This window comes from Quercus lobata, chromosome 10 (assembly GCF_001633185.2).
Source record: "Quercus lobata isolate SW786 chromosome 10, ValleyOak3.0 Primary Assembly, whole genome shotgun sequence".
NCBI lineage: Eukaryota > Viridiplantae > Streptophyta > Magnoliopsida > Fagales > Fagaceae > Quercus > Quercus lobata.
The window spans coordinates 14,988,504-15,060,090 of NC_044913.1; the positions used below are offsets into that span (position 1 = coordinate 14,988,504).

Here is a 71,587-nt window from a genome sequence, read left to right on the forward strand (position 1 = left end):
TAATTTTCAAAACCATTCTTTAGATTGAAGTAGGAAAATCCATTTTCATTTTCAAATCATGTGGGATTCTATCTCTAAAATCAATAGTTTTACAATAATTTAAATAAGTTGTATCTTTGTTTGTTTTTCAGTAAGATCTCTTGTAATATTATTTAAGATTTTCTCGGCATCTTGATCAAATATCACAAAAGTTGTTTTGTCAATTGCATCAAAAACTTCAGTTTGAATCTTTTATCTAAAGTAGTTTGCAATTATATGTATATAGTAGTTCTAGTAAGATGAATATATTATAAATATTCAGAGAATATGTAGTTAATGTGAGTGCCTTTAACCTTGGAATAGAAAGATTTGTTTTTGTTTCACATTTTGCACACCAAAATGATCCTACTTGTGGTTTGACATTCCTTTCACAAAGCATGCATGAAATGTAATATCAACCCATTGTTGTATCAATGTTACTTATTGTTGCAATACCCTAGCAGATGCAACTTGCAATGAATTAATATGTATTATTTTTTTTAATGTAAATAATATGATGTATTATTTTTTAAAGTAAATGATGAGTATAATTTAAAATGATTAACAAACTTGTTTTGTAGGATCTCATTCAATGCATTTTATCTTTACTATTGTTTTCATATTCTTTAAAGATAAATCCTTCTATGAAAATTGTTTTGCATATACTTTTGGTATTTCTTGTATAGGATCATGTTTTTGACCACTCCTATCATTGAATTTTTTTAAAGAAAATATTAAGTAAATGGCATTTTGTGAGATAGTATATGCTCTTTATTAGACTTTTTTGTTATTATAAATTTTAGAAATATGCATTTGTCAATTATTTTAGCAACTTTAGGGATCTCAAGATTTATATATATTTTTGTTGCATTGGTCGATGACAAAGAGAATTTGCCTGCATAAATTGCATGGAACATTATTAATAGACAAAAGCGTATTGAATTGAAATTGGGAAAAAATGAAGACATGATTTCTTGAAAATGAGATTTTCTAGAAGTATTATCTATACGTAGGGGAGGAGGAAGAGAATTTGTAAGTGAATAAGAGTTTTGACTTTAATTTACATGTGAGAAGGGTCAGACTTGGGTCATAATATGTAAGGTAATAACTGGGCTTGGGTTTTTCATAAGGTTTGATTTATTTTTAAAAGGTAGTCCATTTTGTAGAGAATAAATTTTAATGTAATTGTTAAGAGCAGCTCATATTTTATATAATAGTCAAAAGAAGTTACTATGATCTATTGGGTAATAGTAAAAAAAAATAATAAAAAGAGGTAAAAAAAATGCTAAATTTATATAATAGTAAAAAGAAGTTACTATCATCCATTGGGTAACAGTAAAAAAAAAAAAAAAAAAGAGGTAAAAAATGCTAAATTTATATAACAGTAAAAAGAAGTTATTATGATTTATTAGGTAACAGTTAAAAAAAAAAAATTAATGAAAAGAGGTAAAAAAGGCTAAATGCAACATTAGAGCATCACACGACGGGACCTCATGTACTTCTGTATGAGGTTTCTTCTTTTATATATATACTAGTATTATGCCTGTGTGTTGCACGGCTTAATAAAAAATATTTTGATAATATAATTAAATTGAATAACAAAAAAAATGAAAAAAAAAAATTAAGTTTCATGGAAGATGTATATTATGTCTTCAAGTTTGATATTAAAAAAAAAAAAAATATTATAAAATATTTTAAAAACTATGGCAAATTGTAAAAAAGTATAACAATTATTAATGAAATCTCTCTTTCTGTGTGTGTATGTGTGTGTGTAAGATAACACCAAAAAAATATCCATTTTTTTTAAAAATCTAAAAAATAAATGAATTTTGTATATTCGTTCTTATATATAATATATCTAATTACAATGATCAATAAAAACTTTTATAATTTTTTTTAATAATTCGTATTCATTTATGAAAAGGGATCATCCTAAAAGAATTAATTCAAAATTTAAGATTAAAAAATAAATTGTACTTGTACACCTAAAAGAAATTTAATTTTTATGTCTTATTTTAATATTTGAATAATTTGTTTAGTATTGATTTTATTCAAATGATTATAAGTTATAGCAAGGTTGTATGTAGGGTAGAGAGAAAAAGGGAGGAATATAGCAAATAATTGTAAGGTTTGTAGTAGGAAGAATAATATATTAAAAAACTGTGTTTATATATAGAGAGAATTTTAGGTTGTGAAAAAGATGATATGAACAAAAAGAAGGAGTTTAGGTGAAACTAAAATACTTATTTATTTTTTTTTAAACTTTATTATTAGGAAAAAGATGACATAAGATGCAAATTTATCCAAAAAAAGAAAAAGAAAAAAGAAATGTAGCAAAAAAAAAAAAATGTAGTTCGATATACAATATTTAAATTCTATCTTTTTCCTTTCACGTATTTTTTATCTCTCTTTTTTATTTAAATTCTATCCTTTTTTATATATAGGTAATTCTATCCTATTAATTTTAGGCTTTGTTGATAACATTTTAGATAGACACAAATGTAGTTGTAGTTGTAAATCAAATACTACTTTTGTTAGGTTCTAAAGACTTAGGTATTTATGTATGTAGAACTCTAATATGTATTGTTGGCAAACTATGATCAAAACAATGTGTTTAGAAGTGTTTTAGTCTTGCTCAAAGTTGTACATTTTATGTAAAGTTAGAATCGAGCTTATGTAGAAAGTATTATGCATTTCGGCTTGGCTCGATTGATCGAAGCTTAGGCTCGATCGATCGAATCTCAGGCAGAATGTTTTTTTCTGCAGATTTCCAACTCAGCCTTAGTTGTTTAAAACGTTTTAGGTTTTTCTAATTTGTCCTAAGTATAAAAGGTAAACCTTAGCCTCGTTTTAGTGTTGCTCATATTACTGTTTGTGTAAATCTCTTGTGAGATCTAGAGGAGCTTTTCTTTACACCAACTTAGGATTTTCAAGGAGAAAATATTATCTACACCTTGATGATTAACTCAGTTGCTGCCATTGAAGTTTAAAGAAAACACAAGCGGGTGTGCTTGTATCTGGTGGTGAATCCAAGAAAGAAGGAGTCCATGGATTCAGAACTTGCACATGGTCGTGTCAGTAAGTTCTACTGGTTGGTAGTAATAAGAAGTCGAGCGTGGGGGCTTGTAAGTCTTATTGTATGAACTTCGATTCTTTCAAGTTAGTAGATTCAAGTTTACATTGAGGATAGCTAGGTCAAATCCTCCTCAGGTTTTTACCGGTTTGGTTTCTTGGGTGATCATATCTTGTATTATTTATCTTTCCGCTGCTTTGCATGATATGATTTTTGTAATCGTGATAACCTAGATTTGTTAAATTGGACTAAGTAACAACTTGGCTAATTACCTAGGTTAAATCAATTGTGTTTTAAGGGGTCTAAAAACTATCAAGTGGTATCAGAGCGAGTTGCTCTCTTGTTGTTGATCTTTTGATTATTGAGCTGATCCTTGACCCCTGTTGTCATGGAACACGGACATTCTCTAGTTATTCCTCCACACTTTGATGGGAATAATTATGCTTATTGGAAAATAAGGATGAAAACATTCCTGAAATCAATTGATGAGAGAGTCTAGAACTCCGTTAAATACGGATGGGAGAAACCCACTACTCTTGTTAGTGAATGGGAAACTTCTCAAAAAGAAGCAGCTGCGTTCAATAGCAAGGCTATGAATGCTATCTTTAACGCTGTTTCTATGGAGGAATTTAAGAGAATCTTTAATGTTGAGGTTGCTCATACTGCTTGGAATATCCTCCAGACTGTGCATGAAGGCACAAAGGCTGTCAAAATCAATAAATTGCAGCAATTGACTTCTAAATTTGAAAGCATTAGGATGTCTGATGATGAATCTTTTGATGAATTCTATGCTAAATTGAATGATATTGTTAATTTTGCTTTTAACTTGGGTGAAATCTATGATCAACCTAAAATTGTTAGGAAAATTCTTAAATCTTTAACTGAAAACTTTAGACCCAAGGTGACTGCCATTACTGAAAGCAAGGATGTGGACTCCATCCCTGTTGATGAATTTGTAGGATCTCTTCAATCTTATGAGTTGGATCTACCCAAAACTACCAAATCCAAATCAATGGCTTTTAAGTCAGTTGATGATGTTGAAGGTGGTGGATTTGATGATGAGCTCTCTGCTACAGAGATTGCTTACCTTGCCAAGAACTTTAGAAACTTTTTCAGGAATAGTAACAGAAAGGCAAGAGGCACGAACACTGTTGAACCTAGAAACTTTAGGAAGCATGATCCCACTAAGGTTAACAATAATGATAAACCTAGAGAAAAAGTAGGTTAATCTTCTAATAATTCTTTGGGTTCTCAGTGTTTTGGATGTCAAGGGTATGGTCACATGAAATCTGAATGTCCTACCCATTTGAAATCTAAGGTTAAGGCTATGGCTATAACCCTTAGTGATGGTGAAGTTTCTGATAATGAGTTTGATTATGATGAGGATGGAAACTTCATTGTTTTCACAGCTACTGCTATAGTTAATGAGAGCATATCTGTTGAAGAGAACCCTTCTGATGGGGAACTCTCTGAAGATGCAGATCTTCAAGAGGCCTGTAATAAACTTTGCAAAGTTGCTGCAAAGGATGCTATGAATGTTGAACTTGGCCTGAAAAAAATTGAATCTCTTGAGCTTGATAAGAAGAATTTGCTTGTAAAACTGTTTGATGCTAATGAACTTTTGAACAATGTGAAAACTGAGAATATGCTTTTGCTTGATAAGGTTAAATCTTTGGAACTTGATTTATCTGTTGCTAGATCTGCTAGTTTTAAACTTGATCAAATGTTAAGTGTTCAAAAGTCTCCTTCTGACAAATCTGGATTATGTTATGTTGAAAGCATCTCTGTGTCTGCTCCCCATTCCACAAACTTTGTCCCTTCATCTTCTTCTGAACCTTTAGTGAGTGAGATTGTGAGTGAAACTGTCAAACTCCCTGTGAGTGAGGTTGTCAAACTTATAGAAGTTTCATCATTTAGGAAGATTAGGGTTGATCTGAAAGAGTCTAAGTCTAAGAAGCCTACCCTATCTAAGGACAAGACACAAGATAAACCTGCATGGGTTTGTCACTTTTGTGGAAAGTCTGGACACATATGTCCAAACTGTTACAAGCTGCAAGCTGCAAAGAAAGCAAACAAACCAAAAGTACCTGTGCCTTAAGCACAAGATCCTATGGTACTTATTGGTGAATTGGTAAAAGTTTTAAACCTTTATTTCAATCCTGGAGTTGGTAATCATTCCCATGTGAATAATAACTCCAATGCTCATGGTGCATTTAAAAAGTTTTGGATGCAAAAGACTCGAACTAACTGAGTTTTTCTGACATGGTCCTTGTGCTTCATTGCTCTACCCTTTGTGACCATTGTTCTTTGGTTTTATTTTTTTGTTTTTTGTTTTCTAGGATTTGCATTGCATAACATTCATGCATTTCATTCTAGGTGTTTTTTTTAATAAAAAAAAAGGGAAAAAGGGAAGAAAAAGGAAGCAAATTGTGTTTTGTACTATTCTTCTTGGTTTTTGAGAACAAGGTTGGTCAATTTATTTTCACATAACATGTCTTTTGTACCTTATTTAGCTTTGATGAGCTTACTTATTGCACTTTACTAGTTGAAACTTTGTAGTGCATGTTGTGTGGGAAAGATGTTTATGGTTTTTGATTACTCTGTCTTAATCTTGAAGTCACATGTTTTTGACTGTCGGACTTGAACTTTTAGAGAAAGGCATAAATAACCATCTCACCACTGTTTACTAGCCAATTATGAACACCTTAGTGCATATCATTAGATTTTGTACTCGAGAAAGTGTAGCACATGCACAAAAAGAACATAAGGTGAAGTCTTGGTTTAAATTGCTTAATACTTAAAATTGGTGTGTACTATTAGGCTTGATGCCAAAATCACATGACTTAAAATTGGTGTGTATATTATGAGGCAAAAATTTAAGAAACTTACATGATTGCAAGCTTATGATCTAGGAGATGTGGGAGTTATTTGATGTAACTTTTTAGGTGATAGTCTCTTTTAAATTCTTTGTGATGAATTTTGTAGATTTTGTGATTGATTGCTATTCACATATCACCTCACATGTATCTCAATCTTTTGCTAGTTACACACACTACACAAGTTACTCTTTGCTAAACATTGTACATGTTCTTGTGTGTGTTTATGGTCTGACCAACCAAGTTTTGCAAATACCTTGAATTTTGTGCAAAATTAACTTGATGTTTGAAAATTTATGGAGAATGCAAGAAATTTTGATTTTGGGCTTAAATTCTTGTTTTTGAAAATCACATCATCACATACTCATGCATTTTGTTCTTCAATTTCAATGCTTTAAGTTGTTTCTGAATTTTTTTCAAAAATTGTGTTTTTCCACAAATTTAGTGAGCCTCTGCCAGTTTTGATTGATCCATTCTATTTTTCGATCAATCGAAATTTTTTAAAAATGTTTTAGAGAGCCTCTGTCTGTTTCGATCGATCGAAACTGATTTTCGGTCAATCGAAATTTTTTAAAATTGTTTTAACGAGTCTTTGTCTGTCTCGATCGATTGAAGCTGTTTTTCGATCAATCGAAACTCGTGAATCAGGTTTTTTAAAAAAACTCAAATTTGACTTGTTCATCTACAATTTCAAACTTTCCTCTCTCTCTCTCCGACTTGGCAAGGCTCCACTGAGGATTTTTTGTCATTTTCGGCCAAAATTTTTGCAAGGTTTTTCTCTCCCAAGGCCGGTAAGACCTTTATACCCTTCCTTTTGCATTTATTTTCGTGTTTTCATGCATAAACTCATGCATTTATTGGGATTTTCGAAACTTTTCAAAATTGGGATTTTTGTTTAATCAATCCTCTTTTTTTGAAATTGATCATTGGGTTTTGTTCCTATATTGTTATATTCATGATATATGTTGGTTAATTTGATCAATTTGGGGCTTTGTGCAAAATTGAAAATTCTAGGGCTTGTAATTAACCCGAATTGGGGATTTTGTTCAAATTTGGCTAAATTGATAAAATTGGCTTGTTCAATTAATGTAATTGGTCATTATTTTATGAAATTTATCTTGTATGATGATCAATTAGTCAATGTCTTTCAAATTGATCAAGTGGTTTTTCAAAATTTTGGGGTTTTTGTCTAGAAACTCTATACTCAAGCCAATTTTGTGAATTTGAACTTATTTGAACTTAATTGCACTGCATTAGGACATGCATCATGCCATTTAAATTGTTCATGCATCATATAGTTTTTGTTCTATATTTTTTTCTTGTTCTAACTTGCAGTCTGCCCTTGGTATTTTTTTTTGTGTTTTTGTTCCTTTGCTTTGTGTTTTGGTCCTTATCCTAGCACCATGCCTAGGAAAACTAGAGTCCATAGGACCCTTTCCACTTCCTCTGAGTCTTCCTCTAGGAGTGAGGTGTTTAGAAATGATAAAAGCAAAGAGGCCTTTGAGACTTTGAACTGTAAGCGTAAGATTTGGGCTGAGCGTGTTGTGATTTTAGATGAGATTGATCCGGCCATTAGGGCTAACTTTGAGTCTAGAGGTTGGTTGCCTCTCTTAGAGATAGATCATCTACCCCCGACTGCCCTGATTAGATAGTTCTTCTCGAATCTCTCTTGCCACGTCTATGATTCCAACACCTTTGTTAGGAGTTGGATAGGAGGTGTTGAGTTCACCATTACCCCTCGGGTAGTGGCTGAGGCTCTTGGGGTTCCGGTTGTTCGGGAGCCTGACTATCCCTATGATGAGTCTCCTCCCTTAGATGTTGTCATGTCATACATCACTGGGTCGTCTATCCAGTGGGGTTCTGATCCTTAGATCACGTCCGCTGAGCTTACCGAGATTGCCTATCTTTTCTTTAGGATAGCGTGTCATTCGTTGTGGCCTATTTCTCATCTCCACACCATCCCTCTAGAGCGATGTGTGTTTTTGTATGCATTCGTTTTTTGGTGCGTCTTTCAGTTTCCCACATCTGTTCCTTCGTTCTTTGAACGAGGTTCATAGGAGTTTTGCCATAGGGCCTGCACTTATTCATCCTATTTTCATTCATAGGATTCTGCTGTTTTTGGGTTTGGATGGTTTCCCTTCTGGTGAGCTTGTTCATGTTGTTGCTCCCATAGGTGCCACATTTCTTAGACAGAGGGCTGCTCACTTGAGAGTTGCTCCTTCGCATCCTAGAGGTACGTCATCTAGTGCTGTTCCCCCTCCTCCCTCTTCTACAGGTGTTGATACTGCTGAGGTGTCTGGTGCTGCTGCTGCTGATACTGATGTTCCTCCATCGACTACTTTGGATGATTCAGACATTCGTCGTATGTTGGATCATGTCTTGACCGTTCAGGCGGCTTATGGACAGATTTTGGTCAACGCGCTTGATGAGATTCGTGCCTTGCGTGCGGAGTTGGCACAGTTTAGACGTTCTTCCACACCACCTCCCTTTTGATGATGGATTTTGTTTGCCCTTTGGCATTCCGTCACAAAAAGGGGGAGTACATTGTAGAGTTTTTGTTTTCAGGGGGAGAGTATTTTGTTGGTTGGAGCTTGTGGAGTTTAGATTGTATCTAGGTGCTTCACATTGTATTTTAACTTTTTAGCTCTTGCCATGTTTTTGATGGGATATTCATGTTTTAGGGGGAGTGTTTTTTTTTTTATTATCTTATATGTTTCTTGTTTTCAACTATTTATTGATTTATATTTATGAGTTATTCATTGATATATGTCTTTATTATGTGTTGTTTAAAATCAAGAATTTACTTTATTTACTTGTATTTTTTCCACACATGCGGTTATGCATTTTGTTTAGTGTTTCAGGAAATATACAAGTTGATTCAATTGAGCTGCTATCTACACTTGCAACTGATGGATAGTAGTTAGGATTGAATTTGTTTTATGATTATTATTTGTGTAAAGGGCTTTTATTTTGTAAACTTTGAGCTTCTAATTGTGTTTTGTCACGGATTGTCAAAGGGGGAGTTTGTTAGGTTCTAAAGACTTAGGTATTTATGTATTTAGAACTCTAATATGTATTGTTGGCAAACCATGATCAAAACAATGTGTTTAGAAGTGTTTTAGTCTTGCTCAAAGTTGTACATTTATATAAAGTTGGAATCGAGCTAATGCAGAAAGTATTATGCATTTCGACCTGGCTCGATCGATCGAAGCTTAGGCTCGATCGATCGAATCTCGGGCAGAATGTTTTTTTCTGCGGATTTCCAACTCAGCTCTAGTTGTTTAAAACATTTTAGGGTTTTCTAATTTGTCCTAAGTATAAAAGGCAAACCCTAGCCACGTTTTAGTGTTGCTCATATTGCTGTTTGTGTAAATCTCTTGTGAGATCTAGAGGAGCTTTTCTTTACACAAACTTAGGGTTTTCAAGTAGAAGATATTATCTACACCTTGATGATCAACTCGGTTGCTGCCATTGAAGTTTAAAGAAAACACAAGCGGGTGTGCTTATATCTAGTGGTGAATCCAAGAAAGAAAGAGTCCGTGGATTCAGAGTTTGCACGTGGTCGTGTCAGTAAGTTCTACTAGTTGGTAGCAATAAGAAGTTGAGCGTGGGCGCTTGTAAGTCTTATTGTATAAACTTCGATTCTTTCAAGATAGTGGATTCAAGTTTACCTTGAGGATAGCTAGGTCAAATCCTCCCCAGGTTTTTATAGATTTGGTTTCCTGGGTGATCATATCTTGTGTTATTTATCTTTCCGCTGCTTTGCATGATATGATCTTTGTGATTGTGATAACCTAGATTTGTTAAATTGGACTAAGTAACAATTTGGCTAATTACCTAGGTTAAATCAATTGTGTTTTAAGGGGTCTAAAAACTATCTTTTGTTACTTGATTATTAGGAAAAAGGATGACATAAAATGCATATTTATCCGAAAAAAAAGGAACTTTAAACAATTAACAAAAGTAAACATATGTTGATACACAATAGTATTCAATTCTATCTTTTTATTATTATTATTATTTATTTTTATTCAATCTTATTTGCTTTATTTTATGTATTTTTTATTTTTTGAAATTCTGTCCTTTTTTTTAGGTAATTCTATCTTATTGATTTTAGCCTTTGTTGATAATATTTTAGATAGACCAACTAACTAAATTTAATCTCTTTTTGAAATTTTAGAAAACACTTATTGTAGGTTGCACGTTTTGTTAGAACATTTATTGTTATTTTATCCAAAGAAATTAATAAGAACAAATATAATGTTGTTTTTATATAAAAATTACTGCAATAAGAAAGTTGCTGTTTATTTATTTATTTTATAATACACTACATGTAAAAAAATAAGGATTAGATGAAGAATTTGAATTGTAATCAAATAAATATTTCTATCAACTTAGAAATTATAGGAGAAGAAAAATTGTATATATTTTTTCTTAAAATCTAAAAACTTAAAAAATTTCTGCAATTTAGTGAAACCACTTGGTGCAATCACGACTTATAAGCTTAACTTTTATTATATAGTATATGATATATATATATATATATATTGATTGATTGATTGATTGATTGATTTGATTCAAGGCAACCGAATGAAAAAAAAAAATGTAGAAGATGACGATTTAAAATAATATTATTAGTAGTAAAAAATGACATATCAATGATTAATGTAACATTGAGTATGATTTCGGATATGATATAGTGACAAAAAAGAATAATGTGGTCGACTCTAAGTACTTGTTAAGTACTCTTGGACTAGAGCTAATGTAGTACTCTGCAATAATAAATGCAAGCTAGCTAATATTAGGATTAGCCTTTTCATATTAGTTTATAAGCTTATGACATTTTTTAATATTAAATGACTTTAATCTGTTAGCGTGGCGTACTAATCAAACAAAAGAGTTTTTCACCCCTAACCAGCCAAATAAAGAAGTATTGGTTCTTGGATCCGAGAAGTAAAAGCCACTGCTATTATCAACTGATGATCTCAACCTTTAGAAAATGAAAGAAGTACAAGACATGGTGTAGTGTGAATGTGAAATGAGAATGTCAAGCCACTGCTTTGTAATTCTTTTTTCCTGTGGGGGCAATGTATCAGTCTTGGACCTCTCGCGGGGGCAAAAGCCAAAGACAATGTTTCATTGTGGTCCACATGCGCAGAAAAAGAGAAGTTATCAGTAATATTCAAATCATTTATTTTTTTGAATTGATATATTTATGGTTGAGGGCCGTTGAGGAAAGTTAATACCATTATAAATGTAATCACTGACTTATTAGACTAGTTTTTATTAGGAAAAGATACAAGTTTCATTTCTATGTTACATACCCTGATTTACCAATATAAGCAAACTCTTCAAAAGAACAGGGGAATTTGTATCCTCTCGTTTGGTCCTACACAAAGCTACTGCATAATGCATCATCATACAGATTCCAAATGGCAAGGATGTTATTCTAGGTACTATATAGCCTACTACTGTATAATATTGCCGTGTGATATCGTTCATACATGAATTGGGAGCCTAGAATGAATTTGATTACCAATGAACTTGATTATCAAACAGTAGTTTTTTGAGGTAGTGTAGATCCTAGGTTGACTTCAAGGGTATCCTTGCTAACCCCTTTGTACTTATACCATTTCGCACATGCTAGAAAGTAGCCAAAGTTCAATACCCCCAGAGCAGCTATTGTGTAATAAAAGTAATCCAATCTTCCCTTGTTAAGATCTTCTGGTAACCAATTTCCGGTTGCAGCCTCCCTTGTGGTCCGATGAATTATTGATATCAGGAAACTACTCAAATAACTTGAACCTGCCATGCCACAGTAGTAAAGAGACCCTCCAATGCTTCTCATGTTCTCGGGGAATTGCTTGTAGTAGAATTCAACTTGGCCAACTGAAGCAAACGCTTCAGTTAATCCGGCTAGTACGAGTTGAGGAACCAACCATAGAGCTGACATTGAGGAAATTGCACCTTTTCTTGGTACAATTCCTATTGTTGGCTTGGTTAGAGCTATGGTCCTTCGACGCTCTTCCACCAAGGCAGATACTATCATGGTAATTACGGAGAGAAATATGCCAATGCCTATCCTCTGGAGGATTGTGATGCCGCCTTCTTTTCCTGTGATCTTTCGGAGGAACGGAACAACTATTCTGTCATAGATGGGTATAAAAAAGGTCAAGCTCAGCATCAAGAAGACAACGTAGGATGCAGCTGGGATCTGGAAATTGGTGTTTCCAAGGTGCCTGTCGGATTGAAGGGCTTGAAAGACTGCAAAAGTATTCTGTTGGACTATAGCGATATAGTATATGATGGCTGCAGCCCATATGGGAATCACTCTCACCAAGCATTTCACTTCTTCCACTTGCTGCATTGTGCAAAGTTTCCATGGATTGGCAGAAGATCCATCTGGGTTAATTTGGTCTTGGTGGGTCACAGTTGCTGCTTTGTCAAGGAATCTGCCAAAGTTATCAATTTGACTGGTTAATTTTTACACCCAATTGGTCCAAATGACCATCAAATGCAAAATTCTTGAAGTTGGTTACCTGAATTGGTCTGTGTAAGAAAGCTTGGCGTTGATAGAACTAATTGGCAGATGGTTGAAGAGGGACAACGATGGTTGTTCTGGTGGATTTAACCCCCTTCTCTTAACAGCAACCACTAAAACCTGTACCACACTGGTCATGGGACTACCAGTGGCTTTCACTTTCACATACATTTTTGAACCCATGAAGAAGAGTGCACATGCAATGAGCATCAGAATTGCTGGAATTCCTAAACCTATAGCCCAGCTCACATTGGATTGCACATACACAATGAGTGTAACAGATACCATCTGGGCAAAGGTAAAGGTAAAGAAGTACCAATTGAAAAAGCTATTGATTCCCCTCTTTCCAGATTCTGTTTTGGGGTTGAACTGGTCTGCTCCAAAGGCCAAGTTGCATGGCCTGATGCCAGCAGCTCCTACTATAAGTAGTCCAAACCCAGTAAGCAAAAATGCCATCTGTCCTGCTGTTGGCCCTTTGCATGTGTTCTCTGCTGATCCACAGTGGGGTGGGTGGAGCTTCTTGATTGCTGCTGTTAGTTGTATTACTAGCAATCCCTTTACAGAAACAAACAAATCAGACACATTATGACAAAAGTTATACTAGATAAACTGGTATGTAACTTGCAGTTGATGCAAGAAAAGGTACTTTGTTATTTAACATACAAAAACTGTTCATAATAATGAATTCTAATTTTACGTTTTTTAAATTGTCAATTCAGCCTAGTAGAGCCTTTAGTTCTCCTAGGACCTCCGTTCTTGGTATTTAACTATTTATAACAACTAAGCTTTGGCAGAAGACAAATTTGGCAATACACTAGTGTCATCTCTTACTGCATACAACTCGATGAAAATTTTCAGAATGAATGATGATAGTAAAATTAGTACCATAAAAGAGGCAATTGTTGCAAATCCCAAAGTCTTGTAGCGACCAAAGTAAGTGTCACAAAGGTAAGCTCCAAGCAAGGTGGAAAAATTGGTTGTGCCATTGAAGATGTTAATAATATTTGTAGCTGTAATGCTCTTCATGTTGAAGACAGTAGTAAGATAGATCAAGAGGTTGGATAAGGTGCCAATGGCTCCCAGCTTCTCAAAGGTTTCATTTCCTGAAATTTTATCCAAATGGGTCACTCAGGATTAAAAGATTAACAAACCAAAAGTGAAAAAGGAAAGAAAGAACCAAGAAGGGTATGAAGCAAAAGACAAGCTTCACTCTCACTCACCTATGATAAATGGCATGGATTTCCATCCTCTGTATTTAATCTCAGGCTCATCAGTTGTAACAGCTTTCGGGTTCTTCTCCATGGTTTCTTTATCATTCTTCTCCATTCTCTCTCTCTCTTTTCCTCTCTGTTATCTGAGGTGACTTAATACTCCTATATATTAACAAGCCTAGTGCACAAGTAGGAACTAGGAACTGAAGCCTGCGTTTGGATTGCGCTCAAAACCAGCGCGTTTGCGTTTTTCAGCTTAGCTTTTTTTTTTTTTTTTTTTTTTTTTTTTTTTTTTTTTTTACGCGTTTTTTTAGATTTGTGGTTACTGTTTATACACTGTTCAATAAACAGTATCTGCAAATTTTGACTTTTCAAACTTTTCAGCCAATCAGTGCACATCGTGTACTGTTTACGGACCCACAAATTTCACTTTTCAACAACTTTTTCATTATAAATGGGTCCCACGGTACTATTCACACATTTAAAAATTATTTTGCTACAGTATTTTTCAATTTTTAGTTTTCAACGGTATCCAAATGGACAGTGCTGAACTGTTTTCTCCTTGCGCATTTTCTCTCGGTTTTTATTTTTAAGCAGCAGTTGTTGGCTTTTATCTTCTAAACAGTATATCCGTATACTGTTTACAAGAACTCAAACCTTAGTAATTTTTTTATTAAAAATGGGTCTTATGGTACTATTTACATATTTAAAAATTATTTTGTTACAGTATTTTCAGTTTTCAACAAAATAAATTATATCCAAACAGACCCTAAAGTCTAATGAAACAAACTTTTCCACAATTTTGCTCTTTGGTGATTTGTGAATGGTAAAAATAAAATTGTAGATTTATGATTTTATCATTTATGTACAAATACAAATTATTTTATAACATTTTTACAAAATGTCAATGTAGACAATATTTTATTGATTTTTATTTAGATCAATTATTAATATCACTTATTTATTTATTAATAATCACTCACTGTATCATTAATTTGTAAAATAGTTTGTATCTAGCATTATTCGAAAAAGTTTATGCTACTAGACATTTTTATTTTTATTTTTTTTATTGCCACTAGACTTACTCTTATTTGAGAGGAAGAATTTAATGTTTTAGTCCTTTCAAGTTCCAACCATTCCACCTTCTCAAAAAAAAAAAAAAAAAAAAAGTTCCAACCATTCCACCTTCTCAAAGAAAAAAAAAAAAAAAAAAGGTTCCAACCATTCCCAATCCTCCCACCTATATTTTTCCTGCTCTGCTCCTGATTGGCTCACCTAGACTAATGTTTTCTCTCTCAAAGACCACTTTTTGTTTGGAGTCTTCCTTTTTTTTTTTTTAGTGAAAAAAAAACCTTTTGTTTGTCTTCTTAGGTGCATGTGAATGCGAATTTGAACGTTTTCTGACGACAGCTAAGTCGTCATTGCTGACCTAAAGTCCACTGGTTTCTAATTTCCATGAACGGTTGAGAAAGTCTTGAAGAATTAGGATTATATATATGCATGCCTCCGACATACATTAACTATTCCTTTTGGTAAGTTTTTTATTTTATTTTATTATTTTATTTTTAAATATAAAAAATTAAAAAAATTATCAAATTAATTAGTTATTTTTTCATTTTTCCATTTAACTTTCCACTTAAGTAAATCTTTGAGAGGGAAATGAGTACTATAATATTTGTTTAATATTCCACCTAAGCAAATGTTATAATGTATCCGTCCATTTAACCTTCCACTTAAGCAAATAAATATTATCTAATATTTATAATATTCAACTGTAAATATTTTTATTTCTCTAATATTTCAATTTTAATAAAATTTTTAGCAACTACTATCAAGAGGCATAGAAAGTTTGCCAAATGTGTAAATACCAAATATGTAACTAATGTGTTGGCTGATAAATATTTAAAACACAAAGTTTCCAGTATATGTTATCTCAAATTTCCAACTAATAATTTTGTTCCATCCAAATCAAAATAGTTTAAAATTTTGTCATGTGGCACATTCCTTGAAAAGAAAAGAAAATACTTTTCATTTGACTCTAATATAGTACTACCTAATGAGTATCATATATGAATTAAAAGATGATTTTTTACAAAATCTTTTTATATGAATTTATAATGTATTTGCACATCGCAAAGCACATCCACTCATTTTTCTTTGTTAACGTGTATAGTGTTGTAGGCTTCTATATAAAGGTTCTCATGTACATTCTTTAACTATGAAATACAATACACTCATTTAGTATTTCTAACATGGTATCAGAGCCACCTTCTTGTGGCCATGGTTTTCTGTTCTTACAGTGTATTTAAGAGAAATCTTTGTCCTCCTCGGTGTTTCTTCGCTACATTCATCTTCTTTAGCTTCCCACTGCTGCCGTCAAAATTCTCCGATATAGTCATGCCACCGTTAAAAGTCGTATCAACATTGTAAGACCATTGCCTTCCTCAAACTACCGTCACAAAGCCAAATTTCATTCAAGGGATCTTCTTAACTTTATCAAATCTCAAGGTTTCATCAAGTTTCTATCTTGAGTTTAAAAGGGGGTGTTAGAAATATATTAGTTCATTGGTATAGGCCCAAGCTTAATTCTACTTTGTGTGCAAGCCAAGTCTCCTACTTGTACTAGAAGTCCATTAGTCTAGGATTTAGTTTACTATATATACACATGTTATGGTTTATTGTAACACAGGATTTGTACTGCACTCTAATATATTATTGATGTAGTCCTTTAGGGTTTCCTCCGTAGATGTAGGCTGTTAGGCTGAACTACGTAATTCTCGTGTGTTATTTTGTTCTACACTTTATGCTTTCGCTTCTGCATCCATATTAGCATATTTAACATGGTGTATCAATGCTAATATTTAACATGGTATCAGAGCCATTGCTCTAACTTTTTTGTGTTTTGCAGTCTTGTCTTTATTGGTAATTTCTGCTACCTCAACTTCTCTGGTCAGTAAGCCTCTTCAGTGCCTCTCCTGACTGCCCTGCTGTCGTTAGAGGTCTCAGGGTTGAATCTCCGCCTCTAGAAGCTCAATCTTCACTGCCAAGACCATTGCCTTCGTCGGATCTGTTGTTTTTGACCACTAACTAAGACACAAATCATATCAGCGTGTAGCTTGTAAAACGATTTACTCAACATCGCTAGAAATGTCACCATCTGACGATCCACACTCCCTCACGCGCCGGCCAAAGTTTCGGTGAGTTCAGCCATGTGCTTTACATGTTGCCGTATTCCTCCACGCACCTGGACTGCACCTGTTAACATCATTGCTGACGTCATTTTGCCACGTCAACCCTAGTTGTGTCATCCTCTGATGTCATCAGCTCGCATCATCGCTAACGTCATCTCCAACTTGACTTTGACTTAAGGCAATTGACTCTTTCAAGTGTTGACATTGACTTTGACTTCGGCAAAGTTGACCGTTGACTTTTTACCAGAGTTGACTTTTTTGCAATCAGGTACTTATTATTCAGTTTTTCACGTAGATTTCATTTTTGCAATCCATTTTTGCATTTTTTTGCTTCTAAATGAAGAATAAGGACATGCCTTCTTCTTGTTGCAATAATCGTTGTCGACAATCCAGCAAACGTTTTTGCAAATGTTTTGACCACAATATTGAGACTTGGTATCATCGCAACAAATCAGTTGTTTTAATTTCTGCTGCTACTGTTGCTAACATTAAGAGTGTCCAACCAATGGCTCTTGTCTTTACACAGTCTAAGTCTTTAGGATGCACTTTCACCATGTCCATAAATGACCTTAAGAACATCATCACTAATGTCATTCGTATGGTTGGTAATGCATCTTATGCCTCTACTCTCTCAGCTTTATTTGGTATGTCTCATTCCTCTTAACTTATGGATTCTGCTTGTTGCAATCATATGACACCTCACTTGTCCTTATTTTCTAAACTTAAGCCTGCACCACACCCTCTTAATATTTGCACAGCAAATGGCTCCACAATGTTTGGTCATAATATAGGTTTCGTTTCGACCTCCAACCTCTCGGTTCCTGGGGTCTTTAATGTTCCTAACCTTTCTTATAATTTTTTTTATGTGGGACAATTAGCTGAGTTGGGTTATCGCATTATCTTTGATTATTCTAGGTGTATTGTGTAGGATCCGAGGACGAGCTGGGGATCGATCCTAGAGTTGGGCATATGTTTTCCGTGGACAACCTTCATCTTCCACTTGTTGCTCTTATTTCTGTTGCTGCAGCTGCTGCAGTTTCTTCTATTCCTTTGCTTGCGCTTTGGCATGCTTGACTTGGTCACACATCTTCCTCTCGGGTATAACAATTGACTTCTAGAGGTTTGTTAGGTTCAGTGTCTACAGAAAATTTTGATTGTGTTTCATGTCAATTAGGAAAACAACTAGCTTTTCCTTTCAATACTAGTGAATCAATATTCACTAATATCTTTGACCTTATTCATTTTGATGTTTGAGGGCCTTCCTTTGTCTCTAGTATTGGTGGATCTCGATATTTTGTTATCTTTGTTGATGCTTACTCTCGCTATAGCTGGATTTTTCATATGAAAGATCGTTTTGAATTATTGCAAGTATATTCTACTTTTGCAAAAATGGGTGAAACTCAATTTTCTAAACGTATCAAAATTTTTCGATCTGATAATGCTCTTGAGTACACTCAATATGCTTTCCAAGTTGTTTTGCATTCCTATGGCACTGTTCATCAACTAACTTGTCCAGGTACCTCTCAGCAAAATGGTAGAGCCAAACGAAAATTTCGTCATATTCTTGACACTGTTCGTGCTCTCTTTCTCTCTGCCAAAGTTCCTGTTCCTTTTTGGGGTGAAGTTGCTTTTCATGCTGTTCATGCTATTAATCACACTCCAAGTCCTGTTATCCAAAATCAAACTCCATATGAGCGCCTTTTTGGGTCTCCAGACTATCACTACCTTTGCCCCTTCGATTCTGCTTGTTTCGTTCTTCTTCAACCACATGAGCATAAAAAACTTGAGTCTCGATCAAGGCTTTGTTGTTGTCTTGGGTATGGCGAAACTCAAAAGGGGTATCAGTGTTATGATCCTGTCTCTCATTGTCTTCGTATTTCCCGTAATGTTGTCTTTTGGGAACATCGTTTCTTTGTCGAGCTCTCTCACTTCCGTGCCTCTCTATCTTCCTCCTTTGTCTTAGATCTTTTTCCAGATGAGGCACATATTCTTTTTGTAACTACTCTTGATCCTCCTGTAGCTGCTCCTGATTCTCCTGTAGACTTCTCTATCCAACCAGCAGATATCCTTGATCCCTTTCTTAGTTCACCTTTTAATGAACAGGTAAGAATGAACATGTCGAAGCCGAGCTACCTAAACCTGAGCTTGGGTCCCCTGCTACTGCTCTGCCTGACGATCTTGCACAAGACATTCCACCTCATCACTCAACTCGGATAAGATCCATTCTTGCACATTTACTTGATTATTATTGTTACATTGCTCTTACTACATTGCACGAGCCTAACACCTATCATGAGGCTTCTACTAACCCTTTATGGCAGATTGCAATGAAAGAGAAACTTGATGCATTATCTAAAAACCATACTTGGGATTTGGGGACTCTCCCTTGTGGGAAATTTGTGGTTGGCTGTAAGTGGATCTACAAGATGAAGACTTGCTCTAATGAGTCCATTGAGAGCTACAAAGTTCGTCTGATTGCAAAAGGTTTTACATAGGAGTATGAGATTAATTATGAAGAGACCTTTACTCCGGTTGCTCGTATCTCATCTATTTGTGCCCTTTTAGTTGTTGTTGCTACCAATAAATGAGATATTTTTCAAATGAATGTAAAAAATGCATTCCTTAATGGGGATTTAAGTGAAGAAGTTTATATGCAACCTCCTCTTAGTCTCTCTATTGAATCAAACAAGGTTTATCACCTTCGACGTGCACTTTATGACCTTAAATAAGCTACACGAGCTTGGTTTGCCAAATTTTCCTCTACCATCTCTCGCTTGGGTTACATGGCCAGTCATTATGATTCTATCTTATTTCTTTGTCGCATTGACAATGGAACTATTTTACTTCTCCTGTATGTGAATGATATGATCATAACTAGTAATGACCTCAGTGACATTCAAGAACTTTAGGATTTTCTTAGTCAGCAGTTTGAGATGAAAGATCTTGGACATCTCAGCTACTTCTTGGATCTTGAAATCACTCATTCTACAAATAGACTTTATATTATTCAAGCCAAGTATGCCTTTGAACTCTTGTCTCGAGCAGGACTTACTGATAGCAAGACTGTTGACACTCTAGTTGAGCTTAATGCGCATCTGACTCCCTCAAGAGAGAAACCATTATCTAATCCCTCTCTTTACAGATGCTTGATTGGCAGCCTAGTTTATCTCACTATCACTCGTCTAGCATTTTGTATGCTGTTCATCAGGTGAGCTAGTATCTATTTACTCTATGATCGACTCACTATACTGCTAATCTGCGCATTTTTTGATACCTAAAGGGTACTCTCTTCTATGGTCTTTTCTACTCTGCTTAGTCTCTTCTTATTCTCTGTGCATTTTCTGATACTGATCGTGCAGGAGATCCCACTGATCACACCACTGGTTATTGCTTTCTTCTTGGTTCTTCTTTGATTTCTTGTCGAAGTAAGAAACAAACTCATGTGACCCGCTCCAGTACTGAAGCAGAATATAGTGCCCTTACTGATACCACATCTGAGCTCTTTTGACTATGATGGCTTCTCAAAGACTTAAGTGTGTCCACATCTTTAGCTACTTCTCTTTATTGTGACAACTAGAGTGCTATTCATATTACTCATAATGATGTCTTCCATGAACGAATTAAATACATTGAGATTGATTGTCATTTTATCCGTTATCATCTTATCCATGGTACTCTCAAGCTTTTATCAGTCGATCTCCTCCAAAGATCAACTTGCAGATATCTTCATCAAGTCACATCCTAAGGGATGCCTTCGTGATTTGGTTGACAACTTCAAGTTGGTCTCACACCCACCTTGAGTTTGAGGGGGGTTGTTAACATGTATAGTTTTGTGGGCTTTAGGCCCACCTAGATTACTTGTATAGCACATATGCTTATACTACACTCTTGCTTGTAATACACTCTTACTTGTACTGCACACATATGCCTCCTATATAAAGGCTCTCATGTACATTCTTTAATTATGAAATACAATACATTCATTTAGTATTTCTAAGAGCACTTATAGCAGTAGAGCTAAAAAGCTATATAGCTATTTTAGCTCCACCAAAATACAAAAAAACCCATACAGCAGTGGAGCTAAACCTATTTTTTTTAACTTCATTGCTATAGTGCACATATGTAGATAGATGTGTACTGTAGCTTAGAGCTAAAAATAAAAAATAATTTTTTATTCCCTGCCCGGTTAAAATAATATATGTTCATCACTCCCTCATCATCTAACGCTTCTCTCTCCAAACCCAATCCTCATCGCCTGTTCCTTTCTTCCTCATCACCACCACTCACTTCCCTCCACCTCCGTCTCTCTCTCTCACCCACTTTGCTCTCTCTCCACTACCACAACAACAACCCCACCGCTTTCTCCACCGCAAATGACGCCGTATCATTCCCTGGCAGAGACGACAACAACAACAACAACAATGGAAATAGCGGCGGTAGCGGAGGAGGAGGAGGCGATGAGGCGTCGTCGGCGGAGGACAAGAACAAAGAGGAGGCTTTGATGGTGCTGGCGGAGGCTGGGAGGTCATTGAAGAATTTGCTGAAGGACTTGGTGGCGGCGATCGAGGCTGGGAGAGTCCTCGGCGCGATGGTGTCGAGGTTTTTGGAGTTGGAGAAGTCGCCGGTGTTGAGGTGGTTGATGCAGTTCGGCGCAGTGGTTGCTATGTGATACAATTAAGTTTCGGCGCTGTTTCCACTAGCTAGCTGTGCAAATTTCCTATTGGGTTTTTTTGGGTTTATTTTGTTTTACGGTTTAGTAATCAAAATCACTTCAATTTGGCCAAGTTAGCTTGAGTTTGATTTTTTTTTTTTGGTGGTGATTTGTGTGGTGGTTTTTGGCTAATTTGGATTTTTGGCTGTAGTTGTGGGTGGTTGTTCTTGGCTTGCTAGTTGTTGTTGGGTGGTTGTTCTTGGTTGGCAGTGGTTATGGATTGTGCGGTTGATTGGTTTGTGATGTTTTTTTTTGGTAGTAGGATATATTATTTTATTGTAATAGATATATTATTTCATTGTAATGTATATATTATTTTATTATGTTGAAACCTAAAATAAATCCACTACTGCAGTATGTGAGTAGGTAAAATAGATAAAATAACTTGCCAAATAGCTAAATTTTTAGCTTCATTGCAGTGGATGCTCTAACATTCTCAAATGAACACCCAATCAACCAAAAAAAGAAAAAAAAAAAAAAGATTCCGCCTCTCATTTTCACTGATGCATGATGGAGCACTATCTATTAAATTATACATATGGATATACAGTAAATCCAAAGTTGTTGTTTATTTTTATTTTTATTTTTTAATGCTTTATCTAGATGCTTAGCATGTGTTTCTCAAAAAAATAAAGATGCTTAGCATGTGATGTTGTTACGAATCAATCCTGAACAAAAAGTTTTTCATATGTTAATTGAGAACATATTGACAACTCCAAAACATCTCATGGATTATTATCTTCCCCGACATCCCTTTTTGGTTATATCAAGCATTTTAGTATTCCATTTTAGTTTCATTTCTATGTTACATACCCTGATTTACCAACATAGGCAAACTCTTCAAAAGAACAGGGGAATTTGTATCCTGTCGTTTGGTCCTATACAAAGCTACTGCATAATGCATCATCATACAAATTCCAAACAGCAAGGACGTTATTCTAGGTACTATATAGCCTACTACTGTATAATCTTGCCGTGTGATATGGTTCATACATGAATTGGGAGCCTAGGGTGAATTTGATTACCAATGAACTTGATTATCAAACAGTAGTTTTTTGAGGTAGTGTAGATCCTAGGTTGACTACAAGGGTATCCTTGCTAACCCCTTTGTACTTGTACCATTTCGCACATACTAGAAAGTAGCCAAAGTTTAATACCCCCAGAGCAGCTACTGTGTAATAAAAGTAATCCAATCTTCCCTTGTTAAGATCTTCTGGTAACCAATTTCCGGTTGCAGCCTTCCTTGTGGTCCGATGAATTATTGATATCAGGAAACTACTTAAATAACTTGAACCTGCCATGCCACAGAAGAAAAGAGATCCTCCAATGCTTCTCATGTTCTCGGGGAATTGCTTGTAGTAGAATTCAACTTGGCCAACTGAAGCAAACGCTTCAGTTAATCCGGCAAGTACGAATTGAGGAACCAACCATACAGCTGACATTGAGGAAATTGCACCTTTTCTTGGCACAATTCCTATTGTTGGCTTGGTTAGAGCTATGGTCCTTCGACGCTCTTCCACCAAGGCAGATACTATCATGGTAATTACGGAGAGAAATATGCCAATGCCCATCCTTTGGAGGATTGTGATGCCGCCATCTTTTCCTGTGATCTTTCGGAGGAATGGAACAACTATTCTGTCATAGATGGGTATAAAAATGGTCAAGCTCAGCATCAAGAAGACAACGTAGGATGCAGCTGGGATCTGGAAATTGGTGTTTCCAAGGTGCCTGTCGGATTGAAGGGCTTGAAAGACTGCAAAAGTATGCTGTTGGACTATAACGATATGGCATATGATGGCTGCAGCCCATATGGGAATCACTCTCACCACGCATTTCACTTCTTCCACTTGCTGCATTGTGCAAAGTTTCCATGGATTGGCAGATGATCCATCTGGATTAATTTGGTCTTGGGGGTTCAAAGTTGCTGCTTTGTCAAGGAATCTGCCAAAGTTATCAATTTGACTAGTTAATTTTTACACTCAGTTGGTCCAAATGGCCATCAAATGCAAAATTCTTGAAGTTGGTTACCTGAATTGGTCTGTGTAAGAAAGCTTGGCGTTGATAGAACTAGTTGGCAGATGGTTGAAGAGGGACAACGATGGTTGTTCTGGTGGATTTAACCCCCTTCTCTTAACAGCAACCACTAAAACCTGTACCACACTGGTCATGGGAGTACCAGTGGCTTTCACTTTCACATACATTTTTGAACCCATGAAGAAGAGTGCACATGCAATGAGCATCAGAATTGCTGGAATTCCTAAACCTATAGCCCAGCTCACATTGGACTGCACATACACAATGAATGTAAGAGATACCATCTGGGCAAAGGTAAAGGTAAAGAAGTACCAATTGAAAAAGCTATTGATTCCCCTCTTTCCAGATTCTGTTTTGGGGTTGAACTGGTCTGCTCCAAAGGCCAAGTTGCATGGCCTGATGCCAGCAGCTCCTACTATAAGTAGTCCAAACCCAGTAAGCAAAAATGCCATTTGCCCTGCTGTTGGTCCTTTGCATGTGTTCTCTGCTGATCCACAGTGGGGTGGGTGGAGCTTCTTGATTGCTGCTGTTAGTTGTATTACTAACAATCCCTTTACAGAAACAAACAAATCAGACACTTAATGACAAAAGTTATACGAGATAAAAACTGGTATGTAACTTGCAGTTGATGCAAGAAAGGTACTTTGGTATGTAACATACAAAAACTGTTCATAATAATGAATTCTAATTTTACATTTTTTAAATTGTCAATTCAGCCTAGTAGAGCCTTTAGTTCTTCTCAGACCTCAGTTCTTGGTATTTAGCTATTTATAACAACTAAGCTTTGGCAGAAGACAAATTTGGTTATACACTAGTGTCATCTCTTACTGCATACAACTTGATGAAAATTTTCAGAATGAATGATGATAGTAAAATTAGTACCATAAAAGAGGCAATTGTTGCAAATCCCAAAGTCTTGTAGCGACCAAAGTAAGTGTCACAAAGGTAAGCTCCAAGCAAGGTGGAAAAATTGGTTGTGCCGTTGAAGATGTTAATAATATTTGTAGCTGTAATGCTCTTCATGTTGAAGACAGTAGTAAGATAGATCAAGAGGTTGGATAAGGTGCCAATGGCTCCCAGCTTCTCAAAAGTTTCATTTCCTGAAATTTTATCCAAATGGGTCACTCAGGATTAAAAGATTAACAAACCAAAAGTGAAAAAGGAAAGAAAGAACCAAGAAGGGTATGACGCAAAAGACAAGCTTCACTCTCACTCACCTATGATAAATGGCATGATTTTCCATCCTCTGTAGTTAATCTCAGGCTCATCAGTTGTAACAGCTTTCGGGTTCTTCTCCATGGTTTCTTTATCATTCTTCTCCATTCTCTCTCTCTCTTTCCTCTCTGCTATCTGAGGTGACTTAATACTCCTATATATTAACAAGTCAAGTAAACAAGTAGGAACTAGGAACTGAAGTGCTGAACAGTTTTACTTTTAAGTCTAATGAGACAAGCTTTTCCACAATTTTACTATTTGACCATTTGTGAATAAAATAGTAGATCTTTGATTTCACTATTTAGATACATATACAAATTATTTTATAATATCTTTACAAAATATCAATGTAAGTAAAATTTTATTAGTTTTTATTTAGATTTATTATTATTATCACTTCTTCATTTATCAATAATCACTCACTATATCAATAATTTGTAAAAATTTTTTAAAAATAATTTGTGTCTAGCATTATTCAAAAAAGTTTATGCTACTAGATTTTTATTTATTTATTTTTTATGCCACTAGACTTTTTGATAAACATTATGCCACTAGACTTACTCTTATTTGGGAGGAAGAATTTAATGTTTTAATACTTTCAAGTTCCAACCATTCCCAATCTCCCACCTATATTTTTCCTGCTCTGCTCCTGATTGGCTCACCTAGACTAATGTATTCTCTCTCATAGACCACTTTTTGTTTGAGTCTTCTTAGGTAAACATTATGCCACTAGACTTACTCTTATTTGGGAGGAAGAATTTAATGTTTTAATCCTTTCAAGTTCTAACCATTCCCAATCTCCCACCTATATTTTTGCTTGGAATTATGCCAGGACACAATTTTTGGCATAATTTTATATCACAGCTTACCATATGGTGAGTTGTGATTAATAAGAATATGTCTTTGGATCATATGGGGATATATTCTTATCAATCATAATTCGCCATATGATGATTTGTGGTACAAATCATCATATGCATGCCTCCGACATACATTTGCTAATCCTTCTTTTTTTTTTCTTATAAAAAATTAAAAGAATTATCAAATTAATTAGTTATTTTTTCATTTTTCCATTTAACTTTCCACTTAAGTAAATCTTTGATAGGGAAATGAGTACTATAATATTTGTTTAATATTCCACCTAAGGAAATGTTATGATGTATCCATCCATTTAACCTTCCACTTAAGCAAATAAATATTATCTAATATTTATAATATTCAACTGTAAATATTTTTATTTCTCTAATATTTCAATCTTAATAAAAATTTTAGCAACTACTATCAAGAGCCATAGAAAGTTTGCCAAATGTGTAAATACCAAATATGTAACTAATGTGTTGGCTAATAAATATTTAAAATACAAAGTGTCCAGTATATGTTATCTCAAATTTCCAATTAATAATTTTGTTCCATCCAAATCGAAATAGTTTAAAATTTTGTTATGTGGTGCATTCTTAGAAAGGAAAAGAAAATACTTTTCATTTGGCTCTAATATAATATTGCCTAATAAGTATCATATATGAATTATAAAGATAATTTATTTACAAAATCTTTTTATATGAATTTATAATGTATTTGCACATCACAAAGCACATCCACTAATTTTTCTCAAATGAAAACCCAATCAACCAAAAAAAAAAAAAAAAAAAAAAAAGGAAGAAGAAGAAGAAGAAAAAATAAGATTCCATCTCACTTTCACTGATGCCTGATGGAGCACTATCTATTAAATTATACATATGGATATACAGTAAATCCAAAGTTGTTGTTTATTTTTATTTTTTAATGCTTTATCTAGATGCTTAGCTATGATGTTGATATGAATCAATCCTGAACAAAAAGTTTTTCATATGTTAATTGAGAACATATTGACAACTCCGAAACATCTCATGGATTATTATCTTCCCCGACTTCCCTTTTAGGTTATATCAAGCATTTTAGTATTCCACTTAATTTTTAATATATATATATATATATATATATATATATTATATTTATAAATTTTTTTATGTGGCCGGCTAGCTTATGAGATATTTGACATGACACATGTGGATTGCATGATCATGGAGTAGGTGATCTGTGCATGTGTCGTTCTCTTCACACTCGTCACATGGTTTTGGGATGGGATTATTAAATCAGACACGAAAATTTTCAAAACGTTTTTTATAAGAAAAATGGCAACAATAGTGGATCAAATTTTGTAAAAGTCATATTAAATTTTTGTGGTGTTTCGTGTATATGTTGTGATTTTGGGATGGGATTATTAAATCATACATGAAAATTTTCAAAACGTTTCATATATATATATATATATATATTTGCAAGATTTGTAGTGATTGATGTATAAGAAAAATAGCAACAATAGTGGATCAAATTTTGTAAAAGTCATGTTATATCTTTGTGGTGTTTCATGTATATGTTGTGATTGGTGTATAAGAAAAATGGCAACAGTAGTGAATCGTCTTTTGTGAAAGTCATTTTATATCTTTGTAGTATTTTGCGTATATATATTGTAGGGACAAAGGCCCAAGATCATACAATGGGCCTTGGGTCCCATATAAAAGTTCGACCATGTCTGAGGAGAAGGTGTGGGTGCCAAAAGGGCTCCCGGCCCAATTCTTATGGGCCCAAAAATATTTAAAAGGCGGTCCAAGGAGAAATGTCTCCTCGGACGTACCAAATATGGCTCAAACATGCACTCTGCCTGCTATAAGGATCCACTCCTACGAGCATTAGTAACAAGGATGAGTCCCACAAGCCCGTAAGAGGGAAGAAAGTGTAGGATGCCAAATGAGAGGCTACAGCTGCCACATTAAATGCATGACAGCTACTTTTCTGACCGCATTAATGTGGAGAGGACTTGCGAACAGTGTTGCCTTGGCTACCATAACTCACAGAAAGATGGGGGAGATGTCCGATAGGACGGGCACTCAAGTGAAGGTCCAGATGATCAACAAATGTAAGACCCTGATGACTTCAAGGGGGTTATATAAGAGAGGTGAGTCCCCATGAAAAGGGGGACGAAAAACAGGAACTGAGAACAGAAGAACATGGTGAGAACCATAGCCTTTAAGCAGGGACAGAGATACATCCTCCACGTCTCCTCGGACCATATATCTAATGGACATGAAGGAGATTTTTTTTATTTTCAATTGTTCTATGGCCCAATGTTAACTAGTATACACTTCGTTAAGGCCTAGCTCTGTAACCCACTCTCTATAAATTCATTGTTTCGGGTTCCTTGGGCCAGAACCCCATACTTGTTGGGCCTGGACCCTGAATTGCGACCCTAAAATTGGCGCCGTTTGTGGGGAGAACTTGTGCCTCAGCAAGTGAGACCGTTAGAGATGGAAGGATCAGGTCTGCGCCAAACGGGACATGCAGACTCCCAACGACAGGACAACTTCTTGAACCTCGAACGGGAGAGAGATCAAGACAAGCGACGAGAGGGTAGTGTAAATACCTCCCACGCGAGCAGAAATGGCTCGAAAGGGAAAGGTCACGCATCCCAAAAGCGGGATGATCATAGGGCTCTACAGCAAGAAATCGACGACTTGAAGAAGAAGTTACGCCAAGCGCAACGAAGGCGTCCTTCCCTCAGTCCGGACACTAGCAATGAGGAGGACAATGAGTACAGGCGGAGATCGAGAACCCCGCCAAGTGAAACCTTCTCCTATGAGGAAGAGCAACCTCACAAACGCAGTCACAAAAGTCCATCTTACAAGGGCTTAGCAAATGACGCCATGAGTAAGGCCTTGGACCGCATCTCCCAGTCACCTTTCACACGTAGGATAGAGGGGGATGAGCTTTCTCGGCGGTTCCACCAACTTGCTTTTGCCATATATAATGGTCGGACGGACCCAGTAGAGCACGTAATCCAATTTAACCAGAGGATGGCCGTTCATTCTAGGGACGAGGTGTTGATGTGCAAAGTGTTTCCGTCCAGTTTGGGATCCATGACGATGAGATGGTTCGATGGCCTCAAGCCAAACTCCATAAACTCTTTTAAGCAGCTAATACAGGCTTTCAGTTCTCGCTTCATAACTAGCAGTAGAGTTCCTCGGCCCCTAGATTCCCTCCTGTCCCTGTCCATGCGAGAAGGAGAGACCCTGAAGGCCTACTCAGACATATATTGGGAAATGTATAACGAGATAGAGGGAAATTACGATGATGTCGCCATTAGCACATTCAAGAGGGGCCTGCCGACAGAGCATGGTTTAAGAAAGTCCCTGACTAGGAAACTGGTCATCAGCGTGCGCCAACTCATGGATCGAATTGACAAGTACAAGAGAGTCGAAGAGGACCAACAGACGGGAAAGGGCAAAGCAAAGGTTGTCCCTCAGGAGAGGAGGGACTTCAGGTCGGACCGTTTTAACAATAGTAACCGGCCGAGAAGGGATTACTCGGAGCAATCTGGATCCACAGGGGCATAGGCAGTCCATTGCATAAGGTCCTAGAGAAAGTGAAGAACAAACCATTCTTTCAATGGCCAAGTAGGATGGCAGGCGACCCCGCGAAATGTAACTAGAATCTGTATTGCGAATATCACCAAGAGCCGGGCCACACCATCGATGACTGCAGGAATCTGAAAAACTACTTAGACCTGCTGGTCTGAGAGGGAAAGTTGAGACACCTTTTGCATCATCCTGTTGGACTGCAGGAGCAGTTGAACGTCGAAACAAGGCAAAGCACATTGAGTCCGCCCATTGGCACGATAAATGTCATTCTTGCCGTACTAGGAAGAACTGGCTCCCATCCTTTCAGAGTGATGTCGGTGGCTCGACTCCCCATTGAAGCTGATGATCGAGAATCCAAGAGGGCTAAAGGGATGGCCATGCCCCTAATTGGGTTTTCGGATAAGGATAAACTTGGAACCCTTCAGCCCCACGACGATGCTCTAGTCGTCACGCTTAGGATTGGGGGATATGACGTGAAGAGGGTGCTGGTCGATCAGGGCAGCGTTGTGGAAGTAATGTACCCCGATTTGTACAAGGGGTTGAAGCTGAAACCAGAGGACCTGACAGCATACGACTCCCCTTTGGTGAGTTTCGAAGGGAAAACCTTCACTTCGAAAGGCTTGATTAGGCTGCCTATACAGACAGGCTCGGACATAGTGGAGGTGGACTTCATAGTGGTAGACACTTACTTGCCCTACACCGCCATTGTAGCCAGATCGTGGCTTCACGCACTAAGGGAATAGCGAGCTGCTGGCTTCAAAACTGCAAATTACCCCGAGGGTACCTTGCATACAAGAAGTTGGCTGCTTGAACTCATTAACTCATTTATGAAGAGGTCAACCTTACAACAAAAGGTGAAGTACCCGTCGGAGGGTCGGGTGAAAGAAGTAATAGGGGACCAAGCCATGGCTCAGCAATGCATTGTGTTCGCCATCTCCCGACGACCGAGTACTGAGCCCTCCACCTCAGCCAAGAATGGCTTATAGCAATTAACAACCCCGGCCCTAGCCTCGGGTAGTGGGGGACCCGTAGAGGGGGCAAGCTGTGAGGATTTGGAAAAAGTTCTTGTAGGCTCCGATCTGGAAAGATTTTTTCAAGTCGGCTCAGAACTGCCGCCTCAAGAGAAGGAAACCCTGATTGACTTTCTCAAACAGAATGTGGACGTGTTTGCATGGAACACTGACGAGTCTCTGGGGGTCGATCCAAATTTCATTTGCCACCACCTTAATGTTAGCCCAGCCGTGACACCTAAGAAGCAACCTTCTCGGCGACCGTCGAAAAAGCATGCGGATGCGGTGAGAGAGGAGGTGATGAAATTGAAGAAAGCGGGGGCTATCAAAGAGGTATTTTACCCCGAGTGGCTGGCCAACACCGTTGTGGTGAAGAAGAAGATTGGGAAATGGCGGGTCTGCGTGGACTTCATAGACCTGAACAAGGCCTGCTCGAAGGATCCTTTCCTTATGCCTCAGATAGACCAATTGGTGGATTCGACCATGAGACACCCTCGAATGAGCTTTTTGGACGCCTTCCAAGGCTACCATCAAATATCCCTAGCTGCCGACGACTAAGAAAAAACAGCTTTTGTCACCCCCGTTGGAAACTACCACTATAAGGTAATGCCCTTTGGTTTGAAGAATGCCGGGTTAACCTACCAGAGGATGATGACTAGGATGTTTGAACTACAGATGGGTAAGAGCATTGAAGTCTATATAGATGACATGGTGGTGAAGAGCAAGTTAGTGTCCAACCACGTCAGAGACCTCGGCGATGTTTTTGAAATTCTGAGAAAGTACAGGCTGCACTTGAACGCGTCCAAGTGTTCATTTGGAGTGGGGTTAGGGAAATTCTTAGGTTACATGGTAACCCATAGAGGTATTGAAGTCAGCCCCGACCAAATTAGAGCTATCCATAGCCTGCAACCTCCTCGGAACCCCAAAGAGGTCCAAAAACTCACCGGCATGATTGCCACCTTAAACCTTTTTATCTCCTACTAGGCGGACAGGTGCAGGCCTTTCTTCCTCTTATTAAACAAGTGGAAGGGGTTCGAGTGGATTGAAGAATGCGCCTTAGCCTTCCAGCAACTTAAGGATTATCTGTCTCGGCCACCAATCATGTCCAGTCCTGAAGTCGACGAGGTTCTATTCGCCTATATTGCTGTGGCCCCTCGCGCAGTGAGCCTAGTGCTAATCCAGGAAGATAACGGCACACAACGGTCTGTCTACTACGTGAGCAAATCGTTGCATGAGGCAGAAATCCGTTACCTCCCCCTCGAAAAGGCCGTCCTGGCAATCGTACAAGCCATGCGGAAGCTCCCCCACTACTTCCAGACACATACCGTTGTTGTACTAACCCAACTCCCGCTCAGATCAATACTTCGAAGTGCCGATTACACGGGTAGAATAGCAAAGTGGGGGACGATTCTTGGTGCCTTCGACATTAGGTACGTGCCTTGTACCGCTGTGAAGGGCCAAGTCTTCGCGGATCTGGTAGCTGAGTTTGCCGAACCCTCATCAGAAGGAGGAGGAAGGCCACTATACTCAGACGAAAAACTGATTAGCGCAGTCTCTCGGCAAGAGCCCACTTGTTGGAAAGCATAAGTCGACGGCGCGGCCAACCAAAAGGGCTCAGGGGTGGGGCTCGTCCTGATTTCCCCCGAGGGAATTACCATTGAAAAATCATTAAGGCTGGGCTTCTCCGCTACGAATAACGAGGCAGAGTATGCAGCCTTATTGGAAGGGATGTCTATGATCCAGAAACTGGGCGAGAAATCTATAAGCATGTTCTCGGACTCAAGACTTGTCGTGGGACGAGTAAATGGGGAATTGGAGGCGAGTGATGAAAGAATGCAAGAGTACCTAGTCCAAGTCAAGCGCTTGCAGGCGCGTTTCAACTATTTCAACCTAATGCACGTATCCAGGAGCAGGAACACCCACGCTGACTGCCTTGCAATGCTCGCCACCTCTTCGGCACAACCCCTCCCTTGGGTTATACTCGTAGGAGATCTATACAGGCCATCAATGGTGAGAATCGAGTTGTTGCATGTTCACAGCGTCAGGGCAAGGCCTAGCTGGATGGATCCTTTAGTACTGTTTTTAAAGAACGACATCTTACTTGAAGATAAGAACGAGGCCGACAAGATTAGAAGAAAGGCTTCTCGATTCTAGCTATCCGAGGACTCCAAACTGTATAAGCGCTCATTTTCAGGACCGTACTTGCTATGCGTGCATCCAGATGCCACTAAGGCTATCCTGGAGGAATTGCACGAAGGAATTTGTGGGAGCCATACGGGGGGTAGGTCCTTGTCCCATAGGGCCATAATGCAAGGTTATTGGTGGCCGAGCATGCAGAAAGAGGCGCAGGAATATGTGAAGAAGTGCGATAAATGCCAAAGGTTCGCCTCGAATATACATTAACCAGGTGGGACCCTTAATCTGTTGTCCAGCCCTTGGCCATTCGCGCAGTGGGGCTTGGACATCCTAAGACCATTTCCCAAAGCAGTGGGGAACAAAAGGTTTCTCCTCGTCGGCATGGATTATTTCACAAAATGGGTCGAAGCTGAGTCGTTGCCAAACATTAGAGAAGTTGATGCTGAGAAATTTATTTGGAAGAACATCGTCACCAGGTTCGGAGTCCTTCACACCCTAATCTTGGACAACAGTCTTCAGTTTGATAGTAAAGTTTTCATAAGGTATTACAACGAGTTGGGAATTGCGAATAGGTACTCCACACCGGCTTACCCACAGGGGAATGGGTAGGCCGAAGCCGTCAATAAAGTCATAGTAAATGGGTTGAAGAAGAGATTAGATGACACGAAAGGAAGGTGGGTAGAGGAATTGCCCCATGTTTTATGGACGTACCGCACCACGCCACGCAGGTCCACAGGGGAGACCCCCTTTTCAATGACCTATAGAGCTGAGGCCGTCATTCCTCTAGAGACAAATTTCCCAACATTGAAGACCAGCACATTCTGCCCTAATGCTAACAACTGGCTACTAGAAGAAAGCTTAGACCTCATCGAGGAAAGAAAGGAGAGAGCAATGGTCCAACTCGCCTACTACCAACATACGCTTAAGCAAGGTTATGATGCCAAGGTGAAACTAAGACCCCTAGCACCTGGGGATCTGGTATTGAGGAAGGTCCTGGGCACTACAAGAAATCTAGCATGGGGAAAACTCAGACCAAATTGGGAAGGCCCATATCATATCATATCACCTCGGTGGCCGGTATGGGGGCCTGCTTTTTAGAAGATTTGGACGAACATGTAGTACCACGCCCTTGGAATGTAAATAACCTGAAAATGTACTATTATTAATGAAAGTTTGTAATTCTTGGCACCACACCATTGTGCAGTTTTATTTAAGTGTTAAACAGAACCCAAGTCCTGCCTGGCTCCTCGGACCACAGGTTAGGGGGAAATTAACTACTATGCAGTTTTATCTAAGTGTTAAACAGAACTCAAGTCCTGCCTGGCTCCTCAGACCACATGCTAGGGGGAAATTAACTACTACGCAGTTTTATCTAAGTGTTAAACAGAACTCAAGTCCTGCCTGGCTCCTCTGACCACAGGCTAGGGGGAAATTAACTACTACGCAGTTTTATCTAAGTGTTAAATAGAACCCAAGTCTTGTGTGGCCTTTCGGACCACAGGCTTGGGAGAAATTAACCTCAATGCAGTTTTATCTAAGTGTTAAACAGAACCCAAGTCCTGTATGGCTCTTCAGACCATAGGTTAGGGGGAAATTAACTACTACGCGGTCCTATCTAAGTGTTAAACAGAACCCAAGTCCTACTTGATTCCTCGGACCACAGGCTTGGGGGAAATTAACCATGATGCAGTTCTATCTATGTGTTGGACAGAACCCGAGCCCTGTGTGGCCCCTCGGACCATAGACTTGGGGGAAATTAACCTCGATGCAGTTTTATCTAAGTGTTAACTATCATTTTTTCATTATTTCATTCATGTTTAGCCATATTGCATAAATTTCGAGTAACGTTTGGCCCTCAGAAGTTAGTAACATAACCGATATTCATTCATAACAAAGGCAGAAAAGGAAGCAGTAAAACAAGATTCAAAGAAGAAATCATATCATTCATTAGGCTCCGAAATGTATTTTCTTACAAACATTGGCAAAATAAGGAAATAAAAGATAAAAGAAGACAACTACAAGAAAAGTCCTACACTAACGTCCTAGGCTTTATCTTGGGTAGAACTCTTTGCAGGGACCTCTGCCTCGGGGTGATCGCCTCCTGCCTTGGGCTTAGGTCCGACCTCCTTGGCTTGCGCGACAACGTTCCTTATAGTGAAGGCGTCCTCAGGCGACTTGTCCTTTACAGGTGGCTACACCTCCTCGGCTTCAGGTATGAGGGAATCTGGAGTAGTGACCCTAGCAGAGAGGGGCTCCTTAGGAGGAACTGAGCCCGGAATCTCTCGAATATCTTCAGGAAAGAAGATATTCTCAATCTTCCTATGGTCAGAGTCCGCGGGAACTGCCGCCCGGTCTAAGGCCACCCCCCAGGACATGGTGATGTAGTCCCTACAGACCGTAGCCACCTCCTCAGTCAGCCTGGCCTCGGTATCCGCCACTCCGCGCTCGTAAGAGGCTGCCACCGCAGCCTCAGCCGCCTCCCTGGCCAAGCGAGCCGCCTCTTTTGTCTTTATTAGCTTTGCCTTGAGGTCTGAGACCATCTGCTTCTCGGTCGCGAGGTTTATTTCGGACAGATGTAGCTGTTGGCGCATGTCTTCAACCTGCTTGGTTGTGGTCTTAAGGCCAGCCTCAGCACTGTCTCGGGCCTTAAGCGTCTCCTTTATTTCCTTATTCAGGCGGTCTTTTTCCAGCCTAAGGGCACCGGTATCTTTCTCTGCAGCAAGGCGGGACTGAACCTTAGTGTTTAGATCTTCCCGGGATTTCTTGGTCCACTCCTCAGCCACGAAGATTTGTTGAGTGACCTGCACGGGAGTGACAGAGGAATCATTAAAAGAAAATAACGAATAGGCAGGTTCAGAATAAAGAAATCGAACATAGAGGAGTCTTCGTTTACCATGGCCAGATCTCTCTTCAGCGACATGAAGAGATCTGGTTGCCGAGTAGCCCGGAGCCCCTTTATGTCACTAGGCAGGAGAAGGGGCTGCTGCAAGGCCTCAGCAAGGTAAGACACCTACCCTCGTTGGGACTCCCAAAGAGTTGCGTCCCAAAAAATAGGGGCACCGTCCAGCTCTAGGCGTGGGGACCAGGTGCGCTGTTCCCTCCTTATAACCGCCTCGTCTCGACTATCACGGACCTTGTCCTTTTTTCCTTGGGCTCTTTACCCTTCTTCTGTTGCTTAGCCTTTTCAGGGCCGACCTTGCCCTCTTCCAATTCTTCCACTAGTCTCTTCTGCCTCAAATTGGGAAGTGGTTGTAGCACTGGGTTAATGGAGGGGGGAAGAGGAGGAGGAAGTTTGGCTGTAACTTGCTCCTTGGGGGCATCCTTGGAAGACTGCCCATTATTTCTATTGGATAAGAGGCCCCTAAGACCAGACCTCGGCTTTAAGTCCATGTCCTCTTCTTCAATCTCTTGGCTAGTGTCAATCTGAGCAATTACCAAGCTAGGAGTGGGAGCCGCCGAGGAAGGATCTATGTCCAAACTGGAGTCTGAGAGCTTTACAGGCCTGGTTGATACCTCTCCCTCCTCGGCGAAGCGGAATTGGTCAATTTCAGCCTCAAGAGATGAGTGCGAGGAATTAACTCCTTCTCCTAGGATAGCTACCTCTTGGACGACGCACTGAACGGGCAATTGGGCTGGTGGAAGGTCTTTCCGAGCAAGAAAGCTTGGTATAGAAACGTTGATGTGGGCTAATCGAGGACTTCTAGCCCTTATGGCTTGACTCGCGTCCATGAAAGCGCGAGAAGAGGGCTTGTAGTCCAAGATAAGGGGAACAACACGCAATTGCCCGTCCTCGCTTACAAAGATCTCGGACCTTAGGAGGAAGTTGAGGGCTTGGACGTTGACCAGACTTATCCTCGAAGTTGTTTGTTCTTTGTCTACAAAATACCCAAAAGGAGGGTTATGTCAGTCCGAGAAGGCAAATAACCAAAACCAAAACTGAAATAAGTGAGAGGAAAGCTTAAGTCTAAGATCCCCGCCGAGGGATCTGACCCTATAGTGCCCCACCTGGTGTTCCCGCCCTAACTGGGCAGTAAAGACCGTCATGCCATGCTCCAGAGACGATCAAATAGTCGACCTTCAAGCCTTTGTTGGACTTGGGAAGGCAGGATATCAGCCTCACCTCGTCGGACTTGGATTTCAGGTAATACGACTCATTGAGGCAATGGCATTCGTACAAGTGAACTACATCGTGCCATGAGAGGCCGAGGTTCATCTGTTCGTTTAGAGCGTCTACGCACCCCAGGATTCTGAACATGTTCGTGGCACATTGGTGGGGGGCCAGCCTATGACCGCGTAGATAATCCCTAGTTATTCTCCCTATGAGGATTGTCATTCCTTCTTCTATGAAAGCTATCATTGGAATGGCAACCTACCCCGTCCTTTTCTTGACTAAGATTTGGTCCGAGGAGCAGTACTCTAGACCTTCTTCCGACGGGATACTGTATTTGGCCCTGAAACCCTCCATACCGGCCGGAGAATCTACCAATTTCTCAAACTTACCCATCCCACTAACCCTAGGCGACACGAAAAAGATTTACTTAGGGAAGGAAGCCGGGAAAGGCAACAGAGGGGAAAGGCTAAGGAGTGCGGGAAGTGAATACTTACAGGAGCGAAGATCCTAAACCTCTCAAGCTTGCGAAGAACTCGTCGGAAATCCTCACGGGAGTAGCTATGGAGTTTCGAATGTTTTGCAAGAGGAAATACTGGAGTGCTTTGGGACGTTTGAGTGCTTTTTCTAAAAAGGGGAATAATTCCCCTCAAAAGTCTTATATAGTAAGGAGGAACTGAATGGGCTTACTCCAGCTCAAAGGATTGGGGAAATGTCAACTGTCGATTAGGCGCCCCACCGTTGGATGCAGGGGACATAAAGCCGCCTGGCGCAATTAATAGTGCCTCGTGGATTATGAAACGCAGGTAACAGTAATAAGGCGCGTGAGACTGTACCTCCATACGTGCGAGTCAAGGAATTATAATAAATAATCCCATGAGTATCAAAATCCTGCCTTTTCTCCTTGGATAATAGGGAAAAACCGAAATTTTGAGGGGTTATTGTAGGGGCAAAGGCCCAAGATCATACAATGGGCCTTGGGTCTCATATAAAATTTCGACCACGTCTGAGGAGAAGGTGTGTGTGCCAAAAGGGCTCCCAGCCCAATTCTTATGGGCCCAAAAATATTTAAAAGGCAGTCCGAGGAAAAATGTCTCCTCGGACGTACCAAATATGACTCAAACATGCACTTTGCTTGCTATAAGGATCCACTCCTACGAGCATTAGTAACAAGGATGAGTCCCACAAACCCGTAAAAGGGAAGAAAATGTAGGATGCCAAAGGAGAGGCTATAGCTGCCACATTAAATGCATGACAGCTACTTTTCTGGCCGCATTAATGTGGAGATGACTTGCAAACAATGTTGCCTTGGCTACCACAACTCACAGAAAGATGGGGGAGATATCCGATGGGACGGGCACTCAAGTGAAGGTCCAGATGATCAACAAATGTAAGGCCCTGATGACTTCAAGGGGGCTATATAAGAGAGGGGAGTCCCCATGAAAAGGGGGACGAAAAACAGGAATTGAGAACAGAAGAACAGGGTGAGAACCATACCCTTTGAGCAGGGACAGAGATATATCCTACACGTCTCCTCGGACCGTATATCTAATGGACATGAAGGAGATTTTCTTATTTTCAATTGTTGTATGGCCCAATGTTAACTAGTATACACTTCGTTAAGGCCTAGTTCTGTAACCCACTCTCTATAAATTCATTGTTTCGGACTCCTTGGGGCAGAACCCCATACCTGTTGGGCCTGGACCCTAAATTGCGACCTTACATATATGTTGTGATTGGTGTATAGGAAAAATGGCAACAATAGTGAATCAACTTTTGCGAAAGTCATTTTATATCTTTGTGATATTTCGTGTGTGTATATATATATATGTTATGATTGGTGTATAAGAAAAATGGCAGCAATAGTGAATTGACTTTTGTAAAAGTCATACTATATCTTTGTGGTGTTTCATGTATATGGTTCATAATACTCTAATCGAAATTTCCATTTTAATCAATGTTATTGATTCCGTGTTGGAACGGCCGGAATATTTCTTACCAGTATGTATGCCGGTATGAGAATAACTTACTTTCCACCTCAGGTAAGATTTCAACCTATTTCGGGTCATTTTGACCAATTACGTTCCACCTCATCTACATTGTTTTAGGCTTCATTGTTTCTCATTCAGCTTCAACATTATCTCTTTGAGCCACCACACTTCTCTATTGTTGACATTTCCTTTGTTAGAGAACACTTACCTGTTGAGCGTGTCGGGGTCCAGCCTTGATTGTGTGAGGAAACGTTAAAACCAAAGAAAGCATTCAAAAAAAAAAAAAGTAGAGAAGTTTATGGAGACTGGAGAAGAAGAATGGAGGAGATCAGATGGAAAGGACATGGCAAGTGAAAATGGAAAATACGTGTGGAGTAATGGAGATTGTAAGGAAACTTCTAGGAAATTTCATAGTTCAAAAACTAATCCTAGATTCTTATTTATTTAAAATAATGCCACAAGTAAAAAGTTAAAACATAGGGTCCGTTTGGATACAACTTATTTTGCTGAAAACTGAAAACACTGTAACAAAATAATTTTTAAATATGTGAATAGTGCTATGGGACTCATTTTTATTTTTTTTTTATAAATAAAGTGGTTATGGGTCCCATGAATAGTGTGTGAACAGTAACTTTGTCTCCTCCCACAAATGCGAGCATAAAAAAAAAAAAGGAAAACACCGGACGCAGACGCGTTGGCTTTTTCAACCGGATCCAAACAGTCACATATTCTCATAAATTTTTTATCAACTTTACTTCATTCGATTTTAAGGTGAAAGAGTATACACTATATATTTATTAATTTGTTTACAATTATTCAAAATGTGAATTTTATTTGTAGAAAATTAAAAATATTAAAATTTTTTTTAATCCCACTTTATTTAAGATTAAAAAAAATTAAATTCATTATTTTATATAATATATATATTATATTTTTTTAAGGAACCTGAAACACCTAGAAATGGTACGTCAAAATAAGCCGGTACCGAAATATTCCGTTCAATTGGACAAAACAGAATGGGTTCCGAAACGAAATTAATAACATTGACTTTTGTACGGCACCGAGATCCCTGTCCCATACGGGCCCTGGGCCCAGCCTCATGCCGTCCTTGGGCACAGGCCCATACAGGCCCTAGGCCCGGTCCTATGCCGGCCTTAGGCACAGGCCCATCAGAAAGGTCCAATTCTCCTGAGCCCTTCTTGAAGCTTCCTTGATGAACAAACAAGTGTAAGGTATTGGGGTCCAAGTGGTGGTCGGTCAAAAGTTCCCGGTCATGTATATAACCCGTTCCTGGGAAGGTGTGATTTGCACAGGAAGCTGAATTGCCGAACATAATCGGTCAAGATGGAACCAAGTTCCAAGATCATAAATGCCGCACCGCCCTCCCACCTGAACATCCACTTTAATTAGAAAGTATTGGACCTTCAGTAGCACTAACGGTGGCTGTAATCATAATCTCCCCACTAACCTTGGCTATAAATAGAAAAAAAGTTAAGAGAAGAAGGGGATTCAGAAAATTTGAGGGAAAACAGTGAAGGAGTGAATATTCACAGGGTGTTGCTTTGAGTCTCTCTGCCGAGAACGACCCATAGTAGGAAATCTTCAAACCCACTACAAATAGATTGTGAGCCCAAAGTGATCTAAGGCCCATAGGTCTTATACTTGGTTCTTACAATTGGCGCCCACCGTGGGGCACTCCTACAAAGCTGTGGTTCGACTGAGACTCAAACGACAAGAATGTCTGAGGAGCGTTCAGGAGAGCGTGCACCAAGCGGCTCCGTGGGATCTTCTCGGGGGTCAACATGGAGGGAGAGAAGGCAAAAACGGCGGGAAGATAGGGAGCACTCAAGAAGGGAGGAAGGGTCCGGACAGGGAGAGGGGTCGGCTCAGACACACTGGACAGTTTCGGACGTCTCGGCGCATCGGCAGCATGACGAAAGGGACCAAGAGCTGGAACGGTTACGCAGACTGGTAATGGACTTAGAGCTGGAAGCAAGGGGTCGGCGAGATGAAAGGAATCGCAACCCCCAACAAAGGAGAAACCAGGGCGAGGGCTCCAGCCGGTCTAATACGCATCGATCCCGAGACCGATCGCGTTCCCAAGAGTCGCACCGGCAATCACGGGAACCACGCCATCGGCGGAACCGTTCACGGTCGCATGGTTATGATCACCAAGGATCAGAATCGCCGGAGGAACGACTGCACCACAATGCCTCCATGGACACAATGAGCCGGGCCTTGCGGATGGCGGCCCGGTCACCATTCTCCAGTGAAATTGAACGGGCCCCAATGCCGAGCAGATTCACACGACCACCATTCAATTCGTATGAGGGAAGGACAGACCCCGTGGAGTATGTTAGCCATTACATCCACATGATGTCTTTGCATGCGCACAACGATGCATTGATGTGTAAAGTTTTCCCCTCTAGTCTCGGCTCCACTGCACTGAGATGGTTCAATGGGTTGCGGAAGGGTTCTATACACAGCTTTGCTGAGCTGATTCAAGAATTCGGCAGCAGGTTCGTGACATGTAGCTGGGTGCAACAGCCGGTTGACGTACTACTTTCCATGAAGATGAGGGTCGGGGAAACCCTTCGGAGTTATGCCAGCCGATACTGGGAACTCTACAACGAGATTGGTGGAGGAAACGAGAAAATTGCGGCAAGCACCTTCAGGATGGGGCTCCCTGAGGATTCTGAATTACGAGAGTCACTGACGAGAAGACCCCCCGAGGATATGAGGCAACTGATGAGACGCATAGAGGAGTACAAACGCCTGGAAGATGACCGGCTGCAAAGCAGGGGGAAAGCTCCTTTAGTGGGGAGATCTCGGCAAAGCATTTTGCCGACAAAACCGAAACGAGACTTCAGAATGCAGGGACCAGAGGTGCAGATCGACGGGGTCAATGTGGTGTTTAAAGAGCCAGTGCACAAGATCTTGGAACGGATCAAAAACGAGCCATTCTTCAGGTGGCCGAACAAAATGGGGGGCGACTCATCTCGGAGGAACCAAAACCTATACTGCACCTATCACAGAGACAAGGGGCACACAACCGAGCAGTGCCGGGTATTAAAAGATCATCTCGGACAGCTAGAAAGGGCCGAGTACCTGAAAGAGTTTGTAGCAGATTCCGTTGACCGAGAAACCGGGCAGGGCGCCCAACAGAAAAGGAATCCCCTTCCACCACCCCTGGGGGTAATCGAAGTCATCCATACCGCACCAAGAAGGGCAGCAGCGGCAAAAAGGATATTGACAGTGGCCTGCGCGGAAGGAGAATCATCCAAGAAGAAAAAGAAAGTTGGACGGCTGACCATCTCGTTCGGAGAAGACGATTTCGAGGGGACGGTCCAACCCCACGACGATGCTTTGGTGGTAACAGCCCGGATAGGCGGATTCCTGGTGAAGAGGGTAATGATTGATCAAGGAAGTGGAGCCGACGTCATGTACCCGGATCTCTTTGAAGGGCTAGGGTTAAAGACCCAGGATTTGGCAAAGTATGACACGCCGTTGGTCTCGTTTGATGGGAGGGTTGTAATTCCCGAGGGACAAATCTCTCTCCCAGTGGACATGGAAGGCAAGGGAGTTATAGTTACATTTATAGTAGTCCGATCATTCGCACCGTACACCGCAATCCTGGGAAGGCCGTGGATTCACGCCATGGGGGCTGTCCCGTCCACCCTTCACGTGAAAGTAAAATTTCCTACTGAGAATGGAGTTGCTGTGGTAAGGGGGAATCAACAGGTGGCAAGACAGTGCCTTGTCGCCGCAGTCCGGTGGGAGAAGGAACAGCTCGGTCGAACTGAGGAGAACGAGAAAGAAAATTCATAGCAATTACAGAAACCCCAAGGGGAAGCTGGGGCAGACGTTGCTGAGGAGGTGCTGAAGGTAAGAATCCTCCCAGATGCTGACAAGTATTTCCAGATAGGTACAAGCATGAACGACCGAGAAAGGGTAGATATGTTGCTGTTCCTATTACAGAACGTGGATGTTTTCACATGGAGCCCGTATGAAGTGCCCGGCGTAGATCCCGAGTTCATTGTCCACAGACTCAACGTGGATCCGTTATTCCCCCCAAAGAAGCAGAAACCGAGAAGAGCGTCGAGGGAACACGTCGACGCAGTAAACCTGGAGGTACAGCGGTTGAAGGATGCCGGAGCCATAAAGGAGATATTCTTCCCGAGGTGGTTGGCAAACACTGTCATGGTGAAGAAGAAGAACGGGAAATGGAGAGTTTGTGTGGATTTCACAGACTTGAACAAGGCATGTCCCAAGGACCCATTCCCGATGCCCAAGATTGACCAGCTAGTAGATGCGACGTACGGGCACCCGAGGATGAGCTTCCTAGATGCCTTCCAGGGCTACCACCAGATTGCCTTGGCACCCGAAGACCGAGAAAAGACAGCATTTATCTCCCCGAATGCAAATTATCACTACGAGGTCATGCCGTTCGAATTAAAGAACGCCGGGGCTACGTATCAGCGAATGATGACGAGAATGTTCCGAGAAAAAATTGGATGCACGGTTGAAGTTTATATCGATGATATGGTGGTAAAAAGCAGAGTTGAGTCGCAGCATACCGAAGATCTCCGGGGAGTGTTTGAGATACTACGTCAGCACAAATTGCGCTTGAATGCCGAGAAGTGCACTTTCGGAGTGGGGGCTGGTAAGTTCCTGGGATATCTGGTCTCTACTCGGGGAATAGAAGCTAACCCCGACCAAATAGAAGCCGTGAACCGCCTCAAACCACCAAGCAATCCCAAAGAGGTGCAAGTGCTCACTGGAATGTTAGCGGCCCTGAACAGATTTATCTCCAAGTCTGCCGACCGTTGCCGGCCGTTTTATCAGCTTCTGAAAAAGTGGAAGGGGTTTCGATGGGACGAGAGCTGCGATGAAGCCTTTCGAGAGCTAAAGGAATATTTGGCAAAGGCGCCGAGGTTGACGGCCCCGGAGCCCGGGGAGGATCTGTTTATGTACCTCGCAGTCACCGACCATGCAGTAAGTGCTGTGTTGCTAAGAGACCGGGGAGTGCAGATGCCGGTGTATTACGTGAGCAAAACCTTGGTCGATGCCGAGACAAGGTACCTGCCTCTTGAGAAGTTAGTTTTGGCCCTGGTGCACGCCACGAGAAAGTTGCCGCATTACTTCCAGGCACACACAATGTTCGTCCTCACCAAGTATCCATTGCAGTCACTATTGAAGAGATCGGATTTCACAGGGCGGATTGCCAAATGGGGGACTTGGTTGGGATCGTTTGACATAAGATACCGACCTAGAAGCTCAGTGAAGGGACAGGTTCTCGCTGATTTCATCGCAGAGTTTACACCCAAGAATGAAGGCAAGGTAATCTGTAGTGGGGAGATTCGCCCGTGGAGGTTATTTGTGGACGGCGCATCGAATGCTATGGGGGCCGGGGCTGGTATAGTCATAATCACCCCTGAGGGTATACGACTGGAACACTCCCTTAGATTGGGGTTCAAAGCCTCGAACAACGAAGCCGAATACGAAGCACTGCTGGCCGGGTTAAGGGCAGTATTACATCTGGGCGCAAAGGACGTAGATATCTACTCAGACTCTCGACTGGTTGTTTATCAGATCACTGGGGACTTCGAAGCTCGGGACCCTAGAATGAAAGCTTATCTCAGTACGGCAAAGCAGATTATCGGTCAGTTTGGAACGGTAAAGATATCCCAGGTAGCTCGATCACAAAACAAGCACGCTGACTCTCTTGCTACGTTAGCCTCATCGGCTACCGAGGATACGTCGAGGCTCATCACGGTAGAACTTGTTAGGGAGCCAAGCATCCGTGTAAAGAATGTTCCCGACCAAGCCGGAGTAGACGTTGCGCAGGTGGCAGTAGCTGGTCTAAGTTGGATGGACCCGATCATAGACTTCCTTTCCGAAGATAAAGTTCCGGAGGATGAGGCCGAGGCCAACAAGATTCGACGAATGGCTCCCCGGTACTGGCTGTCTCAGGACCGAAAATTTTACTGAAGATCCTTCGCAAGCCCTTACCTCTTGTGCCTACATCCCGAAAGAGTCAAAGAGCTTCTGACCGAGCTGCATGAGGGAGTGTGCGGCGGGCATGCCGGGGGACGATCTTTAGCACACAGAGCAATGACACAGGGGTTTTGGTGGCCACAGATGCAGAAGGACGCCGCCGAATACGTTCGAAGTTGCGAGCAGTGTCAAAAGCACGCCCCAATGATCCATCAGCCTGCAGGACAGCTAAACCCTGTCAGCAGCCCGTGGCCATTTGCACAATGGGGGCTTGACATCCTCGGGCCTTTCCCCCGGGCAACGGGGAACCGCCGTTTTGTACTGGTGGCTGTAGATTACTTCACAAAGTGGGCTGAAGCTGAAGCCTTGGCTAATATCTGGGATTCTGACGTGAAAAAGTTTGTATGGAAAAACATAGTTACACGGTTTGGGGTGCCGAATTCGCTAGTGACGGACAATGGGCTGCAGTTTGACAGCAATGCTTTTTGGACCTTTTGTAGTAAGCTTGGCATCAAGAACAAGTATTCAACCCCGGCATACCCACAAAGCAACAGCCAAGCTGAAGCGGTAAACAAGACTATTTTGAACGGGCTCAAGAGAAGGTTGGACGGAGCGAAGGGAAGATGGGCGGAAGAGCTACCCAGTGTATTGTGGGCCTACCGCACGACCCCTAGGAGATCCACGGGTGAAACCCCGTTTTCCCTGACATACGGCTCGGAAGCAGTTATACCAACCGAGGTGAGCTTATGCAGTGCACGGGTCGCCGGGTTTGACCCCATACAGAACGCCGACCTAATGATGGAACATTTGGATTGGCTAGAAGAATGCAGGGAGGCCGCGACCGTACGTCTTGCCGAGTATCAGCAGAAGCTGGCCCAAAGGTACAACCGAAATGTAAAGAGCAGGGAATTCAGTGCCGGGGAACTAGTGTTAAGAAGGGTAGTGGGGAACATGCGGGACATGACTGCAGGGAAGCTCGCTCAAAGTTGGGAAGGACCATACAGAGTCACAGCCATTGCGGGTGCAGGGGCCTACTACTTGGAAGACCTTGACGAGAGGCCGCTCCCCCGACCATGGAACGCCAACAACTTGAAGAAATTCTACGCATAATCATCGGTGTAAGCCAGAACTTGTATTCCATTGAAATTAAGAGCATGATGAATCCTTTTGTATATGCTGTTTTTCACTCCTTAACCGTACACCGAGAGAATCACCATCAAATCTCTAAGGACAGAAACCTGACCCTCGGTTCGATCAACATCACCGAGCAGGTGGAAACCTTACAAACAATCTCTAAGGACAGAAACCTGACCCTCGGTTCGATCAACATCACCGAGCAGGTGGAAACCTTACGAATAATCTCTAAGGACAAAAACCTGACCCTCGGTTCGATCAACATCACCGAGCAGGTGGAAACCTTACAAACAATCTCTAAGGACAGAAACCTGACTCTCGGTTTGATCAATATCGCCGAGTAGGTGGAAACCTTACGAATAATCTCTAAGGACAGTAACCTGACTCTTGGTTCGATCAATATCGCCGAGCAGGTGGAAGCCTTACAAATCAATATCTGAGGACAGAAACTTGACCCTCGGTTCGATCAACATCGCCGCGCATGTGGAAACCTTACAAGCAAATAGCCTAAAGCCGAAAACACGATTCTCGGTTAAGCCAAAGCCCGATGAAAACCTAACCCTTTTTGCAAATACAGAATCCATTAGCGCTCTCTAAATTAGCCAAAAGCACCGCACAACAGGTTTTCGGGAGTACCATTCTATTAAGCAGCAATAACACTGGCGTGAGTCAAGCAAAACATATAAATAGATGTAAATTCATTCAACAAATTGAAATGACAAAAGAAAACGAACTACTAATTAAAACAAATTGGGGCAATTGTTCGATCACCACATCCCGGTGACATGGGCAAATAAAACCGACGAATTAAGGCAATTGTTCAGTCACCACATCCCGGTGACATGGGCAAATAAAACCAACGAATTAAGGCAATTGTTCGGTCACCACATCCCGGCGACGTAGGCAAATAAAACCAACAAAATAAAAATAAGCAAGTAAATAGAAGTAAAATCAGCTCGGAGGTTGGGTCGGCGGTATCACCTCCTGCTGGACGGTCAGGGGAAAAGGCGGGGCCTCACCGAGAAGCTCTTGCACAGTCGGGATACTGGTGGCTTCCATTTCCTCGGGCTCGGCGTGAGCATTGATTTGTTCAACCAGCTCCCTCATGTTGGCCGTCTCCTCCTCGTCAATAGCGACCGGGGCTTCCTTGGCGACAGGTGCAGGGCTCGAGAATGGAATCTGGCCTGGGTCTCTCAGATGGGAATCCTCGGGAACTCCGAGTGCTTGGAGAGCGGCAAACCACCCGGCCTCAAAACCCATATTCCGAGCACGAGCCACCACCGGCTCTGCGGAATTTTCGGCATCAGCAAAACCGACATCATACCATTTTTGCTCCGCGGCTGCCAAGCTTGCCCTGAGGTCGGCAATCTCCTCGGCGTTGGAGGTGTTAAGGCTGATGGCTTTTGCTAGCTTGACCTCCGTGTCATTCTGCTGAGTCAGGAGCTCTGCGCACCTCTTCTCGGCCAATGACCGGTTTTTCTCAGCAGCAGCGGCCTTTTTCTCAGCAGACTCAGCAGCCTTCAGCTTTTCCTTAGCTGTTTTCACCGCAGACTCCCGCGCCTCCTTCTCGCGCTCGTTCTCCTCGGCAAGCTCCCTCGCCCGGGCAGCCACAATGTGAGCCATTTGAGCGGCCTTGAAAGCAAAAAGGTTAGAAAGGAAGCAAAAGGAAATTCGATTGGAGTAGACAGATAAAAAATTTACCGCGATGGCGTGCCACTCTAACCGACGCCCCACAGACTCCTCGGATCCATCCTCGAAAGCATGCACGTCCTCGGGGAGTAGGAGTGCTTCAGCCAAAGTTTGGGCAATACGGCCGCCCTCACCCTTGTCCCACATCCGAATACAGGCGGTTGAGGGCAAAGGCTTGCCGTCCAAGATAAACTTTGGCTTCCACGCTGGAGCCACTTGGGAGGAGGACGCGCCCCTCGTGCCAGTTTCGGTTTGCAGCTCGCGGATAACGATTGAACCTGCTGGCCGGGGGGGAGTATGGACAGCGGCATCCCCCGGGACCGTGGAAGGCTGGTCGGTAACCTTCTGCTTCTTTTTGGCATGACCGGCCTGCGAAGGGGATAAGGGCTGAGGCAATTGGCCCCGGCCCTGAGAAGGCGGGGGCTGATTGGGTTGCCGAGCACCGGGCACGAACCATTCTATTGACATCACCTTCCTCGACACCATCTCTCCGCTAGATCGGACAGCTTCAGCTAGCAGCGCAGCCGCTTCTATCGCTTATTGTTGAGGCACAGCGGTTGGGTTCTCGGGAATGGGCTGCTGTTGCGCTTGTTCTTCTTGCTGTATGGCTTCATGGGCTATCTCCCTGAGGTGCCGGGATGCTTGCTCTGCGGATTCGTCTCGCAAAGGGGCTAGCTCGTCCGCGCAAGTAAACCGCGGACCAAATTCCCTCGCTTCCCCGGTTGTAAGCTTCGGCGGCAAAAAGTTCACGTACCGGACGTCTATGTACGATAGCAGGGGGCTGTCAACTATCAGTGCCTGCTTGAAAGGCTGCCAGGTAGAATAAACCGGCTCCACTCCAAGGATCAAGTGAGAGGCCCGTAGTTGCCCGTCCCAATGCACGTATATCTCGGAACGGAGGACGAAGTTTAAATCCTTGGCGTGGACGGGTCTGAGGTCCTGCACAAACACTTTGCCGTTTGCAAAAGAACAGGTGACATATTAGTCTCTTATAATAAAGATTGTACGGGGGGAAGAAAGCAATTGTACGGAGGGGATGGTACGAACCCACTTCACGCCGTGTAAGGGGGCAAGGGATATCCCCGGCAAACCAATTGCCGCGCACCCTAACGAACTCCCCGACGGAGTTCCTGTTCGAATCAGGTAGGCATGATATCAGCCGTACCCGAGCATCTCTTGTCTTTAGGTAATAATTGGTGGCCTTGCTCCCACAAAGCCTATACATTTGGTTAATATCGTGGTGGTCTAACTGTAAGTTAAAGGTGTGGTTCAGCTTATTGACACAACTAACTACCCGGTAAAAATTGGGGGGAAGCTGGTCGGGGCACAGCCCATAGTAAGTGAGTGCGTTTATCAGGAAGGGATCTACGGGTAACCTGACCCCACCTTCTAAAATGGACATCAAAGGAAAGAAGGCTGTACCCTGCCCTTGGTGGAGTTCAATATCACTTTCATGGCAGTAAGCCACATCCACGTCATTGGGAATGTTAAATTTACTCCTAAAGGTGGCCAAAGCAGTAGGGGATTCTAGGAGGTAAGAGTAACCCATATCTAACGCCTAAAAACTACGAAAGTGAACTCAAAGAAATAAAGCTGAAGGAACAGGAAAGGGAAGAAAAACTTACTTTGGGTTCTAAGGAGGAAAAGAACACTGAGCAAGCAAGCGCACAGAAATGTGGTCGGCAGAGAGTAAGCACTAAAGATCAGAGGCAAAGGAAAAATAGAATAGTGTTCAGAGAGGGACTATTTATAGAACCAGAAAGAGATGGGGGAAGGAGAAACGCCTAATCAAGCAATAAATGGGCACAGTGTACGAGCGACCCAGCGAATGCCAAGCGTAACCGATTTGCACGCCGCTTTGGTTCACGAACCGTCAGGCAATGATGACGACTGCGCCTGGCGCCGCGAAACGGCGCGTCTTTTGAGATGAATATTAATGAGAAGCGACAGTCAGAAGTCCCAGGCTAGAAGATTCCCGAGGTCGAAAGGCCCAGACAGCTCCTTGATTCTTCTCGGCGCCCGAGTATGAATCAAGGGGGGGCTATTGTACGGCACCGAGATCCCTGTCCCATACGGGCCCTGGGCCCAGCCTCATGCCATCCTTGGGCACAGGCCCATACAGGCCCTAGGCCCGGTCCTATGCCGGCCTTAGGCACAGACCCATCAGAAAGGTCCAATTCTCCTGAGCCCTTCTTGAAACTTCCTTGATGAACAAACAAGTGTAAGGTATTGAGGTCCAAGTGGTGGTCGGTCAAAAGTTCCTGGTCATGTATATAACTCGTTCCCGGGAAGGTGTGATTTGCACAGGAAGCTGAATTGCTGAACATAATCGGTCAAGATGGAACCAAGTTCCAAGATCATAAATGCCGCACCGCCCTCCCACCTGAACATCCACTTTAATCAGAAAGTATTGGACCTTCAGTAGCACTAACGGTGACTGTAATCATAATCTCCCCACTAACCTTGGCTATAAATAGAAGAAAGTTGAGAGAAGAAGGAGATTCAGAAAATTTGAGGGAAAACAGTGAAGGAGTGAATATTCACAGGGTGTTGCTTTGAGTCTCTCTGCCGAGAACGACCCATAGTAGGAAATCTTCAAACCCACTACAAATAGATTGTGAGCCCAAAGTGATCTAAGGCCCATAGGTCTTATACTTGGTTCTTACAACTTTAATTAGTAAATTGTGCAAAAGATTATAAAATGAAAAGGTTGAGTAGATAGGATAGCATTGCTGCAAGTACATTAGGCATTAATCCATTAATTTGATCTTTGTAAAACTCATTCCTTAACTGCAAGTTTGCAACACGGTAATTGGCTCTTGACTTTATAATTGCTCAATATATTCTAGAAGCCGTGTACTTCTTCTGAGGTTGACTTAGGATTTAATTAACACCTAACGACTTCATTCACTACTCAATACTCAATAGTCAATACCCACCATCTTCAAATTAATTTTTTTTGAGTCAATTCTTCAAATTAATTAGTCATAAAAGAAAGAAAGAAAGAAAAAGAAAAAGAACCCTACAAAGCATTATTATTATAATATTAATTGTCTGTGGAAGATGGCAAACCGCGTTACGTGTCTCCCGGTTGAGCAAAGACAAAGTTAGGTCATTTCCATTATATTATGTAGTACCTATTTTCCTCAAACCCTTGCTTTCAATGCCAACGGGGGTGTATATATATATATATATATATATATATATATATATATATATATATATATACATACACACAAGTTACAATATACTGATAATCTTGCCGTTCGAATGCTTTTCCTTCCAAGTACTTTGTATATGAGAATGTGCTAATTAAACTACAAGACCATTAATAAGAAATAAACATTTGATTTCAAAATCATAGGAGTTTATGGCTAAAGTTTATTTATAATAACACGTCAGTGGTTTACAAATAAGTCAGATATTTAAAGAAATGATTATGATACACTCGTTATTGTACTACACATTATCATTTTAAATACGAACATTTTGCATGAACTTGTAGACATAGTATGTAAGAGTGTCCAATCATAAATGTGTGAAAACGTCCATTGTTATCTTAAAGTTGGCTAGAAGTACGAACATTTTGCATAAACTTGTGGACATAGTATGTAAGAGTGTCCAATCATAAATATGTGGAAACGTCCCTTGTTATCTTAAAGTTGGCTAGAAAATGAAAGAAAGTCTAGAGAGACACAATGATCGGATATTTTTTAAACAATTAGTCAGAGTCCCAAATCCGACTGGTAGCTAGCCTAGGTTATCCTAACTACCAAATTGTAGCATGATTGCAGTAGTGAACACTATCATGTGGACCTTTATGGCTTGATTCGTAATCTTTGTGGGTTTGTTTGCAATTATTTGAGCCAGTGCCGTGCCGTCATGGTTTTAACACACTTTTGGACTTTGTGTCTGGTTTTTTTTGCTGAATTGTGGACTGTCTGTTTTGAATACGCGTTTACAAGGATAATTTTATTTCTCTAGAAGGTCGGAAACCATATTCAAACGTTCCGAGAGCTATAAATCATTGTAAGGGTCCGTTTGGATACAGTTGAAAATTGAAAACTGAAAATATTGAAGCAAAATAATTTTTAAATATATGAATAGTATCGTAAGACTAATTTTTAATGAAAAATTGCTGAAAAGTGATGTTTGTGAGTCTCGTGAACAGTACACGAGTGTACTGATCATGCAGAAAGTCAACATTCACAGCTAAAAAAAAAAAAAAAAAAAAAAAAGGAAAAAGGGGTGAAAACACAAACGCAAAATGCAAAACATTCAGATCCAAATGCCACCTAAATAACATCATGGAGGAGCTAGTAGTTTGTGCACCGAAAAAATGGAATGCGCTTCTCATAGGCATGTGAGCCCGTGGAGATAAGGAGTGCAGCTCTCGTAAGCATGTGGCCCATATTCTTGTGAGAGGTGCGTTTTATATATGCTTGACGCATATGATCATTTTTCCACGTCATGAGTCAGTAAGTGCTTAAACTTATGAAGATCAGTGCCAGGTGTGGTTAAAGTTCGATTTCTAAGAATTGTATAATATGCATATCAAGTTATGCACATAGTTTTTTTTTTTTTTTTAACGGGTACATAACAAGATAATTATTGAATGTCATATAATCTAAGTTTATTCATGATAATGGAGAAAATATTAGATGTGGCTGTCTCAAACTAAATTGTTGAGGATATCTAGCCAACTCAAAAAATTTGAGATAAAGGCATTCTTGTTGTTGAACATCCCTTATTATTTTGTTAAACGTGTAACTTTTTATGCCTGGCCTGTTGAGTAGCGGTAGAACCATGAATTTTTGTTTGGGAGGCCGAGATTAAACTTTCGTATTAGTTTCTAATTTAAGGAAAACTTGAAGTACCATATTCGTGCATGCATACATACAAATGTATGTATGCATGTATTTCTCAATGCATAAGTATTTTTAGTAATAAATTTTTAATTCTAAGGTAAGTCATAACTTGTATATATACAGAAGTTATATGCCTAAAAAATTATTTTATATGAAAACTTTATTTAAACTCTATTGAGTATACAAATGTTTTCTAATTTGCTATAGACATGTATAACAAATATTCAAGAATTGTTTTTCCAAGTATCAAATACAAAGACAAATTTGAGTAGAAGCCAATATGGAATTCAAAATAGTGAATAAAACCTATCAATTGGTTAAAATAAATTAAAGGAAAGAAAAAAAAAACCATAAGATAAGAAAATAGAAATTAAAAATGAGAGAGTTTTGTGCCTCTCAAAAGAATACTATGGTGACCTACCTGTTAATCATGTTAGAGAACACTATGCTACTAATACCATCTTTATTCTAGCCTCTTTTAAGGGGCATTGGTAGCCAAAGGTAGATATCAAAGAGAGCTCAAGCTAATGTGGGAAGAGTAGAGCACCACGTGATGATGATTTGAGATTTTTTTTAGTGGCTAGAGCTAGAAAGGAAAATGAAGCTGTAAAAAGTTGTAGAAAGGGGATGAAGTTTCTAAAGAAAGCTATTGCTAAAAAACCAAAACTAACCACTTACTAACCTGTTGGAACTTGGGAGGGGGATGGAGAAAGTTTTAAAAACTTGGGTCTAATTGGGAAGGAGACATGGGCAAGTCACAGGTGAGGAGGTCGGGGTCCAATTTTATGGTTGGGGCCCAGGTCTTCAAAAGTAAGTTTGTGTCTCACATTTTGCCTATTAAAAATCTTGTTTTAAAATTTTTTAGAGGGCCCCACCACCCCCCCACCCCTCCCTACTATCTACTTAGTTCTGCCCCTGGCTGCGAGATACTTTCTCCATATAAGTCCTAGACATAAATTAGCAACAAACCAGAATGAAACTCAGAAAGGAATACATTGTGAACTGTCATTAATTTTGACAACAAACACAGAATTCTGAATTAATATGATGGAAAGTTGAAGTCTTCTTTTCGGTGCAAATGGGAGGAAATTGGTGAAGAATGAGTATCCACCTCTTTTTGAATCATGCATTATTGCAACGCCGACAGGCTACAACAGATTGCTGTCAACTTTCCTTTTCTATGCCCTATTTCATAAAGATATATTTCTCCTATAAAGTGAAAATCCTTGTACTATCATGAGTGTTCTATTTTATGTTCTACCAATTACAACTTAACACATGACTGGTCGTAATTAATGGAGTATAAAATAGAACTCTAAGAGTGTACGTTTTTAGACCCCTTAAAACAAGTTGTTTAACATAATATTAAGCCAAGTTGATTAACAAGTTCATTAATAAGATCTAGGTTAAACACGTTCAAATTATATCATGTGAATAATGCGGAAAAAAAAAAGAACATAACGATATGATAACTCAGGAAAATCAAACCTGCAAAAAATCTAGGGAGGATTTAACCAAACAATCCTCAAGGTAAAATAGATCTACTATGAAAGAATTGAAGTTTTACAATAGCGACTTAAACCACTAACATCTTATTGCTACCTCGAGTAGAAAACTTATTACCACGACCACGTGACAACTCCGAATCCACGAATTACTTCTTTCCTTGATCCACAGCAACCACAAGTACTTCCACTTGTGTTTTCTTTAAGCTCTTGAAACATCAACTGAAGAGATCACCAAACTCTTGACATTAATCTTAATCTTGATAACCCTAAGTATGTATGAAGGTAAACACCTCTAGATTTCACAAGAGATTTATACACACAGCATATCAACAACCTCTAAAATGTGGCTAGGGTGTTTTTTTTTTTTTTTTAAAAATTTTTTAAATTTTTTTTTATACTTGTAGCAATACATAAAACCTTACACGTCATATGAGCTCGGGCTGTATTGGAAATTCTGCAGAAAAAACAATCTGCACGAGTTTCGATCGATCGAGTCTAATTTTTGATTGATCAAGCCTTACAGAAATTGAATAGTAATTTTCTGCAATTACTCGATTTCAACTTTACACATAAACACATTTTAAGCAGCCTAAATCTAGACTCTAAGTTTTGATTATGGTTTGCCAACATTACACATTGAAGTTCTAATACATTTAGATCCTAAAGTCTTAGAACCTAATAGAGAGCACAATTTATTTTTTTATTCTAGGTGTTTAACTTTCCTTCTTCTCCTTCCATTTTTTGGGGGGACTATTCTTTATTCCCTCATATTTAACGATTCAAACAAGAGGTTTTTCTTTTTCGGACTGCATTTTTCCCATGCCAACTTCATGAACACTGGTGTCGCTTCCTTTGTACTTGTACCACTTTGCACATATTATAAAGTAACCCAAATTTACGACCTCTATTGCAGCAATCAAGTAATAGAAGTAATCCAATCTCCCCTTGTTAAGATCTTCAGGCAGCTATTGCCCAGTTGCAGCTCCAGAAGTAGTCCTGTGAATCACTGACACCAAGAAACTACTAAAGTAACTGGACAAAGCAAAACCAACAAATAAGAAAGACCCGCCAATGCTTCTCATGTTTTCTGGGAATTGCTTGTAGTAGAATTCAACTTCACCAACGAGAGTAAATGCTTCAGAAAGTCCTACTAGTGATAGCTGTGGTATCAACCACATGCCAGAAAGGGAAGAGATTGCACCTCTTCTTGGGTCTATACCCACAGGTTTAGTTATAGCCAAAGTTCTTCTCCTTTCTTCAACAAGTGCTGACACAAGCATGGTGATAATAGCAAGAACCATGCCAACACCCATCTTTTGCAGGACTGTGATGCCACCTTCTTTGCCTGTGAACCTTCTTAGTGTTGGGACTATGATACGGTCATAAACAGGTATCCAGATAGTGAGGGCAAGCATGGTAAAGATAATGTAGGAGGCAGCAGGGATTGTGAAATTGGTATTGCCAAGGCGTCTATCAAATTGGAGGGCTTGGAATATTACGTATGTTTTTTGTTGGACTATGACAGCATAGTATATACTGGCTGCAACCCCTATGGGAATCACTCTCATCAAGCATTTTACTTGTTCCACTTGCTGCATACTGCAGAGTCTCCATGGATTGGCTGCTGATCCGTCAGATTTTACTTGGTCATCGGGGGTTATGATTGCAGCTTTGTCTAGAAACCTGAGAAAATCATTGCTTTGGTTAGTTAATGCATATCTCGTGGGCTATGTCAACTAAATAAAAAAGAGTTCCTGATTGGACTTTGTTGTGTGTGTCCTAATCTATGAAGCACGAGAGCGTTTCGGGACTTGGGTGCGGGTGCGGGACTTAACAATTTTTGAAAAAGTAGGGTGCGGGTGCGGGGGGACTCGGTGATTAAAAAATTATTAAAAATATTTATATTTATATTTTTGCTATTAAAATATTCTTAAAAAACACATTACTATGCCTTGATTCACAAAACAAAGAAAGAAGAAGCCAAGAAATACATAACTATACCTTTGAGGTGGGAATTTCGGCTGTTCTAGCTAGATTCAAGGCCGATTTTTGCCTGTTTTGATTGCCGGCCGATACGACCTGAAATGGTTGATACGTCCTGATTTGGCATGAATTGAGCTGAGTTGACGTGAATTCGAGAAAAAAAAAAAAAAAAAAAAAAAAAAAAAAAAAAAAAAAAAAAAAAAAAAAAAAAAAAAAAAAAAAAAAAAAAACCTAAGATGCAGCACCGACGCGCGGGCAACAGCGTCGGACGCCGCGTCCCGCATCGGGCCGCGTCGAACTCGGATGCGGCACCCTCCCAGCCGCGTACGTGCTTTCTAGGTCCTAATCCTAAACGTAGAATAGTCTTAATCAACACAAAACACCAGTACCACACGTCTCTCTCTCGCTTTCCTATTTGAAATACTCTCTTTCATTTTTTTCATTTTTTTTGGTTTTCTTATAAAGTAATCAAAATTTAAAATGGAATAAAGAAATTAGCATCTGCACTTGATAGAATATGATTTTTGTTACACGTGTGATAGATAATCAATTTTTAAGGTACGACACTCATAAAAAATGGCAAGAGGCATTGAGTTTTATAGAATAAAATTTTTGAAACGTACTTTTTAAAAAGATACCAATCTATACTTGCCCGTATACTTAATGTATTATACACATACCGTATATTACTCTCTCTCTCTCTCTCTCTCTCTCTCTCTCTCTCTATATATATATATATATTGTGGTCCCCAAACCTATGAGAGCTGGTGTCCTAGGTAAAGGATTTGGGTCCCCAATTTATTTGTTAGTGGTTTCTAACAATCCTATGGGTATGGCTCCAAACACCAACTAGATAGTCCAATTTGTATCTTTTCTGTGAACTTTTGGACCTACACGCCTCACCCTCTAGTAGTTCTTCTTCTTCATTCTTTACTCACACCCCCTTTCTCTGTTTCCACTCTTTTCCTAATTTTATTTTTCAGTTATTCTAGTTTTTTTTTTCAACCAACACCCCCCCCCCCCTTTTTTTTTTTTTGAAGAGAAAATGAATATCATTAACACAAGGGAAAAGGAATACAACAGGGGCCAAGGCTTACAACATTCAGCCAAGGCCTGCTTGAATCAGGTTCTTTAAGAACAGAGGAAAATCATCTTTCCAAACATAATTTGCATTATTACATTTGGCAAAATGGGCAAGCTCATGAGCTGCCCTGTTGTAGTCCCTTTTCACGTGTTGGAAGGAGCAGCTTGAGAAGGAAGACTTTGCCATCTGAATTTCTTGGATCAAATGGCCTGATTCACCTCCTCCAGGATCATGCATGACTGCCTGGACAACTGAGGCAGCATCCGATTCAAAGATAACGTTGGGAATGCCCAATTCCATAGCCAGTAGCACTCCCTGTTCCATAGCTAAGAGCTTAGTCCATTCAGCTGGGTAGTGAGAAGGCAGAGCTTTACTCAGGGCAGCAACAATGTTGCCACTGTCATCACGGACAATCGCGCCAACCCCCGAGACACTGTGGTCATCCAAAGGCGATGCACCATCCACATTGACCTTGAAATAACCAGTTGGAGGGGCCACCCAGCCACCGTTCGAAGCATGCTCCATAGGCCAGTGCACAGTGTTTGCTTCATGGAAATCATTCACGACATTTCGCGCCAAGTCCCAAACTTGCAGAGGAGAGAGGCTTTTTTCATTATGAACTAATAGGTTCCGATTATGCCAAATTGCCCAAGAGATAGCAAAAAAATATTCCAGGTGCTTAGCAAAAGGACTTGAGCAGAAAATGTGTATAACATCAATGAGGTTCGTGGCTTTCAACAGCAGATGCAGGGGACAATCCTGCCAAAGCGACCAAACAGAGAGGGCGAAATCACATGAAATCAATGCATGAATGAGACTTTCAGGTTCATCTCCACAAACTGGACAGTCCCAACCCAGCTGGATACCTCTTTCCAACATTTTCATATATACCGGGAGGCCATTCAAGCAAATTCTCCATGAAAAAATTTTAATCTTTGCAGGGAGTTTCAGCTTCCATAACTTTCCCCAAATAAGGGCATTTGAGTCTCCAGAGGAGCTTTCCCCAGCATCCTTATCAACCTGAAGCTTGGCAGCGATGAAATAGGCACTTTTGACAGTAAAAACGCCTTTTTTGTTCCCAATCCAAATAAGAGCATCATCCGGCAAATTCTGACTTAGAGGGATTTTTAGGATAGTATCCGCTTCAAATGGCAAGAAGAGTGCCTTTACCACATTTGGTTTCCACCACTTTGTGTCATGGTCGATGAGTGAGGGAAAGTCTTCAAATTCTTTAGGAGGGGTGATAACTTTGTATGTGGAAGGAGTAGGGAGCCATTTGTCCTCCCAAATGTGGATTAGACGCCCGTTTCCAACTCTCCAACGGGTTCCACTCCTAATGACTTCAAGGCTTTGGTAAATACTCCGCCAGGTGTAGGAGGGGCTGCTGCCAAGGCTTGCATTTAGAATGTCCCCAAAAGGAAAATATTTCACCTTCAGTAGACGTGCTGCTAAAGAGCCTGGGTTTGTGATAATCCGCCAAGCCTGTTTTGCGAGCAAGGCTAAATTAAAAGCTTGCAAGTTCCGGAAACCCATTCCCCCAAGGGATTTAGGCTTGCACATTTTCTTCCATCCGACCCAAGCGATCTTTGTCTCTTGCTGTTTCTGTCCCCACCAAAAGCTCCTCATTTCTCTTTCAAGGTCTTCACATAGGCTCTTTGGGAGAAGGAAACAACTCATTGTGTAGGAAGGGATGGCTTGTGCCACCGCTTTGATGAGGATTTCCTTACCTCCCATCGAGAGTAGCTTACTTTTCCAACCAGCCAACTTTTGACAAACATTTTCTTTTATCTCCGCAAAGATTAGCTTTTTAGACCGTCCAATGATGGAGGGGAGTCCAAGATACTTTGTATGGCTAGTGTCATGCATAGGCCCTAGAATACCAAGAATTTCATCTTTACACTCTTAAGAAGCGTTAGGACTGAAGAAAATGGAGGATTTATCTGTGTTGATCTTTTGTCCTGAGGCTAATTCATAGGTTCTGAGAATTTCCTTCAGCTTATTGCATTCAGCACCATTAGCTCTACAGAAGAGTAGGCTATCATTGGCGAAGAAAAGATGGCTGATTTTTGGAGACCCCCTACAAATTGATATACCAACAAGTTGCTGGCATCTTGTTGCTTCGTTAATGAGAGCCGAGAAGCCTTCAGCACATAGCAGAAACAAAAAGGGAGACAGAGGGTCCCCTTGCCTGAGTCCCCTAGTAGGCACAATGCATCCATGGGCCGAGCCATTTATGATGACTAAATAGGTAACTGAGGTTATACATCTCATTACCAAACCTATCCAAGACTCATTAAAGCCCAACTTCCTCATAATCATTTCTATAAAGGACCACTCAACCCTATCAAATGCTTTGCTCATATCCAACTTAGCTGCCATAAAGCTATCATTCCCACCTCTTTTGTGTTTTATATAGTGCATAATCTCATAAGCTACCAAGACATTATCAGTGATGAGTCTATTAGCTACAAAAGCGCTTTGATTCTCTGAAATAATGTATGGAAGAAAAGCTTTAAGACGATTAGCCAAAGTTTTGGAAATAAGCTTATATACTACATTACATAGGCTAATTGGTCTAAAATCAGTCATTCTTTGAGGATTTTTGATTTTTGGCACAAGGGCTATATTAGTTCTATTAATTTCAGAGATAGACATGCCAGAATTTAATACATTCAAAACTAAGTTAGATACATTAGTGCCTACAATGCTCCAATATTTTTGGAAGAAAAGAGCAGACATACCATCGGGGTCGGGAGATTTGGTAGGGTGAATCTGCTTAAGGGTTGTCAATACTTCTTCTTTGGTGAAGTCTCTGGTCAGCTCCATGTTCATTTCTTCCATCACCTTGGTTGGGATGAGATCTGTTACTGCCTCAATTTGATTCGGCAAAGAGGAAGAATAAATTTCCTTAAAATAGGATATAGCAGCATTAGCAATACTATTCTGGTCACCACACCAATTATCAAATTTATCCCATAAACCAAAGATGGTATTTTGTTTCTTCCTTTCCGAAGCTCGAGCATGGAAGAACTTCGTATTCCTATCTCCCTCCCGGAGCCAGTGAGCTTTCGACCGTTGACACCAGTAAATTTCTTCGCTATCAATCAGGTCATTTATTTCTTTCCTCACCTGATTTATCTCATCACCGAGCAGACCATCCGTATCTGATTGAACCAGGTTGCTAAGCCATTTCCTTTTCTCTTGGATTTTCTTTGGAATTTGGCTGAAAGAAGTAGAGCTCCAAGCCTTAAGATCCATGGCACAGGCATTCAAGGCCGCAACCATACCTTCAGTCGTATTCACATTGCTAGCACTGCTCCAAGCAGCCTTGATGATGTCTTTGCATTCTTCCTTTTTTGTCCACATAGCCTCAAAATGGAAACGATGAGTACGGGACCGTTTAGGAGCTTTAGGGTCCGCAACATATAAAGCACAGTGATCTGAAGTTGAGTCTACCAGATGATTAACTCTTACTTCACCAAACTTGTTAATCCAATCACTTGTTGCAAAAGCTCTATCCAACCTCAGATAAACCCTGCTGTCACCAGATTGCATGTTACACCATGTGAAGTCCGGTCCCATATAGCCCAAATCTTTGAAGCCACAAACATTAACCACCTCACGGAATTTATCCATCTGACCCTATGATCTTATAGCCCTACCTGCCTTTTCTTCCATTGATAGAATTTCATTGAAGTCTCCAAAACAAAACCACGGGAGCTGAGATTGACCCTGCAAGTATTCAAGCAAATCCCAAGATTTCTGCCTCAAGTGAGTTTGGGGGTGGCCATAGAAGCCAGTAAATCTCCATTTAAAATTTGAATTCTCCTCTGTAATGACAGCATCAATATGGTGGTTGCTAAAGCTCTTAATCTCCAGGTCAGTTTCTTTTGTCCATAGGAGAGCCAGAACCCCACTACGACCATGACAGGGAACAAAAAGCCCATTTGCAAACCCAACTCTTTCCTTAATTCTTTCCATACGTTTTTTCCTTACCTTAGTCTCTGAGAGGAAGACTAATTTGGGAGCCCAATACTGCACCAGATTGTGCAGTGCTAGAACTGATCGGGGGTTCCCAAGCCCCCGGCAGTTCCAACCAAGGGAATTCATGGCTTCCGGCAGCGCTGCATTGCAGCCACCGCCGATAATTCAGATTCTTCAAGAACGCCATAAGCATCACCTTCGCACCCTTCACACTTTCTTTTCCTGGGAAAATTTTCTTCTTCTCCTTCTGAAAGGAGCTGAGCAAGTTGACGTTTTGAGCCTAACCTTGGGCTGTTAACTTGTTTCTCTTTATTTTTGGCCTGCCCTTTTTCCCTTGCAATCTTCTTAATCCGGCCCTTTCCTTTTTGGCTTTTAATGACATCTTGGGCTGCCTCTTTGTTAGCAATTGCTTCTTGCGTTTGGGCCCAAATCATAGGCTTATATGGGCTGGTGGCTTTATTCAAACTTTCAACTTTTGAAGTGGGCTGACTCTTGCTTAATAAAATACTACTTTCGCCTGACCGTGTAACTATATCAGGTTCATCTGGTTGAGTTGGAATGGGATTCTCAGCACGTGACCCATCTTTTTGTCCCAAATCCTTCATATCCGCTTCCTTTATGTCTCTTCCATACCTGACTTCTGTCGACTGCCAAGCCTGAGTATTTGACACGCCACAGCCCTGACTTTGAGGTGACTTGTTTGCTGTTTTTGAATTTTGAAAGCAACCGCCATTGGAGCTTCCTCCCCTTTGGTCCGTCGGTGAAAACCGCAGCAGGTTCTCAGCAGCGTTGTTCTCTCTATCATCATTTTCTCCGTTTCCTGAGTTGATATTGCTGCCAAAGAAATTCTTTGACTTCACATTTCCACCCTTAACAGCACCACTCGCTTTTAACCACTCACTGTATTGCCTTGGGTTGTTTTGCTGACCTGCACATACCTGGCAATGCTTTTCATCATGGCCTAACTTTCCACACAGGTAGCAGAACGTGGGTAGTCTTTCATATCTAAAGTGAACCCAAAACTTTCCACCATCTTTGCTTACTACATGCCCTCCTCTTCTAAGCGGCTTTTCAATTGGAAGATCCACCCTAACCCGCATAAACTTGGCTTGTTCTGATTGGCATGCTCTTCTATCTACTTCAATCAAGTGCCCCAAACTCCTTCCAATATCCTGACCCACTTCCTCCGACATGAGCTCAAATGGTAAGCCCCACAAATGAACCCAGAAGGGAGAATGGGTAAAAACCATGTTTGCAACAGTGAGGCCTTTCTTCCATCTACAAAGAAGCAGCAAATTATTCTCAAAATTCCATGGCCCACTATTTTCAACCCAATCTCGCTGATAGCTAGAGCCAAACTTAAATTGTAAAGTGTTACTTCCTACTTCCACTATTCTCAGTTCCGATCCCATCTTCCAAGCTGCTTTTAATGTGCTTTTCAGAGCTCTTATGTTTTGCTGCCTTTCTGATAGTAGTTTTCCAAACAAGCTTAATGAACATTCTTCTAAGAGGTCTTCCCGGATTTGTGTGGAAACTGGAATTTCCTCTTCTTCCTCCTTGGTGAGGCAAAGGTGCTATAACTCATTAATAACTTCTTGCTCCATTGAGAAAACGAGTGTTTGAAGAGTAATTTTTGAGAAGGTGAGGAACCCCAAGAAGGGGAGCTGAGGTCTCTTCCAGAAGGGAGAGGAGAAAGTGCTCTTACAGATAAGAGAGAGAGAGAGTCTCCTACAGGGGAGAGAAAAAGAGCTTTTTTTTTTTTTTTTTTTTCAACCAACCCCCCTTGTCTGCCTTCCCTCTCCTTATATAATCTCTCTTTAGTGGGATACTAATCATTATTGTTTCACCAATTCTCATGCATCTCCACTTTTACCAGAATCCCAAGAAACCATCATGCCTTTTGAGGATTTTCTTGAAACTTGTTCTAGATGCCAAATAGCGTTCGGTAGTGAGTTCCCCAAAGGCACTAACAACTCTCGACAACCAACTTTGGTATAATCATTTCTTCATCGATTTCCCACCACCTCATCAATTAGTAGTTGGCCAAACACTATGGGATTCCCTAGAATGATAATTTCTATGTTCCAATACACGTGTTGTCGGGCTGGGCTCACTTCAACTGGGTCTGAGGTCCACTTCCATCTTATGGGCTGGCTTTGGCTACTTAGGCCGATCTTAGGCTTAGTTAAGTGGGCTGGTACTGATTTTCTGGGCCTAAACCCCCCACAATAGCCCCCCACGATCCTATTTTCATAAAATGGGGATAGGATCAGGGATTCCTGCCTCAACGGTTAGCTAAGCTTCTCAAAAACGATAGTTATACCTCGGGAAGACAAAACGTCACTCCATTAATACAGTAGACATGACAGATTGCTCTTTGTGAATGTGTGGCAGCATCTGACACATCGAATGGTCTTGATAAATCTAACGCTTTGATTATTGAGGCACGCATGAGTAGAAACAATGGTAAGTATTGATTAGTTGTTTTGCAGTTACATCAAATGACATTTTTCCCTGTAAATATTGTCATCCTTTTCATTTATAACTTTCTTTGGTTCCTTTCAAATTTAGAATCCTTCTTACTCTTTCTTCTTGAGCCCTTAAATTTCTCTTGAGACCTTAAATTTCTCCTGAGACCACCCCTTTTATCAAGAAGTTACTCAATAAGTCTTCTTTCTCCTGTTTCTTTTATTCTCATTCTTCCATAGTTATCTTAATAGGAAAAGATGGGTTTTTCGTACTTTTAAACATAAATGCAGACGTAGAATCCTTCAAGACTAGGTTTAATATCCCTCAGGACATGAATATATCATATTGTCACGAGGGAGATATAGAAGACCAAAGATTGGCTCATGGGCCTTTTTTCCTTTAATGTCAATACTAGAGGGTGGGGTTAGATTTCCAGTAGATCCCCTTTTACTTAGAACTCTCTGTTTTTATGGGCTTAGCCCCGACCAATATAGGGTAGTAAATTGTGTGGGGCATCTTAACCAACTGTACGACCTATACCTTACACACCATGGGATTAACTTCCTTTATGCTATTTGGGGAAGCCTAAGGAACGGGTATTACCTTCAAACCCAAAATACCATGGTTAGATTGATATCTTGTCTCCCCAATTCCAATAAGAACTCTACGAGGGAGTTCGTGAGAGTGAGCGGGAATTGGCTCAACGGAGAACTCACTTGTCCAACCTCTCCCCGCCAGATAGGTCGGTACCCTCTTTTCCGATTCTTTAGTATGACCCTTCAGTGTTCATTTTCACTTTAAATTTTCTTTATCTCTCTCTTTCTCTCTCTTTTTGTTTACAAATAAGATATTAAAAGAAATGATTATGATACACTCGTTATTGTACTATACATTATCATTTTAAATACAAACATTTTGCATATACTTGTGGACATAGTATGTAAGAGTGTCCAATCATAAATGTGTGGAAATGTCCATTGTTATCTTAAAGTTGGCTAGAAAATGAAAGAAAGTCTAGAGAGACATAATAATCAGATATTTTTTAAACAATTAGTCAGAGTCTCAAATCCGACTGGTAGCTAGCCTAGGTTATCCTAATTACCAAATTGTAGCATGATTGCAGTAGTACTGAACACTATCATGTGGACCTTTATGGCTTGATTCGTAATCTTCGTGGGTTTGTTTGCAATCATTTGAGCCAGTGCCGTGCCGTCACAGTTTTAACACACTTTTGGACTTTGTGTCTGGTTTTTTTGCTGAATTGTGGACTGTCTGTTTTGAATACGCGTTTACAAGGATAATTTTCTTTCTTTAGAAGGTCGGAAACCATATTCAAACGTCACGAGAACTATAACTCACATCATGGAGCTAGTATTTTGTGCGCCGAACAAATGGAATGCACTTCTCGTAGGCATGTGAACTCATGGATGTAAGGAGTGCAGCTTTAATAAGTATGTGGTCTACATTCTTGTGAGAGGTGCGCTTCATTTGCTTGACGCATATGATCATTTTCCCACGTCATCAGTCAGTAAGTGCTTAAGACTTACGCAGATCAGTGCCAGGTGTGGTTAAAGCTCGATTTCTAAGAATTGTATAATATGCATATCAAGTTATTCACACAGTTTTTTTTAACGAGTATATAACAAGATAATTAATGAATGTCATATAATCTAAGGTTTTTTTTTTTTTTTTTTTTTTTTTTGGAGAAGGATATATAATCTAAGTTTATTCATGATAATGGAGAAAATATTATATGTAGCTGACTCAAACTAAATTGTTGATGATATATAGTCAACTCCAAAAATTTGAGATTAAGGCATTCTTGTTGTTGTATATACCTTATTAGTTTGTTAAACGTATGACTTTCTATGCCTGCGAGCAGGGGGAAAACCATGAATTTTTGTTCAGGGGCCAAGATTAAACTTTCGTATTAATTTCTGATTTAAGGAAAACTCAAAGTACCATATTCGTTCATACATACATACATATGCATGTATTTCTTAGGGCATAAGTTTTTTTAATAATAATTTTTTAATTCCAAGGTAAGTCATAACTCATATATATATAGAAGTTATATGCCTAAAAAATTATTTTATATGCAAACTTTATCTAAACTCTATTGAGTATACAAATTTTTTCTAATTTGCTATAGACATGTATAACAAATATTCAAGAATTGTTTTTCCAAGTATCAAATACAAAGACAAATTTGAGTAGAAGCCAATATGGAATTCAAAATAGTGAATAAAACCTATCAATTGGTTAAAATAAATTAAAGGAAAGAAAAAAAAAATACATAAACCACAAGATAAGTAAATAGAAATTAAAAATGAGAGAGAGTTTTGTGCCTCTCAAAAGAATACTATGGTGACCGACCTGTTAATCATGTTAGAGAACACTATGCTACTAATATCATCTTTATTCTAGTCTCTTTTAAAGGGCATTGGTAGCTAAAGGTAGATATCGAAGAGAGCTTAAGCTAATGTGAGAAGAGTAGAGCACCACTATCTACTTAGTTCTGCCCCTGTCTGCGAGATACTTTCTCCATATAAGTCCTAGACATAAATTAGCAACAAACCAGAATGAAACTCGGAAAGGAATACATTGTGAACTGTCATTAATTTTGACAACAAACACAGAATACTGAATTCATATGATGGAAAGTTGAAGTCTTCTTTTCGGTGCAAATGGGAGGAAATTGGTGAAGAATGAGTATCCACTTCCTTTTGAATCATGCATTATTGCAACGCCGACAAGCTACAACAGATTGCTGTTAAATTCCTTTTCCATGCCCTATTTCATAAAGATATATTTCTCCTATAAAGTGAAAATCCTTGTACTATCACGAGTGTTCTATTTTATGTTGTACCAATTACAACTTAACACATGACTTGTCGTAATTGATGGAGTATAAAGTAGAACTTTGAGAGCACAATTTATTTTTTTATTCTAGGTGTTTAACTTTCCTTCTTCTACTTCCATTTTCTGGGGGGACTATTCTTTATTCCCTCATATTTAACGGTTCAAACAAGAGGTTTTTCTTTTTCGGACTGCATTTTTCCCATGTCAACTTCATGAACACTGGTGTCGCTTCCTTTGTACTTGTACCACTTTGCACATATTATAAAGTAACCCAAATTTACGACCTCTATTGCAGCAATCAAGTAATAGAAGTAATCCAATCTCCCCTTGTTAAGATCTTCAGGCAACCATTGCCCAGTTGCAGCTCCAGAAGTAGTCCTGTGAATCACTGACACCAAGAAACTACTAAAGTAACTGGACAAAGCAAGACCAACAAATAAGAAAGACCCGCCAATGCTTCTCATGTTTTCTGGGAATTGCTTGTAGTAGAATTCAACTTCACCAACGAGAGTAAATGCTTCAGAAAGTCCTACTAGTGATAGCTGTGGTATCAACCACATGCCAGAAAGGGAAGAGATTGCACCTCTTCTTGGGTCTATACCCACAGGTTTAGTTATAGCCAAAGTTCTTCTCCTTTCTTCAACAAGTGCTGACACAAGCATGGTGATAATAGCAAGAACCATGCCAACACCCATCTTTTGCAGGACTGTGATGCCATCTTCTTTTCCTGTGAGCCTTCTTAGTATTGGGATTATGATACGGTCATAAACAGGTATCCAGATAGTGAGGGCAAGCATGGTGAAGATAATGTAGGAGGCAGCAGGGATGGTGAATTTGGTATTGCCAAGGCGTCTATCAAATTGGAGGGCTTGGAATACTACGTATGTTTGTTGTTGGACTATGACAACATAGTATATACTGGCTGCAACCCATATGGGAATCACTCTCATCAAGCATTTTACTTGTTCCACTTGCTGGATACTGCAGAGTCTCCATGGATTGGCTGCTGATCCGTCAGATTTTACTTGGTCATCGGGGGTTATGATTGCAGCTTTGTCTAGAAACCTGTGAAAATCATTGCTTTGGTTAGTTAATGCATATCTCGTGGGCTATGTCAACTAAATTAAAAAGAGTTCCTGTGTGATTGGAATATGTTGAGTGTGTACTAATCCTAAAGGTAGAACAGTCTTAATCAACACAAAACACCAGTACCACACGTCTCTCTCTCGCTTTCCTTTTTGAAATACTCTCTTTCATATATATATATATATATATATACATATATTTTTTTTTTTGGATTTCTTATAATGTAATCAAAATTTAAAATGGAATAAAGAAATTAGCATCTGCACTTGATAGAATGTGAAGTGGAACAGAGTGGGAACAATGATTTTTGTTACACGTGTGATATATAATCAATTTTTAAGGTACGTCACTCATAAAAAATGGCAAGAGGTATAGAGTTTTAAAGAATAAAATTTACTTTAGTAGATGAGCAGTTTCTGTTACCTGAATTGATCGGTGTAAGGAACCTTGGAGTTGATGGTACTTGGGGGAATATGTTTAAAGAGGGAGTGCCATGGTTGCTCTGGTAACTTCAATTGCCTCTTCTTGACTGCGGCCACTATAACCTGCACCATGCTTGCCAAGGGACTACCCTCGGGTTTTAGAATCACATAAATTCGTGTACCAACAAAGAAGAGTACACATGACAAGAGCATAAGGAAAGTAGGAATCGCCAACCCCCAGGCCCAGCTCACATTGGATTGCACGTATACAATGAATGTTAAAGATACCATCATGGCAAACGTGTAGGTGAAGTAGTACCAATTGAAGAAGCTGCTGATTCCCCTCTTTCCAGATTCAGTGTTGGGATTGAATTGGTCAGCACCAAAGGCCAAGTTACACGGTCTAATGCCACCAGCCCCAACAACAAGTAGTCCCAGGCTGCTTAATAGAAATGCCATTTGCCATGGTGTTGGTCCAGGGCAATTCCCTATCTCTTTAGTTCCACAGTGGGGAGGATGCAGTTTTGCAATCGCTGCTGTTAAACACAGAACAAGCATCCCCTTCAAAGAAGAAAAAGAAAAAAGAAAAAAAAGAAGAAGATTAGAGATGTAAGGTATCAAATGGACAGAGTCATAAATGAAAAGTTTACATGGATATTCTCTATTTGAATTGCTTCAATTTCATGGTTCATATTAGATATTACAATTATAAAGGTTTATTTACTGCCACATCAAAATTTAAAATAACATGTCAGTTTGTACATTATTAAATCCAGGAAACATAGTTTAGTGAAGTGAAGCTATTAAGACTTGGATCCGGTTGGAGGTCCAATATGTATTGAATGGTTTATCAAATGGGAAAATCGAATTCAGTACTCTGACGCTCAACTTAGTTTGGCATCGGTTTTGTTATGGTTGTTTTCAATTCCTTAAAGGAGCATGCACACATGCTTATCTAAAACTATGTTTAAATTTCATATGAAAGATTGTGAATATATAATAGTGCTATAGCAGTACCAAAAAAGAGGCGACTGAGGCAAAACCCAATGTGTTGTAACGACCAAAGTAAGTATCACAGAGGAAAGCTCCAAGTATGGTAGCAAAGTTGGTGGTACCATTGAAGATGTTGATAAGAAGTGTAGCAGTGATGCTGTTCATGTTGAACACGGTAGTGAGATAGACCAATAGGTTTGTTGAGGTGCCAATTGTCCCTAGCTTCTCAAAAGTCTCATTGCCTGCATTTTTGGTCATCAAACATAAGAAGAAGAAAAAAAAAAAAGGTACTTATGTTTTAGAATTATGCTCTGTCCCTCTCTCTCTCTCTCTCTCTCTCTCTTTTCTTTTCTTACCTATAACAAATGGCATGGCTTTAATTCCTCTGTAGTTTAACTGGGGCTCATCTGTTGTAGCGGCCTTGTCATTCTTCTCCATATCTCCCTGCTCCATCCTTTTGCTGGTTTTGTTATATGTTTGATTGTTGCATAAGATATGCTGAGAGGATATATATAGCTGAGAGGATAGATATTGATATTTCACCATGCTTTTCAATTGTTTAAGTTCCTTCTCAATGGAGAGTCATTTCTTTCACTTTCGGTATTACTTGTCAGAAAATGAGAGTTTTGGAATTATTGATGTATTTCAAGGTTGTCAATCTTGACCGCAGTAATATTATTGCAGGTGCATACAAAATATTTCCAATGTGTTCACGGCCGACTTCCTTTTATAAAAATGAGTTTAGAAAAATAAAATGAAAGTAAGGTAATAGCAATAACAGAAAATTAAGGCCACTCTAAGTAATCAACAACCTTAATGAAATCACAAATAATTTTTTGAGTTCATGCGTAGAGCAGCTAAAATTTATGCTGTTTGATGTAGAATTTCAACTTTTAATGTTGGCCACTTATTAAAAACCATTTCATATGTTGATGTAAATTCCAATTAACAATCATAAATTTTATCTATAGGGGAAAAAATTGCCCCCCTTATACTTTATTGAAGTCATTTTAAGTTAAGAATTCTAAATTCAAATCTTTCTTTTTAATGCCTTGTTGAGATAGACGAAGCCTTAATACTTATTTGTTATCAATCTAGTAAACAATAACGAGTTTATACAAAATAGAAATAGAGAATGGAAAATAAAAGAAGCAATCACACAATAAAAAGATAAAGATTTTTGTGGTTCATGGTTCAATTTTAGGCCAAAGTTCATGGGCCATGTTTAAGACAAAGTTTTGCTAAGAAAAAAGGGTGATTATAAAAGTGGCATAAAAGCACTCCCACAAAACCAAAACTCTAAGGGACTGTTTGGTACATGTGTTTAAACACATGTTTTCAGTTTTTAAATAACACTAGTCGCATACCCGCGCGTTACGCGCGGTATTTTTTTTAGGATGGTCTTATTAAATATTTTATTAATACTATAATTTTAGTTATTAACCATTCAATTTTCATTAGTTTTTAAGTTAACAAAAACCTTAAATATGCCTTTTTTTTTTTTACACCTTTACACATACACACATATAGTGAATCTTTACACATACCTTTAAAAAAAACTTTATATATTCTACTTTTTTGGATGCGTAAAATTATAGACTACTACTCCATAATGATAGTGGCTAATTAATTTTATATTTTTTTTTAGTGATTTCATTTGTAACGCTTCTTACCATTATCATATATTTACTAACTGATGATTTGCATAACAAAACGATAAATGAGAGGTAGCATTGTTCATTAGATTTTCGAAAGTAATAGTGCATGATATATATATATATATATATATATATATATATATTATAAATAAGGTTAAATGAAATGTCAAAAAATGGATTTTTAAATTTTCTAACTTTATTTCTTACTCAATTTCTACTACTATCAGAGAACATCTCTTTTTTAGTTATGATTAATATGGTTTCCATAGTTAGAATTTGATTAGTTTTAAATTTAAATTTAGTACTATGATTGTATTTAATTATTGATTGTTGATTTAATTTTTTAAGTAAATTAAACGGTTTATGTTACTACACTGTAAAGTTTTTAATGTTCTCCACACGGTAATCTCTATTTTTTTTTTTTTTTACTTCTCCTAACAACCTCTTTGTTTTCCAATCAACGATTACTAATTGACGTTTGGTTTTTTTTTTCTTTATCTACTCTTTATTACTTTGTATTGGTTCTTTTTCTATACCATCTCTCTCTCTCTCTCCATTGGCAACCTATCATTTTCCAAAATTTGATGATGATTCTATGACATTAAATATGCATTATTAGTTTTTTTTTTTTTTTTTTAAATTTAGTGTTTCTAACTTGATTTGTTTTGTATTTCATTCTTCCTTTGATGCATTGGGTGTGAGAATGAGTGTTTCCCTATCCATTGGCAACCCATCATTTTCCAAAATTTGATGATGATTCTATGACATTAAATATGCATTATTAGTTTTTTTATTAATTTAGTGTTTCTAACTTGATTTGTTTTGTATTTCATTCTTCCTTTGATGCATTGGGTGTGAGAATGAGTGTTTCCCTATCCATTGGCAACCCATCATTTTCCAAAATTTGATGATGATTCTATGACATAAAATATGCATTATTAGTTTTTTTATTAATTTAGTGTTTCTAACTTGATTTGTTTTGTATTTCGTTCTTCCTTTGATGCATTGGGTGTGAGAATGAGTGTTTCCCTATCATTACTCCACTTAATGTGGACAATTTTATTTATTTAATTTAGGCAAAATATTATATTTAAAATTTTTAAAAATAGAAAAGGAGCGGAAATATAAATAATTTAATGATATATATGGGGGATGTGGTTGAATTTAAATGTTAAATAAAATGATATGAGAAAAAAAAAAATACATAACAATAAACACTAACTTATCCAAATAATTCTATGTAATATAATAATAGTACATTCTTATATACTATTTTTAATT

The 71,587-nt window shown here is 39.7% G+C and overlaps 4 protein-coding genes across 5 annotated transcripts; all 4 read right to left on the minus strand.

The window, feature by feature from the left end:
- Positions 1–11,220: 11,220 nt before the first annotated feature.
- LOC115962740 (protein NRT1/ PTR FAMILY 2.11-like) lies at positions 11,221–13,947 on the minus strand. The gene is made up of 4 exons (XM_031081619.1): positions 13,729–13,947; positions 13,394–13,611; positions 12,507–13,063; positions 11,221–12,419 (listed from the first exon to the last, which is right to left on the minus strand). The coding sequence occupies exons 1-4, from the start codon at positions 13,832–13,834 to the stop codon at positions 11,519–11,521; spliced, it is 1,782 nt and encodes a 593-aa protein (XP_030937479.1). The 5' UTR covers positions 13,835–13,947; the 3' UTR covers positions 11,221–11,518.
- Positions 13,948–22,327: 8,380 nt separating this feature from the next.
- On the minus strand, positions 22,328–25,050 carry LOC115962741 (protein NRT1/ PTR FAMILY 2.11-like). The gene is made up of 4 exons (XM_031081620.1): positions 24,873–25,050; positions 24,538–24,755; positions 23,650–24,206; positions 22,328–23,562 (listed from the first exon to the last, which is right to left on the minus strand). The coding sequence occupies exons 1-4, from the start codon at positions 24,976–24,978 to the stop codon at positions 22,662–22,664; spliced, it is 1,782 nt and encodes a 593-aa protein (XP_030937480.1). The 5' UTR covers positions 24,979–25,050; the 3' UTR covers positions 22,328–22,661.
- A 29,459-nt stretch (positions 25,051–54,509) lies between these two features.
- On the minus strand, positions 54,510–55,829 carry LOC115965746 (protein NRT1/ PTR FAMILY 2.11-like). Its single transcript, XM_031085040.1, has 2 exons — positions 55,767–55,829; positions 54,510–55,448 (listed from the first exon to the last, which is right to left on the minus strand). The coding sequence occupies exon 2, from the start codon at positions 55,361–55,363 to the stop codon at positions 54,731–54,733; it is 633 nt and encodes a 210-aa protein (XP_030940900.1). The 5' UTR covers positions 55,364–55,448; positions 55,767–55,829; the 3' UTR covers positions 54,510–54,730.
- Positions 55,830–65,887: 10,058 nt separating this feature from the next.
- LOC115962553 (protein NRT1/ PTR FAMILY 2.11-like) lies at positions 65,888–69,153 on the minus strand. Of its 2 annotated transcripts, XM_031081410.1 has the most exons (5): positions 69,005–69,153; positions 68,673–68,890; positions 67,975–68,216; positions 67,657–67,800; positions 65,888–67,212 (listed from the first exon to the last, which is right to left on the minus strand). In XM_031081410.1, exons 1-5 carry the CDS (start codon positions 69,099–69,101, stop codon positions 66,309–66,311), a joined length of 1,605 nt encoding a protein of 534 aa, XP_030937270.1. In that variant the 5' UTR covers positions 69,102–69,153; the 3' UTR covers positions 65,888–66,308. The 2 variants fall into 2 exon arrangements, with proteins under 2 accessions (XP_030937270.1, XP_030937269.1); XM_031081409.1 differs by having other exon boundaries at positions 67,657–68,216.
- Between the last annotated feature and the right edge of the window lie 2,434 nt (positions 69,154–71,587).

Excerpts from the sequence above, each read along its gene's own strand:
- LOC115965746 (XM_031085040.1), bottom strand. The coding sequence starts at position 55,363 with ATGCAGCAAGTGGAACAAGTAAAATGCTTGATGAGAGTGATTCCCATA.
- LOC115962740 (XM_031081619.1), bottom strand. The coding sequence starts at position 13,834 with ATGGAGAAGAATGATAAAGAAACCATGGAGAAGAACCCGAAAGCTGTT. Across the intron at positions 13,612-13,728 it reads ATCCATGCCATTTATCATAG|GAAATGAAACCTTTGAGAAG; the intron begins GTGAGTGAGAGT and ends ATAAAATTTCAG. Across the intron at positions 12,420-12,506 it reads TCTTACACAGACCAATTCAG|ATTCCTTGACAAAGCAGCAA; the intron begins GTAACCAACTTC and ends TAACTTTGGCAG.
- LOC115962741 (XM_031081620.1), bottom strand. The coding sequence starts at position 24,978 with ATGGAGAAGAATGATAAAGAAACCATGGAGAAGAACCCGAAAGCTGTT. Across the intron at positions 24,207-24,537 it reads CAACAATTGCCTCTTTTATG|GGATTGTTAGTAATACAACT; the intron begins GTACTAATTTTA and ends GTTTCTGTAAAG. Across the intron at positions 23,563-23,649 it reads TCTTACACAGACCAATTCAG|ATTCCTTGACAAAGCAGCAA; the intron begins GTAACCAACTTC and ends TAACTTTGGCAG.
- LOC115962553 (XM_031081409.1), bottom strand. The coding sequence starts at position 69,101 with ATGGAGCAGGGAGATATGGAGAAGAATGACAAGGCCGCTACAACAGAT. Across the intron at positions 68,891-69,004 it reads AGCCATGCCATTTGTTATAG|GCAATGAGACTTTTGAGAAG; the intron begins GTAAGAAAAGAA and ends CCAAAAATGCAG. Across the intron at positions 67,213-67,656 it reads CCTTACACCGATCAATTCAG|GTTTCTAGACAAAGCTGCAA; the intron begins GTAACAGAAACT and ends TGATTTTCACAG.